A 53,538-nucleotide genomic window follows, 5' to 3' on the forward strand; every position below is an offset into this window, starting at 1 on the left:
CATTGCGAAGGGGAATGTCCACCATCCAGCCTCTGTGCAAGCCCTGTTGAACACTTGGCGTGCGGTGCGTCCTGGGGGCGGTATTCCTCAGTGACCTGTGTAAAGAAATATGGTCTGAAATCTCTTGTCAGGGTGCGGGAAGGCACAGATGTTTACAGATGTTAGCCAGTACTTGAAATCATATTACCGAGTCCACGTGGTGGCAAAGAGCTCATTTCCCATTCCATCCGCAGAGCAACTGGAAATGGAATTTTAATCCAGCTCTTCTTTCAGCTCTTTCACTAGAGATACAAAACCCAGCACAGTTTCAAGGCAGTGTGGAGGCCTGTGAAGCCAGGATGAAATCCTGGAGCAACCCAAGCACTTTCAACTGCCTGTAAAGCTAACAAGCAGGACTACATCTTGGTGAGTTATTACTAAACTACAAATAAAAAACACAACTGAAAATACATTACTAGCTGCCTGTGGCAATTCCAAGCAGGATTTAGCATCTCTGTTTTATTAATGCTATGTAGTTCACTTATCTAACGCATGAAACAAAGGCTATTTTCCAGTTTGAGGATGAATGAAATACAACCGTGAAAGGTAACATTTTAGTCTGCTTTGCTTTTTGCACGTATACCCTTTTTTCTAGCAATAACAGCATTGCCAAGAGAAAAGAGAAAAGCTTCTCAAAAGGGGGGGGGGGCCTGTATCATGAAGTTTACATGTCTGACACCAGCTCTACCTATGGCTGCAGTCACAGGTTCTTCAGTGAACACTTACGCAGCTACAGCACCTGACACCATATCAGCTTAGCACTTCCAGAACATATACAGGGTATGGAGGAATACAGATAAAGTACCTCACTCCTGTCGGTACATCACCCCCACCCAGGAAAGAGTTTCTCACAGGGCTTCAAGTAAGCAAAGGGTGGAGCCTACAGTTAACTAGAGCCATAAATACAAACATTTCGATAATTGCCTCAGTCGATAGGTAAATGTTTCAGTGCTAACACCTGAAACCTTGAAATTGGATGACACACTTTAAAGTCAGCCTCAGAGTGACAAACAACCCAAAGGAGAATGTATAGCTACACAGGAAAGCATTAATGCAGATTAAATTCAGTCAATAGCAGAAGGCATAAACTCTTCTGGTCCTCAGATCTGCTCTTCCAGAAGAAAAGCACTTCAACAATGTGCCAGATGCTTTGCTTTTAAGCACACTGCAGCAGACCCCAGCAGAGCTCATATGTGCTTGAGTGAGGAGTTCACTCAAATGAATGAACAGACCTGTCCCACATGTGTTACAATTGACCCACTTGCAGGACCAGCACCCAATTATCTCTGCAAAGCTAAAACCAACCAAACAAAACCAGAAAAAATAAAGGTTTAAGTGTAGTTAGCTCTTTTTGATCCTATCTATCCACAGGGACCCTGAATTTAGGTAGAAGCTTTTCCTTCTGATAAGCACACCCACAGATTCCAGATTTCTATGAGTAGGTGTTATTAGGATGGCAGGACAGAATTATTCTTTAAATCATGAGAAGTCTGATCTGTTTGAGGGCTAGATTAAATAGAAAAGCTTGAAAAGTAATCTCCCTATTGAGTCACTGCACAGTAAATCTTTCTTTCCAGTCTTACTTTCAATCTGAAAATTTCCAAATGGTTCACCAAGCACCGCAGACACCACTCAACCTGCTCTAGAGAACTCTCCTTTCTCCTGTCAATTCTAAGCTTGGCTCTGTCCCACAAGCAAAATCCCAGCTCCTCCATGACACTGCTTACAAGATCTTGGCTCGCTGCATTTCCCTTCTTAGCTGAACCCAGGACACCATCCTACTTGGGAGTGCCAGATGTCTCCTCCCCTAAGCACTGCTCAGTTCCTCGCAGAGAAGAAGACATCTGCCTTGCCCCGGTTAGCCAGAACCCTTTTGCAGGAGGCAAACAGGCACCCCTCCTGGCAGTCTTCTTCTTCATGTCCTGCAAAAGTCCCAGCAAGAGTATGACAGGCAGTATTTCTGCAGTGAAGTAAATGTTCATCACAGACAACAAGCAGGGAAAATCTAGGACAGTGGTTAACATGAGGAACAACTGAAGAGGGACTTGGGTTTTCCTTTGAGACAATCCTTTTTGTTTACACAGACTACAGAAAAAGTTTTCTTGAGCATAGTTAATTTTAAAAAGCAGAAAGTCTTTTCTTTGCTCAAAATTCAAAGGGACATTCAACTGCACTAAACCTAAACATGCTTTTAGCATTTTATTAGGCAAACTTCTACTGTCAGTATGACTAGTCCTATCTTACTGTCACCCTTCCCCTGTTAACGCTGTAGCACTCCATTTCATGTGCATGTATGTGCAGATAACACCCATCTACTAAAAACAAAATACAATCAAACATACCCAACTTTGAATCTGTTTGAACTGACAGTGAAGCCACACAATATACTGAGACAGGGGGGTTTAAAGTTAAAAGGGATCGAAAGAATAACTAATTGAGAATAGCTGTTCGGACAGTATATGATTAATGTTTGCCGTGCTTGCGAAGACAGGATGAGAGGATCAAAGCTGTGATAATGGGGGAGGAACTGCTAACCCAAACGAGAGGAGAGCATACACCACCTGCAAGGCCGCGGAGATAGGGAGCCTCTAAACAAGATGGGAACCAGCCTGGTTCTTTGGACTGAGACCAAGAGATGAGGAGGTGAGAAGTTCAACTCCGATGAAGATCATTTACTTCATCCTGTCGACCACCGGACGACCACCAGGGAGCACTACGCAGGCGCAGAAGGACTCTTTAGCTAATTATAATACGAAGCGGGGCTAGGCGGGGCTGGGTAATTAATATGAATGGATGGATTACAAAACTTAATGCATATGCAACATTTTGGGGAATAGAGGGATAGGTTTTGCGAAAACGCACGCATGTCTTTGGTGGAGCTATCCCCCATGCGTCTCAGCGCTGAATAAACTACATACCTACTTTACAACTTTCACGAGTTGTGGAGTCTTTCCGCTTCATTACTAGGAACTACCTGTAGGTGTTCTCAAAAAAATACAATTAAATCAAACACCAAAACTAGAAAGAAATTTACAGCAAGTCCTGTAAGAGTGTTTGGACAAGAACTGAAAGCAATATCTCATTTCTTTTCAGGTTACTATTTGTTTTGCACTACATTTAAATAGTGAAGAATGCTAGCAGGAAAAATGTTTATGTTGTTATTCCTCTGGTGTTTCTCTAGACACCATAAGAGAGTCATTCACTAGCAAAACTTCTGCAGAGGTAAGTTCTGGTGATAGAATGCATTTTAAAATTATGGCCAGATGGTGGCACAGTAAACGCCCTTCTTTTGAAGGGCTGCAACGCGTCTATTAGAAATATTCCTTGTTCTATATGCATATCACAGAGGATTAGACACATACACTCCTCACACAGAACCACCACCTCTCAAAACACATGTCAGCAGAGTATTTACTACCAAATCCAGAAGGAGTTAGTGATTCTAACATTGTCCCCATTAATGAGAAAAATGTCACTATACAAAAGCTCTTTTTTTTTTTTCCCTCCTTCTTATCAAATCCATCAAACAGCTGATAACTAGCTTTTATAGACTGGAGAGTCAGATAGAATTCTGAATCTATTATTTTACTAAAACCCCAGGGGTCAACTTATCACCTGAAAACCATTTTACATGGACAATTTGACTTTCATGTGCAGTGTCAGAACATACCCTAGATGGAAATCTAAAATAAATTATATGGAATACTGCCTTCTTTGTGCTGAAATTTATTGGTCCCACACTACAATAATTTTGAAAATTGTATCCCTTAAGCTACAGTGCCGAGATATTATTAACTGCTTGAACTGAAAGAGCAGTTCTGATTGGCTGCTATAAAGTCTATGGACAGAGACTAATTTCTATTGAACCACATTCTTATCCGAAGCTGTTTTCCACCATTCCAAGCTGCCAACTTTATTTTCTTCCATAACACACTGCCCATTTTATTACTGTCATCCTCAGTATGCAGTCATTTCTGTAAATCTGTTCCAGAAGCTAAGAATGCATCTAAGCTTCTGCTAATATGGTTGCCTGAGACAATCACACCCAAGGGAGAGGGAGAGATCCACTTGTACCTCTTATCTTTCTAATACAGGTTATTTTCCTCACTAAGCAAGCCTCCAGTCTCTGAAATGCATCTCTGTGACATATCACAAGATAAGCGGATCTGTTTCATTGCCCACACTTTCTTAATCACTTCTACTGCCATACTTGTGAAATAAAATTATTTTATGTGTTGATGCTTTGGTGAATGCTCCTTTTACATCTATCAGTACAATTTTTGGAAACCACCCAACTGACCTCAGAGCCTAAAATCTTTATAATGGAGGCGATACTGAAAATGTTATCAATGATCCAGCTGCTGTGTGACTATTCTTTGAGTAGAAATTCCGAGCTAGGCAGAAAAACCTCCTCTAGGCATAACATGTAAGACACCAGAACGGAGCCTTGGGATAAAAGTAGTTTATTTCCTGCACCCTGTAATCTAACAAGTCTGGACTACAACAGCTAAAATATTAAAAATAAATCAGAATCCTAGTAATTAACTCTACTGCCTCACTTCCATTCAGATAAATCAATAATCACAGAATGTTAGAAATTGGAAGGGACCTCAAAAGATCATCTAGTCCAATCCCCCTGCCGGAGCAGGAACACCTAGATCAGATCACACAGGAACGCATCCAGGCGGGCTTTGAATGTCTCCAGAGAAGGAGACTCCACAGCCTCTCTGGGCAGCCTGTTCCAGAGCTCCGTCACCCTCACCGTAAATAAGTTTTTTCTCATATTCAAGTGGAACCTCCTATGTTCCAGCTTGAACCCATTGCCCTTTGTCCTATCACTGGATGTCACAGAGAAGAGACTTTATAATAGCCTTTATAAACCACAGGAAATTGCTAAAAAGGAAGTTCTGACCTGCACATCCAAATTTCTAGACAGCACTACTTTAACTGTTTCTTTACTAAACAGTACCAAGCCTCTCACTTCAAAAGGCATTCAGTCTAATGACAGCTCACTGGGGCTAGTCAGTCCCCCAGAGTAGACAACCTATTGCTTCTGGCAATGACATTAGGCCTTTGCCAGGCAGGAATTTGAAAACCGAGGTTTGGCAGGTCTCTTCAAACCCTTTACTGCCTGGCTGTCCACCACCTTTCTTTTATGGTAGGAAATATCTGAGGAGCAGCAGGAGCCTGTCAGTAAATAAACACTCCATTGCAAAGTCACAGTCACAGCCTTTCAGGGAGGGAAGTGACTGGTTTTTGACTGGAACTCTGTGTTCGCTTTCTCTCATACTAGCTGACTTCCCAAGGGTATTCCTCAAGGATCTGGGGGAGCTCTGCCAGCTTGCCTGGGAGTGGCAGGGGTCTGTTCTGCAGAGCTCGGCTTTGCTGGTGCTTAAGCTCTGTACGAGTATTGGTGCTGGAGCCATGCTGAATAGTGTAACATCCAAGTTCAGCAATTACATGACTAGTACGTTGAAGACAGCTCATTATTAAAATAATCTAATCTAGAGTTATACTACTACTGAAATAAATACGATATTTTAGAGAATTTGTGCAGTGAGCTGGAACAACTGGGATAAAATGGCATATACAGCTTTAGCTTTGAAACACTTGGTTTTTTGTTTTGGCCAAGCATCTCAATTGGTCAATAGTTGCCTATGTCAGGCAGAAATTTTAGAAGCCTTAACTTATCTTTAATAGAAAAGATAATCCAAGGAAACTTTTTGGGACAGTAAAAATAAAATCCTTGTGTCTGCTTTAATTATATCCTACCGTTTACTAAAGTGCCTTGAGCAAGTTAGCAGAACTTTGCTGCCATATCCAAACAATAGGAATTCCCTCACATCACAAATTCACAGTACTGAAGATAAGGAAAAGTTTGGAGCTGTCCACCTTGTAGTGATAAATAGTCTGAGCAATTTTAAGTGCTTAAACTGTTGAGACAAATGTTTTGGAATCAATTGCTACAAATGATAGCTCAATTATCTCAAAAGAAGAAATTAATAATTTCATGGTGGGCACAACTGATAGAGCGTGAATCTAGCTGGAAGTGTGATCAGGTATCCACATGCAGCAGCTTAAAAAAAGGTTACACAAGCTGACCTTACGTGTGTGACTATCAGGTTTCCACTGTAGAAATACATATTTTTCAATATCCTTTTCTGAGCAGAAAACATGTCATTTATATGCAAATCAGACTATATTCTGCAGCTGTTTCTTCTGTGCTGAAGCCATGGGAATTATTTGCACTTAATAACGCTTCATAAATAGGTTTTGCCTCTAAATGGGTGGGGGAGCAGCAAATATAGCCATTTATAGTTACAAGGATTTTTTTTTTTTGAAAGCTATATGCAGCTCTTAATAGGAAGTTTTACAGTTACAAAAGAAATGCTTTCATTTATATAAACAAAATACCCTTACAGCCTTCAAAACAAAATGTTTTGCATTTTTCCTTATGCTCAGCTATCTGAAATGTAAAAATTGGCATGTAGCATCAAAAGGACAGTCTGTATCATCGTTACATGCTAGCTCCACATAGTATTTGTTAAATACGGGAAGGAATTACTTCCTATTGTATCTAGACACTTTTATTATATTTGAAAGATATACTTTCTTTATACAACGTACGTCCACCCAGTATAATCTACTGCACTTCTGCAAAATGTTTACCATTTTCACACACCACCAATCAGATGTGCCCCTCAAGTCCTGGCACATGGAAACAATCCATTTAAAAACCACAGACTCAGGAACACTCAAAGCACATCCCAACAAGATTGGAATGAAAGGGCAGTGTTTTCATGTGGTAGGCAGCATAATGAAGCGGACTGAGGAACAGCTCTCCCTAACTGGTATAAACTGTCTGGATTGGGACCTCTTGTTAAGAAGAGGACATGCAGCGCAGGACTGCAGGTTAACAGCAGCACCGCTTTCACAGTCACTTCACAGCCACAGGGAAGAGCAACAGTGATTAGCACCACCTAGAGAAGGACAGGAGACAGAAGGGCCTCTTATCACTTAGGAGGATGCAGTCCTTACCCCAGCCCACTCCATCTGAAATACCTGTCAAGAGCGCGTGGAGACCAAGAGTTACAACACTGCGAGAAAAGCAACAGCTTGGACAGATACAATTTTATCTCATACAGGTTTAAAGAACAAATACAGAAACATGGTTCAACCGGGGTGGCCTTTATCTCAGTTGAACAGTGGCAGCCAATAAACCTTTTTTCTATCTGATTTTTTTCAAACTGAATTTCATCACTGCAAACTGTCAGTACACGGTATGTGCCTCAGCTTATTCTCGTGTAAGCCTTCAATAAATTCAATCTGTTGGTAGTTCCCTGCAGGAAGTAAATTTTACCCCAACTACTACCTCCTTTTCTATTTCCTCATTAAGCAAAGGAGCTAGGAAAAAACCAAACAACCCAGGCATTCACGGATATAATTTAAAGATTGTCAGTAAAACAATTGACACTATACTGCTCTCACTTCTACATAAAAAGTGGAAGGGGTGACATAAAGAAGTAATGCAAGATACCTTTTATTTTAGAAGAGATACCACTCATTCCGTCATAATGATGCCTTAGAGAGATGTCATTTGTGCTCTACAAAGTGACTGACTTTAACTGTTTTTCAGTTGCATATTGGTTCCATATGGTGACTTCTGTTCACTCTTTATCATTTTGCTGACTGCCTTTAAGAGCACCAACTTTTATACCTCACGTAGCTGTTCTGTGAAGGTATAACTAAGTAAAAATACACCCAAATAACGAGAGTCTGACTTGTCGCAACTGCCATAATTAAACAATTACTGTAATGTTTAATCCATCAAAATATCAAAAATACATTAATAAAGTTGACATAATTAAAATGATCATGAGACATGCTGCATACAGTACATTTACAATGTTCTATACGCTATCAACGTGCCTTATACACAAATGTGCTTGGCAACATGTTTAAACACTACACTTACTTTTCTTCTAACAATTTTTTAAGATCATGGGTTTTGAGTGCATATTGCATTTTCTTCAGGCACAGACATGGTTGACCTCAGTTTGTATTTTGAAATCAATATATGTGATAGGACAAGGAAGCATATCAGGAAGTTGAATTAAAAGCAGGTATGAGCATGTATTTTATTACCGAGAATCAGACAAGTAAGATAGTAAAATCTGACTTCTCATCACATCAAATTTTCTTTCACTATTCCATTATGGGAAACAGTATTTTTATAATGTAAATTTTATAGAATCATCCTGAGACTAAAGTCTGTGGCATTCTGCTGTATCCCCAAAGAATGACTTGTACAATCCCACTGATTCAAACTCAAGCCACTCATTTAATGTTACAGCTCCTTGCAGAATTAAAAACAAGGATCCTTTCAGACTTCAACAGTGTTTTTATGTATTTTAGTCTGTATTTTATCTATTGGTAGTAACTTAGTGAAATTGTCTGACGTTATTGTGTTGAATTTAATTAGTCTGTTTTATCAGCTAGGCACCACCTGAAAGGAAGCTGCATGCAGCAATATTAGTGGAGCACAGTCATCTCTTGCTGTACAGAAATAAGACTATTAAACTTAGAAAAGTTGGATCCTTAAGGTGGATAAAAACCCCAGGCATCTCGTGCAGAAGAAAGGCAATATTCAGTGAGCCTGCTGTGAAGTTACAGAACACCAGCTTCTCCATGCTAACGTTATGTGGTCACTTTCATCACAGGTAATTTAGTGAGTTCCACCAGAGAGCAATTCAGCCCACTTATCATCTGAAGCACCTTCTGATAGTGTCTCCCTCTTCCGAGTGACAACACAGGGAGTCCAGGTAAACTAGGTTTATCACTTAAGGTGATTCAGGTAAAATGACTAATTTTAGACAGCTTTTCATAGCTATGTCTATACTCACTTTTTGGGGCATGACCTGGGATTTTGGTCCCCTGGTCATTCATGTAAAGCATCTGTGGAGAAGCGTCACCATTCCTGTGTGGGAGCAATCCAATTTTCATGAAAATCAGAAGACTCTGATGGGCAGGAAGTAAACTACTCATTCTTAAATCTTACCGTGACATGTAACTGGGACATAACTAGGATGTACATGACTAGGACTGCTAGGCTAAACACAGCAGTAGTATGGTAATTCTGAATTACTTCAGTTTGGAAGTTAATTTTTAAAATTTAATTCAGATTTGACTAGGTTTTTCTAAAATTCTGCAGTCAGTTTGCTCTTTCTGCCTGTATTTGTTTTGAAGTATAGTCACAGTGTATCTGCAATTAATTATGGCCATAGAGATCTACTATGGTTATAACTTTTGATCCTTCAATTATTATGATTTGAAAAATGGGACAATAACAAATACTACCATATGAAAAGTCATTCTTTCTCCTGAGAGAGAACATTTCAGCATATAAGTACTTCCAAATTGGTTTTCTGAAAGTGATTTAGACTTTAAAGAGTCATAGACCTAATAAGAATAATGAAGCAAAACAAGAATGCCAAATAAAGCACTTACACTAGAAAAATGTTTTTGCACCAGAGGTTCAATATTACTGTAAAGACACTGAAGTATTGAAAGATTTATATTCTGAAATCTGTGAAATGCTGTCAGCAGCAATAGCAGAATTTTGTAATTTTCCAAGGATGATATAGCATGCTGATTTCTTGTGAAAACCAGACACAGGAAACGATGTTATAAACCATCTGCAAGTACTCCTGAATAATCTTGAAAGTACCAAAATGCGTTTATTAACATGTGTCCTGACTACAGATAAAATTGGAAATTAAATAAAAAGGAAAAGTTTGAATACAGTATCCAAAAATTAATCAGCCTGAATCTTGAAGAAACTCAATACTAACTGCTGAACTCTTACACCAGGGAAGACTAAGAGGAAAATAAAATACCCGCCTGCAAGGATAACTTTCTTTGAAGTAATAGTCAAAATATAAACCCACTCCTATAAACTAAAACCAACTGGTTTTATTTAGACTATACAAAAAATAGGAATAATGCCAATTACTTTCTAGACATTATATAAACTACCAAAATACTTCACAGAAAAATGGAAATACACCCTCAGTGTAGAAATGGGGTCAAAAAAGTCTCGAAAAGATACTTCCTTAGTACAGAGAAATAATTAGAAGATTACCTTATTAATCTTTATGAAGACCTAAGCACAATCAACTTCCTCTACAGTCACTACCCCACAGTTCAGAACCTGTAGAAGGAACTTCATGCAGACCAGCATGAAAAAGTACAGCACCTGCCATCAGAAGCACCCCTGGTTTGCAAGTGAGGCCTGAGCAACCAGCAGATGAGTGAGGTTTCAGAAATTTGGAAGCTGTATAATCACAAGATGATATAAATGATATAATCACAAGATTACAATTTTTTCCCTTCTCTCCCATTTTCCATGTTTGAAACTCAGTTTTGTGTTGCTGTGTAAAAGCTTTTGTCAAACTTGAAGAAACTGAGGAAGAGTTCAATTAGTTGTTGCAAGCTAAAGCCCCAGGGAAAGGCAGGATACAAATGCAATTAAAGAATGCTATGTAAATATGAACTATAAATTGGAACAAAAATAAGTATGTACTTCAGGCAGCTGGGAGAGAGTCAGGTGCTTAAACATCTGCATCAAGTACCATTTTAGATACCCTAGATGACCTGGAACTTCTCCATGTGCGAGACCCATAGAGGTAGATGGAGCCGATGGAAGATTCTCTGAAATGACATTTGGCACTCTGCATTCTTAAATGTCACCCTGACACAGAACTGGGAGGTGACTAGGATGTACATGACTAGGATTACTGGACTAAACATAGTGGTAGTGTAGTAATCCCAAATTACCTCATTTTGGAAGTTTAAAAAAAAAAAAAAAAGACAAAAAGAGATCTGGCATGCTACAAACTTCCAGATGCAATTAAATATTGCATCTGGAAGTTTGTATATATATATTTGAGGTAAAGAAAAGTGAGTTCTAAGCCTAGGCCTGCTGGAATTTGCACAAAAACATATCAAAAACATATTGAGTGGAAAGTGTTGAGGCTGCTTGTGCTAGGCCATTCGTTCATATGGAGAAAGTGTTATATCAGAAAGTAAGTCAAAAGTGTAAGCAAACACTGAAGTCAAGTAAAATGTTATTAGCTGAGAAAAATACAAACAGGCAGTGCAGCAAAACATGGTTGCATTTGGTTGCACTACAAACAATGTTGCAAGAACAGACAGCTACGGTTCTATGTGTGATTTTAACACTTTAATTCCACCCATTTTGAACAATTAACAGTGAAAATTAACATTCTCTTAGATTTTAGGCAATATCATGTATTTTTCTAACTATTGAACTTGCAAGGTCTACTGTTGAAACGCTAGATCTACAAGAAGATATCCAAATTCAATGCCTGGTTGCTTAAATCTGTACTAGGATGCATAAATGTCCATTTTATCACTTTGGGTGTCAAAGTGAACAGCCAAACACAGTTTTAGAATATTGTTCATAGATGCTTTACAGTGGGTTTGTTGAGAGTCTGGAAACCCATTTGCTTGAAGCAAGTTGCACTTATTTATTAACAAGTTGATAGCACTGTCAAAAGGAATATAGTCTAGAATAGTCTACCATTCTACTGCTTTTACTTGTAGATCTAATTATTTAACAAAATCAGTGCTATAAAAAATTCAGCATTAGAGAAACCGAAAAATAAAAGCAAAAAGCATTAAGAAATTCCGAGGAAAGAGTCTTTCATTCCTATAAAGAACACTTGTGAGCAGGCATGTAATAAACAGCTTACTTTCCTTTATGTGATTTTTACTTAATCTATAAATGCACCCCCAGTTTGAGAACTATTCTCCTTAGACACATTCCAATATTTTTCTTTGTAATCCTGAAAACAGCAAGGTCAACAAACAAATACTTTTCAAAACAATATAATACAACTAGAATTCCACAAATTAGATATCAATTTTGTTATTATCTACTCTATACAGCAATCCAGCTATTGGTAAGTAGGTATACAACAGAAATCAAATTCTCTTAACTGGATTTGAAGACTTCACTCTGTAAAAATGACTTTTTTTCCCCAGCACTTACAATGTGTTTTGTTTATGTTTTACAAAATACCATCAAATATTCCAAGAAAGGGCTTGACATCATTGATTTCATCATCAAGAAGATATCTAATGAAGATTAAGGAAACAAAAAAATTAAATCAGTTATAGTACATTAAAACCTATGAAATCAGGAACAAAGTATACAAAGTATACAAAGCATTGTCAAGAGGTACCAAGAAAACCAAAATTTTAAAGTATTCTCCTTTCTAAGAAAAGTGAATTGCTACTATTACTGTGAAAAATTATAGTGAAAAATTGTGAAAATGAATGTTATAAATTAACACATCACCTAAAGGTCTGTGTTCCATGAAGAACTAAGCACTGGAACACTGAGGAATAGAAAAATTTACACAGCTTTTTATTACCTGGGATCTACTTCTTTTTCCTTTTCTTTTGTGAAAATAAAAAAATCCTCCTTCCTAGTGAATTTAGAAGAGTCCGAGATTATTTTTGAGATCGAAGAACACTGTACGTTTTTCAGCTCTTGTGAAGGATTTGAATGATTTTTTTCTTGAAAACTGGACTGCAATGGAGATGTTAAAAAGTGTATGTGGTTAAAATAGCTAACCAAAAGAGAAACTGCCAGATTGTTGTAGTACATAGCACAGATATTTATACTGATGTTATGGTATTTGACAAGGACCAAGCACATTATAAATATAATTATATAGTGGATATATTGCAGATGACAATCAAATTGAGTAATTATTTTGAAGTCATGCTATATAAAGTAAATTCAAGTTCTAGTTCTTTGTGCCATGAATATCACACTCAACACAGGATGCACGTGTGTTTGGACAATACAGAAATCTTCAGAAATTCAGTATGCCCAAACTGATTCATAAGTCAGTTATGGTAAATATATTTACAAATAAAATAATTATGGAAAATTTTTTACTATTTTTACTCACCATATTTATATTTCCAGTCTGTACAGATAAATTCACTTCTGATGTGCTGTTAACCACAGAAACCACTGAGCTCTGAATACTGGTCTCATGTTGTAATATGCATGAACTGAGAATATCAAGTTGAATAATTTAAGTACTTTTACAGAAGTGCAAAATGATTTAATTTTCAGTTCAGGATTTTCTATTTATTTCCCTCCACACTTTAAAAAAAAAAATTCAAATCATTCAGTAATTCATACATTTTAAAAGTTGAAATTTCTCTCACTTTTATGAGTGAACAACCTTCTAGACATTTAATTATACAGATAAGACGTGAAATACAAACAATATATTTAAATGAGTAAAATTGTAATAAATTAAATAATGCTTACTCTTTTGAAATGTCATTTGTGGCTTTGCTTCTTGTGTACTGGCCCAGTGGTTCACACTCATCTGGAATTTGAAGGCAGATATTTCCACGTTCCATTTAAGAATGAAAGTTTTAAAAAATGAGTCACAAACCAGCTGAAACCCCTTGTAAATATTTTATACAATAGGATACATAAGAGTTTGAAAATTATTAAAATGTCTTAACACTTGAAATATTTTGTCCGTGGGTTTAGCGCTAATGTAAGATAAGCAATCAGATAAATTAACAAATAAGCAGTTGCAGACCATAAAAAATTTTTTTCATTAAGACTTTATCAGCTCTCATTTCTGTATTAGATTTGTCTCAATATAGTTGACATTCAAGGCAGAGTAATAAACCTGGCAGTCAAGTCAATTAACCAAAAAATTTCAGGTAGTTCTAATCCTTGTACACTTGTACACTATTCTCAAATGACAGCCTGTAAAATAATTTGTATATAGGAAACAAAGAATTACCTAATTCCCTACTGGCAAAGTTGCTAGCAAATACTAATTTCTCATCATCAATATCATCCCAAACATCATCACTCAGTTCACAGTCCACATCCAAAGCATCTGAAAAACAAGATTTTTATCTGTATCAGTCATGTTACGCATTAAGGATTTTTAACATTGCTTTTTATGCCATTGTCTCTTGGCTCTTCTCACTAACAAACACTGAATGTTTCCAAGAGAAAGGTGTAAAACATTTGTAATGGACCAGTACAGCAAAAACTGTTCTATATTTTTACAACCAGTTGTTCAATCTATTGAAAGGAGGATTGTCACAGAGGCACTTTTTACTCAGCGTTATTTTGAGAAAAGTTATCCTCAGGGTAGTTTCTAGAAAAACAGGCCTTATAAAAATCACTGCAATTTCATTCTTTCCTTTTGCCAGAAGCATTGTTTGATTCCAAATTTAATACTTTGAATTCAGTCTTTTATTCTCTCCACAGTTTTCCAAAACACTCTGAATGCTGTGTTCCTCACATAAATCTAATGCCTAAGAACTAGCCATGACGAACACATTTTCAAGCATTGTTATTAAAATTCTTAACTAAAATGTGATAATGAATGTTTTAAAATACTTTTTTTTTTTTTCTGGTGCAAAGAAGACTTCCCTGTTTCCTCTCTTTCTTTCCCTTTGTTTGTTGTATTCTCTCTTTTTATCACCAGTCCAATTCTGTCTGCTAGTTTTTTTCATCTCTCTCCTGCCATACTACCCTCCAGCATCAGACAGTGCTGGAATCTTCATTCTATTCTCATGGCCCTAATATGCCTAAGAAACCCTGATCCAGATCTCCCTTTGAACAGAGGGGGAGCAGGACAGGCTCAAATAAAAATTCCTGTTCCACAGACAGTGGCAACACCAGGAAGGCACTGCTATTGTAATTTTGGATGTGCACAGTCAGCATGGTGTGTTATTGCACAGACAAGTAGACTTTAAAGAAATTATAGGTTTAGGTTACTAAAATTATTCACAGTATATTCTTAATTACCTACCTTTTTTTTGGTATGGAATGGAAAGATACCGTGTTACAGATGGGAGTTAACCCTATAGAAATCATATGAACTGATGCCCAACTTCATTAGAACTATTTTTGGTGCATTTTTTTTTTAAACGCAGCCAGCCCAATCAATATAGCCAAGGTTACCTTTTCTGCTACTATTCAGTGGAGATCATTTTTAGTCAGCAATATCTACTACATCCCCTTGATCTTGTATGATTTGCCTCAAGATGTTCTTGAGCATAGACTACAGCGATACTGGAATATCCATCTGTCTTCCAATGTGTCATGGTTTTGGCTGGGACAGAGTTAACTTTCTTCACAGTAGCTAGTAAGAGGCTTGTGCTGAGGAGAAGGCTGATAACGTACTGATGTTTATAGTTGCTGCCAGGACAGTCAAGGACTTTTCAGCTTTTCTGCTGTGCCAGTGTCTGCAGGTGCAGGAGAAGCTGGGAGGGAGCAAAGACTTGATTACTAGCCTAGGATTTGACCTTTGGTTTAGGATTGAGACCCAAATTGGCCAATGACATATTCCACATCATGCATGTCATGCCTAGTATACGGATAAGGATCTGTCCAGAAGTTCTCACTCTCTCTCCCTGGGTCACCCCTCTTGCGGGGTTGTCTCATTCTCTCAGTTTGTTCTAGGTGTCTCAGATGATCAGGCTCTTGTCTCTTTTGCAGTTTCAGGACTCTCCCCACTCTGAGATTGTTAGCCAGGAACAGGCTGAGCCTCAGTCATCGGGTGGTGAGCAGTTTCACTGTGTATCACTCATTTGTATATATTACTATAACTATTCTCATTATTATTCTCAATTTTATTGTAGCTTAGTTATTAAATTGTTCTTCTTTCAACCCATGAGTCTCTTTTGCCTTCATCCCTTTAATTGTCTCTCCCATTCCTGGGAGAAGGGAGGGTGAGCAAGAAGCTGCGTGGTGTTTGACTCCCAGCCGGGTTCAAAACTACAACACCATGACTTTATTCTTTTAACACACTCATATCATATAATAACTGCCTGCTCCCCCCAGCAACTGGGGATATGGCTATGCAACAGTCTTCCACTTTAAGACTAGGTAACAACTAGAGCAGGTAAATTAATATGGCAGGAAAATACAAACCATTAATTTAAAGGAATAGGATTACACTCCCATCATCAAAATATTAACTAAAAATGAAATTATGTAGTATAGTTGCCAACACTTAAGGCAGTATGAACTAAAAACATTTAAATTAATTTCAACACATTGTTTCTTATATGTCTGAATACAACCTAAACATTGGAGCTGCTACTTATTCGCCAAATTAATGAAAAACTGATTTACATCAATCTACTGTCACCACATACAATGGCAAAAGGCATGCAGTGAGGGGAACATCACATTTATATATTGATAATGAAGACTGATCATTTAACACCAAATATAAAAACATTGGTAGCCTTTCCAGTGGAAGAGAAACAGAAAGAGGATTTTTTTTTTTCAGATAGAGATGTTTTACTAGTTATGAACTCAGTTACTGAATGGTCACATTTTGTCAACTACCAAACAAAAGCTCATATTTCACTAACTTCTTCCAGCAGAAAGGGAAAAGAAGAAAATGTATAGGTATAGGGATAAAATACCTCTTGCATAACGACTGGCTTCAGTGGAAATACATTACAGTCATACTTTTCAGGAAGTACTTATAGATTTGGACCTTCATATATTTGAATTAGTAATTACTGTTTTATTCAAAGGTACATTTAGATGCTTAGATCTACATTAGAAATTCTTACTGATACCAGAAAGACAGACAATAAGGCCACTACATTTCCCTATATGTCCAGTATTCTATAATGCTATACTGGTTGCTGTAGTGATTTCAGCAAGTTTGAGTTTACAAGTATATTCAAATCAAAACAGTGAAAATAATAATTTCAAACATTAGTAATAACTTACTAATCTTTCCATAATTCCAGGGTTGCAGTTGTTTCTGCGATACTTCTAAGCTGTTAACATTATCTACTTGATCCACTGAAAGTGATGAAGGTGGTAAAGACAACTGTTTATTGCTAGACCTATTAAAAAAAAAACCAACAGTGACATGTCAGTAAAACAGTTGCAGAAAGTTGCAAAATAATTTTATTCACCAAACAGTTTTTAGTTATTACAACTTAACATACTATCTAAAGTAAGTTGTTACTTATATTAATCAGTACCTTGGCAATGCTGGCAACAAAGATCTAGGTGTAAAAACAAATTGTTTGAGATCCACATTTTGAGCTTGATTTAACATCTGCATCTAAAGAAAACAGATTACTGTAACTGATAAGATATAAACATATTGAAAATAGTTGTTTTTTAACAATCTTAACGACATAAAACTGTATCAAGTTAGCATAATTTTTAAAGAGCATACATAAAATGTTTCTGATGTCTGCTTGTCTAACGTAATCAGTTAAAAAGGTTTGAATTACATGCTTCTAGGGGAGTTATCCGAGTACCCTGGCAAAGTCATACTGGTTATCACTAACTCTCATCTGTATTAGCTATAGACTAAATCATTCTCTACTACAAACAATCAATCAAACAAAACCACAAGGAGGAAATAAAATACTCCAATATCTCAAATGCCATTCTTGCTGCAGAAAGAACTAGTTTAGTACCACATTCAAAGACATAAAGTGCAAGACATTAAATTTTTCAGAAGTTAAAAACTAACATGGTTAGTTTTCTTATAAACAAGGGGATCTACCTGTCAATGCAAAAAGATGTCATAGAATCATTAAGGTTGGAAAAGACCTCAAGGATCATCAAGTCCAACCATCAACCCAACACCACCTAACTCACTAAACCATGACCCTAAGCACCACATCTACACATTTCTTGAACACCTCCAGGGATGGTGACTCCACCACTTCCTGGGCAGCCTGTTCCAATGCCTGATCACTCTTTCAGTGAAGACATTTTTTTCTAATATCCAGCCTAAACCTCCCCTGGTGCAACCTGAGGCCATTTCCTCTTGTCCTATCACTTGTTACTTTCGAGAAGAGGCCAGCACCCACCTCTCTACAACCGCCTCTCAGGGAGGTGTAAAGATTGATAAGGTCTCCCCTCAGCCTCCTCTTCTCTAGACTAAACAACCCCAGCTCCCTCAGCCACTCCTCGTAAGACCTGTGCTCCAGACCCTTCAAAATGTCTCTGATAAGTAGAAGAAGCATTACTCTGGTAAGTACCACTATATGTTTTAATTAAGGTAATATTTTTCCAAAGCCAAGTCACAGCACAGTACCTTCCAACGATGTCTCTGTACCTCACCCAACACCATCTATCAAATGCCATAAAAGCAAAAACAAGGAGTACATGCACGGAAGTGGATCATTGGAAGCATCCCAAACGGCAACAGAACCTCTCAAAGATACCTGGACTTCTGGTACCTTTGTACTTCTTTGCTTTTTGCACTCCACACAGAGAAGACAAACTTGAATGTTCATATTTAGTTATAAAATTCTCTCTGCAAACAATATATACAAATACATAACAGATTAAAATAAATTTATTCAATGTCTGACTGTATTCATGTGAACCTTTAACCGTTTTACTGGGGGTACAGATGAAGTTGAGTTCCTGCTCCTTAGATCAGCTAGGTATAGAGAAAACTTTGAATCTCCATTCATCTCAGACTTTGGAGGTACTCCAGTTTTACCTGAGAAAAGGAATTAAAATAATCTGAAGATTATTTTGGAAGGGATAAATCCTAATTCTTTCCAGATCAATGGAAACTTTGCCACTAAGTATTTTCTATTAAAATATCCTAAAAGATTTAACACACCAATATCTATATAAAAGTGTAACAAGCTTGACTTTGCTCTTAATTCATATGCTAGATGTTATGAAAAATATTAATCATTGTAGTGTCTATAAAAGTGTTATTGACAAAGCTTTTTATTACTGCTTTTATGACTGCAACATAGCAACAACTCAGGCCTGACTCTCTTGCTTGCGTTGCTTCTGTTTATGTAGCTATTGGTACTAATGAAGATCTTCTAAATTATTTGTCTAAAACTAACAGAAGTAGTAGATTTAATGAAACTCACAACAGTCATGTCCACATGCATCCTTATGTTTACAGCGATGGTTGCATTCTCTGTTTCCGTATTTCTTGTAAGTTATCTCTTGTTTAGATATGCCTCCTAGATAAATATAAAACAAATACTCATTTTTTAATTTCATATATATTGTTGAAAGAGTACTTCATGCAGTGAAAGATGGGCTAGAATTCATCTGGGTCACTAGAATTTTGTTGCCTTCAACACAACTTTGGGATGCTCAAACAATATAATTAGAAATAAATTAAACAAAGCTACTGAAAAAAAGAGGCACTACCATGTTCCCAAATTCAAACAATAATATTAGATATCAAACACCCATAATTTCTCTTATTTTCAAACTCAAAGAATTGCACTGTAGTACTTGACAAGCAGAAACAGCATCATTGTACTTTTATTACACTTGAGAAAGAAAAAGTATGGATAAATAAAGATCTAGCTCTCTACTCAAAGTAAAATTAAATTTTCTATTGACTTTGGTATTAGCCAGATATTGTGATCTGACCGTTTACCTGTATCTGCTTTTGCTGCTGGCAGACTTTGTGGTGAGCCATAACACACATCACGCGAAGACTCAGCTTTCAGTTTTTGATTTGTAACCACTTTACTTCCCACTGGTTTTGGTGCTAAGTATAAGGCTGTATATGCTTGCTGTATATCAAGGCCAACTTTGAAAAAAAGACAAAAATATTTAAAATTGCTATACACTGTTTCTAAACTACTGATTACCTTCAGTTTTCTGAACAGTTTAAGATGAAATAAATGTTATTAAAAGATTATGGAAATTTGTTAAGATAATGTACCATTAAAAGCACACTATTATATGAATGGATTCTTCATGATTGAGATGAAAAAACCCAAACATTTTCAGAATTAAAGACATAGTTACTAGATTGAGTATCAAAATTAGTCCCTTTAACAGAATTTTTCTGTATTGTTTTAAAACAACATTTATCTATGGCTTTGCACTGCTGATATAATTTTAACTTTAGAATTGTACTACAGTCTGTGTTACAGGAATATCAGCAGCTCTGCACTGGCAAAGGTGTCAAATGACTATGTTGATAGTACTTTTGAAGTTGAATGCTAATAATGGTACTAGTTCTAATTAAACCAAGATTCACATGAGCCTAGGAGATACACCATTTGTAAAAAGACTATTTCTGTCTTTCATTAGGCAAATATTACTGGAAAACCAGACAGGCTTTTAAAAAATGAGATATTTCCTTCAAGTCTGAAGCAGAAGCAGACTTGAAAATAAGTAGAGACTAGGAAGACCTGCCTGTAGTCTAACTTCACTGTTACCAATTTCAGAGAAATTAACTGTTGAGTTTTACTGAACTCAGTACAATGTGTAGACAGCTGAATAGTAATAAAAGGACAAATTTTTCTTAATCTCTATTTGGTTAGAAAACCTTCCTTTTTCCTGAGCCAGGTTTAGCCAAAGATTATTCCAGGCTTGATTACTGTAGTAGTCTCAATATTGAATACTCAATATTCATGGAAACACCAAATATACAGTCTAGTACACAGCAATCTTCTTTACAGGTGGGTCATGATGACAGAATTTAACACAGCCACTCTACTTTTAAATTGTGTTTCAAAGTTCTGTGTTTCAAGGTCATCACTGTCTCTCCTCATCTGCTGCTATAGTTCCAATTCTGTGGAAACTGACACCAAGGGGATCAATGTTTAAAACTACACACATTAAGGCACAACATTTTCCACTGTAGAAATTTCTTGCTACTGAAGTGGAAATTAATCCATATCTAATATTTTTTAATCACAAAACCTATCGAGCTGATAGGTTATCCCAGCCGAAAGTTAATTCAGCTTGAAGACAAAGGGCAAAAGAGAATCCTAATCTGTATCAACAGAGCAAAATGCTATCTCTTAGTAACAGTTTTGATGCTTCCCAGTTCATTAGTATGCCAGTAAATGAACCAAACAGATAATGCAATTAGGACTATTAGGTAATACTCAACCCAATAAAAAACATGTAACAGAATGTTGTTTCCAGATCAGTTCATTTGATTATATTTTTGGTTTTATATAAAGTGTTTCAATAATTTATTCAAAATTCTTAGGCAGTTGTTTTTACATTAAAAGCATACCTATCAACCTACCATAATCAGAACTAATTAAATTTATACTAATGTCCTCTGATTTAAGAGCTCTTTTCACTTCAATTTTCTTCATCCAATTTCCAGTTTTCAGCAGCACAGAATCCCTGTAATGTATCAAATAGTTTTGTTAGACATGGACAATGAAAACAAGACTGTATACTATGGCATCTGTAACTAAGTGAAAGAGCCTTTATTTGGTCTTAGTTCTTGAATTTTGCTTGATAAGTGGCCTAAGAACAACCTTCCAATAATATGTGATTTATGGCTATAAGAGAGCCAGGATCCTGCAGATCAGTTTCAGTTCTGCCAAAAGCACCAGACTTCAGCCAGAACTCACATGAAGGTCACGCAGTTGGAAAATATTTTTTTCTCTTTTCCCATTTGGTCCAAGCATATCTTAGCCAACTGGAGAATTTAATTCCATCTCTGAGTGAAAAAAAATTTTGACAGTATGATGTAATTAAAGAAATATAGCTAATAAGAGTAAGCAACAACTTAAGAATGTGTCTTTTTAATACGTATTGTACTTGTTTTATATTTATGTGGAAATTATGATTTCCATAATATGACATCAGTGTTGTACAGATATTTACACATACTTTCTGTAGTGACAAGCACACTGACATGTCTTTGGGGGTTTTGAATCTAGTGCAGCACTTTAAATGACAGCAGTGACTAGAAAATCCTGAAGGATAAAGAATAATTTTGTACCATTTGGCATCAGTAGAAAGTATTGCAAAAACTGCAAGTCACAGAAAGGAATAAAAGCCAACACCCTTGAATATGTGAGGTGGAAAACCCCGATCATACATACAGAATTTTCTGATTAAAAATGACTCGGTTGTCAGCATCTCCTATGACCAATGTAACATAGTGAAAGTCTGTCGCTGTTCTCTTTTTCTGTAGCTGCTCATAGTTTATTAATTTGATAGTTACTAAGATTTCAGCCAATGTATCACTGTATTTTGGAAGCTAGGAAAAATAATAGAGAAGACGACATAAATGCTAAAATATATAAAATAAAATATATGCCCTTCCATAGATTTTTAACCGTTGATACAAGCAAGCACAAAGCTCCATTAATGCAATTTCAATTTGTGATACAATTTTTATTTGTTGTTCGGAGACACCATTATACAGTACTAAATTGCCCATAGCTGAATATCCTAAATTTGATTAAGCATTGAGAATAAAAGAGTCTACATTAAGCCCTTGAAAAATTCTCCTCTGTTCAATGCAAACAGAAAGATGCAAGAAGAAAACTAGGTATGTTTTGGCATCCCAACATTCCTCTATATTTATAACTGTTAAATCTTTCTTCTGAGAATAACTTTGCTCATCTGGTATCATGACAAATGAAAAACTAAACCAGAACTGATTGTTGTAACAACAGTATTTTACACATTGAGTTTTTAAATGCAAAGGTGTCTTCATTTGTACCAGCTTCACAAGATACTAAGGCTATTTTTCAAATTTTGCATTTCAGAAAGATAGAGTGGCTATGTGACCTGTTTAAAGACAAAATGCATATCAGAACCACAAAAGCTCTTGATTGCACATGGAGTTGCACCCTTCCTTTGAAAGGGCACCAGCTAGGTTAATATAATAATTTACTGTTTCTCTGTATTTCTAAATGTGACATAGAAAATAAACATACATTAATGCTTCTTCATTAAGTCTTATATGGAATTTTTTTGTCTCTACTGTTCATTTATATTCAAGATAGAAGAGACCTCTCAGACTCGCATATAAAGCTAGAATTTGGAATATACTGGTTTGCATCTGTAACATAAAATGCTATTAATGAGAGAGAGGGGCCAACGTATTATAGGAGACATCTATTCCAAGGCTCTCCTTCAATGTTTAAGAGTTTGATTATACATGCTGAGGTGGAACGAGGCCACAATATTGTGTAATCTTCTATCAGTGAGGGCTCAAAATTTCTTGAAGTCAGTATTTGCTCCTTCATTTAATAATATCAGCATAAATACATAAAATAAATAGAAAAGCATTTACCTGTTCAATGTCAAGTTCATATTTTGGAAGGTGCAAAACAGATTCTTTTATCTGGTTTCCAAAAGGAGGATGTCTGTTTAAAATCTGCAAAGATTTAATTTTATTTCTGATACATTAATCTGATCAGAGATGCCAACAGAAATGTAAATCCAAGGAATCAAAGTCACCAAAGTAATTATGCTATCAACAAAAGCCCTTATCACTCCTGGTTCTCTGCTGTCAGTGATGCCCTGAATAGCAACACAACCAAAAGAAAATTTCAAAACTTCTTCATGTTGCTACCACTTATTTCAAAACTTCTTCATGTTGCTACCACTTGTGTTTGGGTAACAGCCAATGAACTAGCCAATGGCCTCAAAATCTGACTACTGAGGTTTCATATGAGATGACTCTTCTATGTTGCCCTAGCTTTAGTCAGAACAAAACAAATGACAGGAAAACTGCAAAAGGGGGCAGAAAAGAGAAATCAGATTCCTAAAGCCAAAACATAAAAACCCAAGTAAGATGCATTTCCTTTAGAAATCTTCTATATGTTCAGAACACTGGGAAAACAGTCTCCTCAGAAAAGAAGCCTAGAAGCAAAGAACTTTTCCTGGGTATCTAACTTCCCTACAATAAGTGCTTTATAGATGATTCAGAAGAATTTTGTTCTATGACTGTCTTTAACTAAAACCAGCAATAATGGAAATTCCGGATTCTCATAATTAACATACATTAAGAGAAACTGTAAATACATATTATTTTTATACTATTTCTAACTCTCCTAAAAGGGAAATGCATATTGTCCTTTGTTTCAAACCATGTTAATGATGAAATTCTACATATTTAAGCAACTGCTTTCCAAAACCAGCTAAATCAATGAAATCATCCACATTAAATTTGTTAGCATAAAACATCATATACATATTCAAGGAAAAATAGTAGTAGTCATTATTTTTTTTTAAATTAATATAAAATGAGTATAAATGAATAAACCACTTAAACCACTCAATGTTGCTGACAATCATATAGGAGATATATATTAACCATACCATTTTTTACTGGTAACAGTATTAACACTGAATATTTTCCTTATCATATTTATCTGCATACAAAATAATAAATTACCAATTCAAGTTCCCTTGCATTTATGTCTTCTATTTTTTTAAATGTTGTGAGCCCAGCATTTACCATAGCATTTGACAGTGATACACCTGTGAAAAAAATTAAGTTTTATGCTGTTAAATGACAATCACTAATCGCAAATTACTCTCAACAACTGCATTGTAGCAGGTAAAATGAAAGCAGAAATAATTTTATAGTATGTTTATCCCAGCTTTTTCCCAGCAAATCACTAAATTTCTTTTCAGTTGATTAAATATTTTAGTATTATTTAATTTTACTTATCTATTAGTAAAGAGAAAAAGAAATGCGATACAAATCAAACGTGAAAGCATTCAATATTTCAATACTGACAATTTTTAGTTATATTTTCTAGAGTAAAACAGATTTTAGATAACTTTCTACAGGAGTCAAGAAATGGGTTCTGCATATATGATGAAAAAAAGCACATCACATAGCATTCTTTGTCTCAGAAACATTTTCCCTATCCAAGGAATTATTTAACTATGCTAAATTCATAAGGATCTAAATGTTTTTGAGCAAGCTAATAGCAAAATTCACCCCCAAAATATTTATTATGATCTTCTAGGAGTCTTTGCAGATTTAGCAAAAAATTTTTCTATGGCATATCTGCCACAAAAGTGGACTGACAGAGGATTCCACATGCAATCTTATTCCTCTTCATGATTCCTAGTTCCTTCAAAATTCCAGTGAGATTTAGAGTCATCACAGCATACGAAAAGTCACTTCCCTTACCTGGAACTACAGCCTGCCACAATAACTGCAGTAATTTTAGATAAAAGATAACACCAAATACTTAGAATGACTATGTGGATTCTTCATATGCAATTTTGTACAAACAGTAAAAGAGATCTAAAAATTAAGTGGGAAACCTCTCAAGAAACTCATGTATATTGGAACATCTTTTGGGTCTGACTTAGGGAAAGCATCTTCTCCCATCTCCCCTCTCCTTTGCAGAAGCTCTGCAACAGCCTGAAGACTCTCCCTTATGACTTGTGCAGCTATTTTAGTTAGAGCTGTTGCCCTGTTTCTTTATAAGTGAAGCTGAAGACTAGTTCTTTTGTCATAATGCCTAAAATGGCAGAAGGGTTTCCACCAGTGAAGAAAATACGAGATATAAATAAGACTTTTTATCTATTTCTGAGCAAGAAAAAAAACAAGTGGAAATCAAACTGAACAGGTAGTAAAGGTGATAACATCCTGCACAGCAACTGATCACTATCCTGTCTGTCAGAACAAGCAAACAGAAAGCAAGCATATCATACAGCAACAAGAGGGAACATCATTATTGGATAAGAGTAGCAAATTGAGATAATTTTAAAAATGCAGTAAGAATTCAACTTACTCCTCAATCTCAGTAAGGCCAAAAGTTCAGTTAAAGAACAGTCATTCTGATAAAGGAAATACTGATTACTAGGCTTTTAAGATTCAAAAAACAACATACTGAGATAAGAGTTTAAAAATTTGATATTTGTGAATATGTTACACGGCATTGGTAAATTACTGTGAGCTTAAACAATTTACTTAACTTCACAAACACTTAAAACAGGCTTAGCAGCCATAGCATGACAGAGGTCAAGAATCAGACATCAAAATATAGCCATCAATTCAATATCTGATTCAGGAAAAGAGAGAACTATCAGGAGATGGTTCAAAAGAAGGCTGTGAGGAAAACAAAATTTGTTTTGAAATTTAGCAATTCTTTGTAACATATGCTCCAAGAGCAATGACAGCATAGGGAATAAACTTTAAAAAAAGGAAAACAGGACAGATGTATATATATATATAGCACTTTTATTATTAAAAAGCTAAAACTGACTTTATTCTACTGAATATAGTGCACAGGAAAGGATTTGTGTACACTGCAAGTGCCATGTTTATTCCACTCATCCTAACCCCCTAGAAATGCTGAACATGAGGCAGACTCCTCAGATGATCCTGTGCACATCAGCACAGATCCAGGAGTAGTGGAAGCGGGTTCCCACCACACTACCATGCTGCGCACAAGCTAACAAACCCTGTCCCTTGGTTTGATTCCACATGAATGAGGCAATACAGGTTCTGCCCCTGAGCTAGCAAAGCTGTAATGTACTGAACCATATGGATCTTCTGGCTTAGACATTCTAATGCATAATTTGCAGATGTCTGTACTATACTGTTCTGTACAGAGCAGATGTGTTTAAAAAAAAAAAAAAAAAAAACACTGCAGTGAACTCTGAAAGCATGAAGGTATGATAAGACCAGACATCAAAGCAGGAAGCTATATTATTACCTCAAACAAGTATAACTACATTTTTAAGATACAGAGGACTCCAAAATTTCTGAACTCCTTTTCAAATAATTATGGCAAGTCTGTACTTCCAGCCAGTTTGTCCAGTAAGAGGATACAGTGATAGGAATATTATTAGAAACTAGTGATCCTCATGTGTGTAAGAACCTTTATTTCTATTTCATGATTCCTGACCATGTCAATGCAAATTAAAGGGCTTTCACATATACAAGTAACAGGACCTACAGTGACAGCTGTTTGGAAAGGAAGCCATAGCCCAGTTAGAGATATACAATCACACAAATGTGGAATATGCCCAAGATACTGTGATGAACATTAAGAAAAAGAACAACTCTGACATACTTTGAAAGCCTGAAGAAAATTACAAAATGGATTACTTTTACTTTTATCATGACAGACTGTTCTGACAACTGTGGTGCTCAACTGTGGCAAATGAGTAATTAGGAGACTCATTTAATTATGTAAGCAGACATCCTTGAAATTAGCAGGCTAATTATGAGTTTTGATTCTCTATCAGATCACACCTTTATAATTTTTGACTAGTACCTACCAATTTTTTCCAATTGTTTAGACACATGAAGTGAATTTTCCCAAAGTCTGCACCTGAAACACTTTGCTAAAATCAGGGAGTTTAATAAAGCAGAAAAGTTGTTCTTACATGATGCCAGAAAGTCAGATAACCCTGTAAAAATAAGATTGACTTAAATTAATCAAATAAAATCTACCTTATTATTATATGCACCAAAAAGAATTAAATTTTACCATACATCTAGTAACTCGTAAGCCATTTCTAAATATTCTGCCAGTATCTTGTGTCAAAGTAAAGTCTTGAATAGGAATGCATCCTAGCTGAGCCTGAATAAGACTGGAAAAAAAGAAGTTTTTGCTATATAAATCATACTGTAAGCGAAGTATAACAACATAAAAGTTTCTACTGGAAAACAAAAGAAAATTCAGCTTGAAACAATGAAATGCAAGACCTCTATAAAAACAATACATATTTCAGCAGGGACTTCAACAGCCATAAAATGACAGCTTTTCAATAAAAAGTAACAACACAATATAATATTTACCAGTTTATTTTCATTTCTCTGGTTTTTATCTTTCCCTCCATTGGAAACCTATGCATGAAAAAATACATATTTTCTTTTATTCATTTTATTTATTGCTAAAAAGATACTTTCCTTTGTCAATGTATTTATTTTTTATACCTGATAGTTATTTTGTCCTTGTCTTTATTCAAAGTGTTCAGTATTTTCTTTTCATTTGTTCTTAACTTGACATCCAGAAATTCTGCGCAGTTGGAGATCATTGTTATCTGCAACAATTTAACTATTTATTTATTGTTTTTCTTTGCCATTTTTTTACTTCTTCCAATTTTTAAAGTTTATTTAAAAAAAAAAAGAATTTATTCTCTCAACAGTATGACCATCAAAAGATGGTCAATCAGTTATTTCTGATACTGACCAACTTTCTTTCAGCTTCCTATAAAGGCTACTACATAACAAGAGGAAGAATTTTCTTTCAGTTTTTTGATTACTATTCCACTTTAATTTATACAAAATCAACCACCCTGCTAAGACTTTATGACATACAGGGCAAATATAAATAGTTTTTGCTATCTGTTATGTATTTCGCTTTACTTTCTTCATAGTTTAGTAACAAAGATAGCCATAGGAGAACAGGCATTCAATTTTTTCATGGCCAATCTGTTCTACCATAGTATTTGCTGGAAAACAAAATGTCTTTTGTGACTTAGCAGTAGCAATAACAACCTGTTATCTGGCAGAGGAAAATTACTTAAAACAGAAAGACAATAACATTCCTTTAAAAGTAAAATCTGTTCTCCTTGCAGCTGGTTTTTTTTCAATAAAATAACTATCAAACCCTAAAACAATATCATGTTTAATACACAAACAGAACAGCTTCAGCAGCTTTATATCTTCATAAGCAAGGTTAGTGAGGGGAGAAAGAGTAGCAAATCAAAAGATCTCGGAGTAAAAAGCCTCAAAAATACTCCATATGGAATTTGTTTAGATGTACTCTCTAAAACTTTGCATAAACAAACCCTGAGCTCTTTAAAAGAAATAAAAACTTCTGTTTCTTATCTTTGTTTCAAATTGATTGAACATGTAGATTTTCTTTAAAAAGTTAAATTACCAATTCATTTAAAGTCTCTGTTCCTTTCATTGTGAAAAACTGTTTCACTGTATCAAATGCAATATAATACCATGCCATTAATCTTCCAGTCTCTGTAACAGAAGAATATACCTTAAAAAATAAATATGCCAAGTATTTAACTGCATTTTATTTTAAGTCACAAAATCAAATTAGTTTTCTTATTACAAGGCTCTATGAGATTTACCACCACTGACTCAGTAAGTTATTGCCCCCAGCCATCTGACGGATATTAATGATCCCATCACAGAGTGGCAGAAATAAACATGTGCCAGTTAACAGTTTTCTCCAGTGGAGATGAATTCACACTAATATACCAGACTGTGAACTGTGGTTGATGAGAAGCCAACCACCTCTAGCAGAGGATTGTAGAAAAGAGCAGGTATTGATAAAACCTGTCCTTCATTGCACTGCGTCATATCCAGTTATCCTGTGATAACGTTCTGTACTTTTCTCCTAATCTGCAACAAAATTTCCAGCAACAACAAGAGAAGATCTATTCATGGATCAACATTAAGAGAATGAACTTCCATTATTTTTTAAAAAAAACTTGCTCATATGTTCTAGTCAAACAATCTCTCAGATTCTACTACATTTGTGTACTCCTATTAATGGGTGACAGGAATAGCTGAGACCTTTTGTAGTTCACTACTATCTCAACATCACTTCTGAAAATTAGTTTATTTTTAAGAAGTGTTACCTGTTGGTTTGAAATTATTTGCTTCATCCATCCTGATCAAATCAAAAGATGACAAATCATTTAAGTTCTTCAAACACAGTTCTGTCGACAATTGAAAATATGTCTATTTTTAGTACATACAGAAAAACTTTATCTATTTACAACCAAAAACATCATCATCAAATTGCAATTAATGTATACCCAAGTTAATTCCACTGAACTCAAGTAAAGGTTTTAGAATATGATCCAGCTTGGTCTAGTGGAAGGTGTTTCTGACCAAGGCAGGGGCGTTGGAACTCAATGATCTTTAAGGTCCTTTCCAACCCAAACCATTCAGTGATTCTGTGTAATTTTGCTAAAGTTGGTAGTTAACTTCTGCCTAGGGAAAGCTCACTCAAATATACTTGATATGGGACAACCTAACTCTCTCTCAGTAAAGCAAAAGTATCAAAAGAAAAGAAACTAGATGTGCAGAACGTAGGCTGCCATATTTAATTCTGAATGACAGACCAGAGAGTCCAGTATTTATATAAAAGACTTCCACTACAGTGTTAACACTTAAATGGCTGACATCCACAGGTATTTATGAATCCTTCATCAGAAATTTTCATACTTTATCAGGTGCATTTGTACTTACTTCACTAAAACTATTTAGTTGGATATCTGCATGAGGGTGACAAAAGTTTTGTTTTTCTCCCTTTCAAAATCAAGGTAATTAAAAGGCAAAATTTAAATTAATATAATGTTTAGAATTTAAAAGTAAGTTGGGAAAGCACTCGAAATGACAGTTCCCATAACAACCAGAAATAATTCACATTGCACATGAAAGGTATGAAATCATACCCAACTATATACATTACTACAAAATATTTCATGTGTGCAGGGAAAATGAGCTAGTTTAAGAAGTTTAAAAACAGGTTGTTTTTAAGATCAGGGCATTTCAAGGAAATATAATCCACACCTAAAAAGCATTTGTAAGTGAAGCCTTCTACCCTAGCACTATCTGTAGAGGTGATTTCAAACCATGCCTTCTCCCATAAAGGCTTATTTAGGTATAACATGCTTCATTCCCTGCATTCCTTTCAACTGACATGCCTAAAAATAGAAATGTCTTGATCTAAAACAGAATTTCTTAATTATGTATTTGCATTCTCTTAGTTCTTTGCTATTGTATTATGCATTTGCAATTCATATTCAAATTTTAAAACTAAATTTGGAATTAAAATAGCAAAATAATTCTTAAGAGTATCTACTGAATCCATGCATCTGAGATATGACTGCTATTGTATGGAACGCTTGATGCATAGAAATCTTCAAAAGACTCCAAGTCTTCCCTTGACGCCCCTAAGCAAAATGAGTAATTCAATCCAAAAGGGCCAAATTTCAAGTAACAAGCCAATAATACACTAGAATGCAAAACATTATGGTCAGAGAGTGGAATTCTCAGATCACACCAGTCCAGATGTCTGAACAGAAAACCTATACAATATGAGTATTGTGACTTACCTGTACAAAAATACAGAATTTAAGATTTGCTCCTATCCTCCAATTCACTGAATCCATCACAGGACAAGATCTGCCACATTCTGGAGTTCTCTAAAATTCCTTTTTCACATTACTTATGCATTTTTGTATGACCAATGCAAAAATATCCATTAAAAAAAAAAAAAAAAGCGTTCTCTCTCTCTTCACCTGCTCTTTATTATTGCTGCCTAACATGTTATAATAATGCAATTTTAAACTGCTTCTGCACAAGGTGAAGATGTTCACATTTTACATCCTTTGTTTTCAAGGCTAAATTTATGATGAAGGGAAGATGGCAATTTCTGAAATGGGCTTTCTTGAAAGTACAGTAACAGAAATTAACGAAAGCAAATTAGATCAAAGGAAAGTTAGGAAGAATGACAAGCAATCAAAATTAAAGTGCTCTGCTTCATATTTATGAGTACGTATATGGAGATGAGACAGGTAAAGGCATTTAATTCTTTTCCTCTACACAAGAAAAACTTTTCCACCAGTAAAAATGTACTGATAGCATTTGAAAAATATTAATAATTAAACAAAATCAATAGCACAACACAGTAAATTACATTTGCTCTGTGAATGGACCTATTGGAATTAATAGATATATATAATAAACATGGATGAACCTACCCTAAAGTGTAGGATTTTACTGAAAAAGCTTAAAAGCCACTTACCTTGTAATTTTGCTTCAATTCCAATTTTATCCAATCCAGATGAAAAACCTCCATGAAAAGACAAAAGGCTTTTTAACCTAATACAATGACATATTTCATCCTCAATATCATTACTCATCAAAACTGATTTGCTGAGTTTTGGGAGCCAGACAAATACCCCAAAGTGAAAAATTTGTAAGTATTTATTATACTGGGAACAAGTCAAAAGTCTTACATAGTGTAAGTATCTAAGTATCAATAAGCAGCTGATAGAACAAATGTGCAAAGAAACAAAGATATGGTCAGGGCTGGGGACCAAGAGGCTGTTCTGGACAAAACAAATTGAAGCCATCAGCATTAAGACTACTGAAATTTAGTTTTAGAAAAACTATGAAGTATTAGACATTTTTTTTCTTAGCAGCAGATTATATAGTCAGCACTGAAGTATATTATAGCTTGGTACTGCATTAATGCATGGCCCAGTGTATTAAGATTAAAAGAAATACATCATCACGAAGTTCTAAATGGCTTCTTCATTGTTTTTTTTTTTAATGTTAGACTATGCTGAAACTCCTATCACTTATATTAAAACTTGTTGTTCCTAAAAATGTTACAGGCCATATTACACATCTTGTTTTCAACCTCTTATGAAACAATAGTCCATAAGAACATGAAACAAACAAATAATATGAATCTAACACATCCTACTGTCATAATTTTCATCAGTTAAAAAAACCCAACAAACCATAATGAGTTGGATTTTTCAAGGCTCTAATGTACAAGAACGTTGACCGTATCCATTCCAAAGCTACAGTAACATCTGTGACAGTATGTAGCACTATTTCTGCGTTTAAGTGCTCAACAAGATGCTTGTGCAAGCTAGCAAAAAAAAAAAAAAGGTAAGTGTATATATATAGTAGCACAAAAGTTTTTTGAAAACAAAAAAGGACAAACCCCTCCTCCAAAACCACAACAATTTTTTTTTACTGTCAACTGTTCACATTAATCAGTGAAATAAAAATAAAACCCTAAAGAATACATAAATGATCAATATAATGTGCTTATTATGGCTTACTGTCCAGCAAGCAATATATAAAAAAGCCCATCAACTGTAAAGTTTCACAATTATTTAGAAAACAAAGATAGACATATTTAAAAGTCAGAGCAGTACTGATATTTTGAATATACTTGAAAAATTAAACCTTAACAAAATTACATGAGCAAAATTTCCTGTTTTACCATTTAATGTCTTAACCCTCCTACATATTTCTCCTGATATTCTGTTCACAGCAAGTGAATTTTGCAGTCTGGTATTTTCCACACTATCATCTAAAAATTCAGAGACACTATCTGGGTTAAATTCTTGCTTTCTGTCTTTCAATAACTGCTATTTCAGTTTCTCCATAAGCAGGAATCTACAATGATTTTTTTTTAAGTGGTTTTTTTTGTTTGTGCTCTAAAGATGGTTTTCGCTGATAAAACAGAGGCTGTTAACTTCTGAATAGACTGAGTTGAATTTTCTTAAATTTTTCTTAAATTCCTTCTAAATAGACCAAAAAACCACCCCAAATACCCACCTGAAACAACACATTCTGCAGAAACTATGAAACATTGCTACCATCCATATAGTGTCATAAAAAATACTCAGTTACCTGCTCTCTATTACATCAGCACCATTTAACATCTGTATATACTTCTCCCTTGTACTCCAACGAGTCATAATAACTGCTGTAGCTGTGGTGTCAAACTGAAAAATAAAACAACAAAGACTTCTCTCTAGCTCTTCACAAAAAAATTCCACTTGAATATAAATCACATATCTGTTGAAACCTTTTCCATGAAATCCTTGTCAAAATGGCTGTTGAATGACAAGGCCTCTAACTTCAAGGCAAGTTCTAATTCATGTGGGTAGCAAGCAGGACTTGGGACTACAGCCATTGCTGGCAGGCAGGTCAGCACACCAGCCCCTATGTGCTAGTGTACATGGAGCAGAGACATGCCAAGAAACAACACAAACATGAACTGATATTGACCTCCTTACAAGGTTCACAGCTAAGGAAGGATTCCTAACCATAACCACAGAAAATAATTTACTGACGTGAATTCTCAGTAATCCCCAAACATTAGAAAGTCTTGAATGAATAGTCAAGCCTTTTATAGGAATTTTTTATAATCTTCATCATCTACTCTCAAGCCACCTCACTTTACATTGTTTTGTTATGGAAACAATACTGTTAGACTGATTTATTGGTTTTTGTATCAGAAGTTTCCTGACTTTTTGCATTTTTTAGATCAGATTAGTGTATGTAATACTGAAAGACAAATAAATATTGGTAAATATTTCAGGTCTTGACTCAGTAAATTGAAGGTCCTTAGAGTCACAACTTTAAATAACTTACTGCATTACAATCTCTAGCAAAAAAGACCCCAATCAGTTAAGAAAGTTAGGACTACCAGAATTTACATACTAGTTTAGATCTTAGGTCCTGATAAAATACTGTCATGTACACAACATACCACAGTGGCTAATATAAGCAGCCTCTGGAGACTGATGTGGGGTAAGCTATCTCCTGTTTGAGGCTTTATCTGTATTTCTAAAAATTAAAAAACTTAGAAGTGTAAGATTTAACACAAATGATTCAGAGACTTCAAGGAGGTATAATTAAAGTAACTTTTTTTACGCCCCCCTTCTGTTTTAAAACCAAAGCAACGTCTAAACCTTTTCTAAAACATAGCATTCTTGGCATCAGCAACCTCTTGTGGAAGCAAAATGAATTATAGCTTTTTGAAAGCCACGTTTCTGACCCTCCCCCTCTACTCCATTTCTAACTTAGATATTTTCTTGTTCTGATGTTATGAGAACAAAAGCACGTTGCTGTCTATACTAGTCAATATTCCAGAATTTTTATCATGCAATTTATAAGCTGTGTGCCAGCTTCTTACTTTTTCTCTAATCTCTATTTGTTATGTAACCCAAATGTAATCTTTAGATCTTTTTCCAAAGCAAAAAGCAGTACTTTCTAGCAGACAATACAAAAAGCAAACAGACTTCTTCCTCCACTAAGAAATTACCCAGATGTAATATAACTGTTAATAACAACTCTTTAAAAACCAAATGCTGCAGTAAAATTGTTGGCATTGTAGTTTCTTTGCTGAGAATAGTTTCTACTGATCTGCCTAGAGATAGCATCAATATAATTTAGCATTAACTTACCTGAGGCCTTCCTGCTCTCCCAATCATTTGCAGAATATCAGTTTCACTGTACTCTTGGAACACTCCTCCAACATAGTGCAGTGTCGATTTTATAACCACCAGGTGTGCAGGTAGATTGACTCCCATAGCTAAGGTGCTAGTAGTAACTACATCAGATTAAAGTTTATTGATTGCAAGATGAACACCATTTGAATGTCTGGCAGACATTAAACAACCAGTGAATAAGTGACTAACTCTTGATTCCTAAGAATAGTGAAGTCAGTGGGCATTTGGCACCACAAAGAATTAGACATAGATTACAGACATGTATTTGCATAACAAGTTCTGTGAATCTGATCATCTGCATTCATTTATTATCAAGTATTCTTTAACAAATTACATCCCAGATATTTCTATTTAAACATTCCTTAACATCTGGTGATAATCCAGAATCTCATCTTCAATATAACGCATACACACACTGAAGCAGCATTATTCATATTTCTTCATAGACAGGTATTTAAATACAGCCATGACTTTATCTTGCTTTGTAGTGATCAATATCTTTAAGATTTTTTAAGTCAGTCATTAGAATTGTTTATATTCATGGTACGAAATCAGAATGACCACTAGTACTACCACAATACTTTACCAATACACACTCTCACATGGAAAACACCACTCAAGTTTGTGGCAAAGTATCTCACACTCATGTTTTCTAATTCAGTCTCTCTAACAAATATATGGAGTGGCAGGAACTGAACATGGAAAGCCAGCTTTACAAGCCTCCTGGTACAACTACTCATTCCACTAGGAAAACAAAGTACTAATGAATTTTCCAATTCTTTTTTGAAATAAAATAACTAAAATTAGTTATTATAGGTGCATCAGGAAAGAATCCAATATAAAGGCATAACCACACCATCTTGGGAGAATATAATTGTTTTTCATATTGTGACGGTATGCAAAATAGGAAATTTCGCAAAGCAAAATGACCTAACCACAAAAAAGTTGCAAAGAAAGGTTACTTACCAGAGCAATCAGAGCTTCAGTCCATGTGTGTATATACACACACACGTGTATATATGTATACACACATTGTGAAAATATGTGAAATATCTATCTCAAGACCACAGAATTTTCCCCCTTTGCGATAGCTGTGAAAGGTGTGTTAAAAGCCTACCCTCCATCATGCTCACAGTCATATAAAGTGGAATATGCCCAATACTCTGTTTCCCTTCAGTTGTAGAAATGCAGTTCCAGTATCTCAGATGATTCTGAAATGTTCATACAAACTATACATTTCAAAGGACTTCAGTACCAGTAAGCAACTTCGCATTTTCTCAGTGGTAGTCCAAATGTATATTTACATTGTGCTCAGCTGTGGCACAGGGTCTCAAAATTATTGTTGCAAAGAGCAACTGTAGAACTACCGTCTTCGGACATTTCAGAAATGGCCCCACACTTGTCAAAGCCAGACACAGTGCACCAGGCAGCCAAAGTACAGCAGATTGCAAAGATGCAGAGACTTTTTAATACCATGGACACTGCAACTCTGGCAAGGTTGCCAGATCACAGTAAGGGTTATCTACCTTAAATTTTCATAGTGAGTCATGACCACTGAACAGGAAATAAAAAATCCATGAATCTTTCAGTGTTACACATGAACCACACAGACAATTCCCCATAGGGTCTTAAACTTTTTTACAGAAAAAGAAATCCTGGATGAGATGAAACCATCATGTCTCGAACAGATACCTTCTCATTTCAGCTAACAGCAGATAGAATATTTCTTAGGAACCTCCCTATCAGTCAAAGCACCTTGTATGGGAGTTTGAAGATAGTACTCTGCCCTTCCAAGAAGCGTAACTGTAAAAGATTACCTTCAGGGAAGCCACTGCAGCAACAGACACAAGAAAAACATCATGTGAACTCTGAGGTAAGACATACTAGCAGAGTTCCACCTCAACAGGATGGCTCAGTGAAAAATGGACATGGCCAGACCTATACAAGGCACATGAGGGAGGATGATCTCTGGGTATGCTGAAAAGAAGAAAAGTTCTATTGTCTTTAGTGACAGTGTGAATGTATACTCACAGGGTAAAAGTGCACATAAAACACAAACACATCTTTATCTGGATTTCACAGAGTAATTCCAAAGGTTAAACAAACTATAGAATCATAAAATATTACCACTTCCAAACTGCAATACATTAACAACATTTTGACTTTCAAAGTTAAATTTACTTACAAAGTACTGGTAAGTCTCCTACAGTAAAAGCTCCTTCAATTAATTTTCTGTCAGATATCTCCATACCCGCATGATGATAAGCCACACCATACATTAAAAGATCTGATAATGAAATAATTATATCCATCACCTAACTAAGTTTACTCAAGTATTCATTCACAGAGCAGAGAAGTAGTAGGTTATATTTACCTCTCAGTTTGGAATCTTTCAATGCATTTGCAGACCTCTGTAATCTATGCAATACACACACAAAAAATGAATACTTCAAAATCACAAACCAGATTTACTAATATAAGTGGAATATATAAAGACGCAATTAAGTTTTTAAAATGCAGGAGAAAAAAAAGAAACTAGAGACACAATTACCCCACTAAAGAATGTAAGATATATTCCTTGACATGAACATTTTTACATACTTTCCCATAGTTCTACTGCATTTGTGCTTTCTAAGGATGTTATTAGTTTTCAGCTACATGTTAGACTATCAAAAAGGACATAGTCTTAAAATAACTTTAAAATATATATATTCTTTGGGTATTTTCAACAACCACTTTTCCCATCTTGGCAAAGGGAACAAACTGATTCTCTGGGGCAGCTGTTGCAGCCTTTCCAGCCCAGTGATCTTTCCACGTCACAACCTACAATTTAGATGGGTTGTTCACATAAGGCAAAAACGACCATGTTTGAGGTCCAAAATCAGGAAGTAACTTCTGCAGCTGCTATGACTAGGCAACCCTGATGTAAGTAATAATTAGTATGGGTCAGGGATGTACTTATTAAAGGTATCTGATAATGTTTTAAGCCATAAGAAGTCTTTGCATTAATAAGACCACATCCAATTCAACTACTCATATGCTTAACCTTTGCACTACAAGGCCTTATAAGTCCATAGGAATTAAAACTTGTATGTTTAGAAAGCAGCTTTTAGAAACAACTTAATGTTTGTGAAAATTACAACTAATGCAACTTTCCAAGAGTGCCAATTTACCAAAAAGAATGTCAACTGTGATGATGTTTTTGTTGCAGACACTCCTCTGCTACAAATTGTATTAGCTCAACAGCTTTGTTCACAGATGTCACAGATTTACTAAAACACACAAACACTTACTAACAACTCAAATGTACAAATACCTTTGTTTCTGCTCTATACTCAGTAGAAATTTAGCATCTTTTGCAAGAACAGAAGCAGCCTGCTGCACTCCTTTTCTTGTGGCACAAAACTATAAATAAGAAAAGATCTTTTTCAATCAACACTTTTAAGAACTAAACTATTTCAAATGTGATGAAAAAAAGCCCATCGTACCACAAGTGCTGGTTTTTGTTCCGAGTACGCTTGTATAATACTAGCTATCTTGTAGTTAAGAGTTAAGTCAAATTTGAATTCTGTCTGATTGTCACTGCAAGGAAAACCAAGAACAATTTTGCGTAGCTTCACGGGTCGTTGATCCTCATCTATTTTCAGACATACAGCAGGCATCTTACTATCCGAAAGCCATTCTGCAATCTTCAAAAAAGAAGAAATAGAATTTAAATGATAAATTTATGCATTTAATCACAGTCTGTTCTAACTGCATCACAAATTAATTTTTTGTCACATGTAAACTATTAGCACATTTGACACTTCACCTAAAATAACAGATGAAGTTCTGCTTTCTACAGGACCAATATAATTCGGACTGAAATCCTAAATCTGTTGTGATTTGTACTTAGAGACAAAAATCCCGAACAGAAATCTAAAACTGAAGCATGTCCATACTTGGCTGATAGGTTCATATGCTTATAAGTAATTTGTTACATTAACATCAATCTCACAGCTGTCTTCAGCTGACAGCTTCAAAATGACAACTTTGTTATCAATCTGAATTGATAACTCCACCTGAATTTTATAAAATACAAGTACATTAATTAAAATACAGTTAAAATGTAACTCTTACATCTTCAGCATTTGGGATTGTTGCAGAAACAGCTACAAATCTCAAGGGAGGAACAGTGGCATGATTCTCTAAAAGACGCCAAAGAGAAGACTGAACAGTCTTCATCCGACTGACTACAACTTCTAATGTTGCACCACGGCTTTCATCCTTTATAACATGCACCTATTAGGAATTTTAAAAGATTTGCTAAATATTTCTCCAGTTACAATCTGTACATATGTTAAATAAATGTTAGATTTTTTACGTTTCCTTTTTTCTTAAAGAACAAAAACAGTGCATATCAAACATTAATTTTCTTACCTCATCAATGAGAAACAGTCGCACAAGCTGGACTATAGAGTTGTCTCTCCACCTTCTAGTCATGCTATCCCATTTTTCCTAGGAGAAAAAAATAACACAACAAAACAACAGAAGGTGAAAGATGTTTTAACATATCCCAGAAGTACAGTACAGGCAGACATGCGTCACTTCAATAAATCTTTAAATTAAATCAGTTAATTCAAGCTAATACTATGTATGTTTTATCTGGCACATTATATTACTAACTGTTGTTTATATGAACTTATAGTATGAACAGCAGCGTACAGACAAGCATAAGGATCATAAAATTACTACTCAGTACAAAAAAAAGGGGCTAATAAGACTACTAATGTCTGCTTATTCTGGATTTTTGTAAGAATTGGGATTGAGCCCTACAGGTGTAGTGATAATAATGTGAGCATGATGTATTTCAAATAAATCATCCATCACTGTATCTCCTGTCAGTTCCTTGCAGATGAGTCCTATAGGTCCAAATTTTTCTTTCCAATCATCAAAACGCTGACTGCATAGAGCTTTTATTGGAGCCACTAAAAATAACACAAAATAATCAGAGTTATATCAGGAAAACCAAATCTTCAAATATATTGCTAAATGCATACATTTTAAAGAGGTCTTCTTGAATTTAATTTCCCTAATTTTCAGCTTTGTTCCCAGAAACGTAATATTTGTAAGTGGCATTATTATCCTTATTAACCTATTCCATGTGCACAGATTAATTTTGAGCTTTGGGTCCCAGTTCTTCCCTATAAGCAATCAGAAACAGAACCCTTTAATTAAGGTTATTTATGTCCTCTCCTAATCGTGATTTTTTCCTCAATCCCACACAGAAACAATCATTCAGCTTTCAAAGGTTTTCTCATAGACAGAAGAAACCACAGCAAATACATTTTTCTAATGGAAGATCATACCGATACAGACCTTTTTCCAGTTCAGAATGATTTGAGCACTCTATCCAGAGAGAAAAGGAGTTACAAATGAGAAACCATCCATGAGCAAGAGAGAGAATACCAGAAGAAATCAAAATCTTTCTAAACCAAATGTACAGTTAAGTGTAGTCAGGGTCATACAGAGCAGCTAACACAGCAGGTAGCAGCTAATATGGAAGGTAACAGTTCTGATGCTGGTCCTCCTGAACAGACCCCTAAACCAAACTATTTCTTCATATTCTTTTTTTCCTGAGGACACATATTATACTTTTGCATATGGAGACTGATTTCTAGAAATCAGAAGTCATTCACTGCAAGGACTGATAACTAGCAACATATGCAAGTCTATATTGGATGGATAATCTATATGGAAAGTACAGTGATTTAAGTAAAAGAAGTGATTTACACAGCAGAAGTGATCCAAAAACAGCAGTAATAAAACAGATCTTGCAGTGATTACATTCTAGGCTAGTTAGAGCCACTGGAATATGAACCATTTCTGCATATCAGTTGACAAGGGATCCTTAAGATGAAGGGATTTAAAGAACCAGTTTCTGCTTCAGAAAAGGGTGTAAAATCTCCTATCAGTGGCCTACGAAGCAGGGGAAATCACTAGCTCCAGAACACTGATTAACTTACCAGCAAGTAATAATCTTCTGCTATGCAAGAATGCAAGAAACTAGTGATTGCTCCCAGAACTTCAGTCACCAATCTTTAACATGTGTTAAAGCTACTGGGAAACAACTCAAATTTACACAACGACTGCAAGCTAATTAACATACATTGGGCCACCGATGAACCAGGTACCAGGGCATGTACCAGCAGTACATAATCTGATTAACTCCTCTATTCCAACATTAAGAAAACTGACACGTTTCCTTCTCTGTCACTGTCGAACCTGAAAAGGTCAGCAGATCTAATTCTACCAGTAGGTAACTGCTTCCTTACTGAAAAGTTGCAATGTTCCATTTGTTACCAGTTCTACCAAGGCAACTAAAAACATTACAGTATACTGAAATGCTCCACCTCAATTGCTGACAGAGAAACAATAATAGATGCCTGTTTAGAAAAGATCTGGCTACAATACACAACAGTAGCTTTCTTGTAAGAATTTGAACACATTGGAACTTTAAAAAATAACAATAATTAGTCTGAAACTTTTGTAAATATAAAGATTAACCATTAATAGCAAGACTGACAATTATATCACTGTATGAATTAATTAAAACTGGGACAAAACCACAAATTTAATCTGATTTATATTATATGAACACAATTCTCCAGGAAGGAAAGAAAAAAAGTGTAATCGTTGTGACTATCTTCAAGTATTTTCATTAGTGCCTATACAGATTAACTAAACTCATGAAGGTCACGGCTCTGTTACCTCTGAACTAGTAGACAGAAAGCAACAGTTAGCATGAAACCTTACCAGGTAAGTGAATATTGGAAAATCTGATCCTCATCTGAGAGCAGTAAGACGTGCATAAAAAAGACACTACATGATTTCTGGCTCTGCCACTTAGAATTTGTTTTAGTTTCCTTTGCTTCCTTTTTCCCTTTTTGTGTACATCTTGCCTTTTTAGTGGAGAAACTCTTTAGAAGATTTTTTAAAATTTTTATTTGTAGAAGACTATAATAACACAGTGCTGTTAAATACTAATAATAGTTACAATGGTATCAGAAATAAACAAACCCTAAAATAAACAACTTTTTAAAGAATTAGGTAGGTCACAATTTCTTAACATATTTAATTTCAATATTATTAAAGCACTCCAGATCTCCACATTTATGGAATGATATTTTCTACTGCTGCCACCAAAATGTTTAAAGCTGCATAATACTTACTGTAAACAACTTTAATATTTAACCAAGGCAGTGGGGCTTCCATGAGTAATCTTGTAATAGCTAGCTCAAACATTACAGTTTTTCCAGAGCCAGTTGGAGCACAAATCACAAAATTCCTATCTGTATAAAGAAGCTAGGAAAGAATTACAAAGTAGTAAATATAACAGCTATCCATCGTACCTATTAATACATTCCAAAAGCATTGCCTAGGGAAAAATGACACAAGGAAAGAATTATTACATTCGTATACATAGTATTCTAAAAAATTTTGTATTAGGTGTGAACTTTAAGTTACAGCAAAAGAAAGAACATCTTCTGCTACACCTCTGCCACAGAACCGTAAATGAGATACTGTTCACCTCAGGTTATTATGTAATGAAGTCTATCATTCTGTGGAAAGAAACCAATATCTAGCCTAAGATGACTTAGTGACAGAATCACTGTATTAATGTCCAACCACAACCAAATGTAGGCTCATCAGAAAGAGGTATTTTGTGTTCAAATTCAAGGTGCAATTTGTCTTTCTTCTGTAATTTAATCTTCATTCAAAATTACAACATTACTGAATATAAATTGTTTTAATAGAAAGTTAATTTTTCAATAATGACAAAAGTAGGTTTTTTATGACTATGCTTCCTTCCTTCCTCCACATTCTATCTTCCACCATCTTAGAAACCAGGTATGTCCATGTCAGGTTCCCTCATTTTCCTCTGACAAGGGTGACTCTACCCTCCCTCCCTGCTCCTCTGCAGTGTCACACCCATCCTCCCTCAATGCAGCACGCTCTGTACAGCGTCATGTCCTTCCTTCCCTCTCAGCTCCTCATGGATTCTACTATTCTAATTCTTTCCTTCTAGCTGTTAATGTTCTAAAACTGTTCTAGACTGTGAGAACTTCACAAGGATGAACAGGAATTACCTAGTACTTGATTTATAAATTACCATAGCAATGACTGACATTGACAGTACTGCTGAACAGTTGCAAGAATTACCTGTGTTCTTTATCTACCATTCCCAGTTTTGCAATGCTTACAAATAAATCAATGAAGTATGAATGCTGTATGAGTACAAAATTTTCCCTGGTTTTTGTTAAATAATTCTTAATGTTCACTGCAAATTCTACTAAGTTGAATACTTACAACTCAGTTCTTGGAACCAGAGAGTTGCTACCAATTTTTTGCAAACTTAGCCAATAAAAAAAATAATACAAGACCATTATCTTTTTAATAAGCTGATTTCTCTTAATTTTTTAACAATGTGTCATGTCTTATACATGAGTGATAAGCAAACCTTGTCCATCCTGGTATCTTACAAACAAGTTTATAGTTAGGAATACCAATACGTGAGCTGTTCCAAAAAAAAAAAAAAATAAAAAAAAAAAATTAAAACCTATTGCCCCGAGAACTCTGGTTTTGCAACTTTCATGAAAGTAAATCTTACAGTTGCAGCTTTCCATTATTCTAGGAACAAAGACCCACACAAGATTCTTCTACAGACCAGTATGATAATCAGAAAATAAACACAAACTTCGAAGTAAGGAAAAATACTTCAAATCTATGCATAAAACTAAAAAGGTAAGGAAAAAAAAGCGAAAATACAGCTCCCCATACAAACTGAATACAAGACTATCCTGCTCATATAAGCACCATTCTTAAAATCTTCTCTTTGTAAAACTCTACTTAGCGGATAAGAAATTCAAACAACAAAAGTAGCTTAAAAAAAAAAAGATGCTTTGAAGCATTTGTGAATGACACTAGGATTTCCCCTAGAGTGGAATACAAATTTCAAATGCTCTGTTGAAGAATCTGATGGAACCTGTATCTCCTCTCTGCAACACCTATAATACAATATTTCTCAAATTGGTTGCTTTCAAAATAAGTTTGGGGTTTTTAAAGAAAGAGCATAGCTGATAAAAAAGGCATGGACAAATATCAGTTCTCAAAAAGGACAACCTTCTGTAAAGTTCTGTTCTTATTAATCTTCCTGTGAAAATAATTTTTTAAATATTACTATCTGTATAAATAAATACATACATAATTCACATCTTCACACAAATGTTTTTAACACTGAGAAAAACATTTAAGAGTTCTCCTGGTCTCTTCTCACAGCTAAGCACAACCCTGCTCAACTATTCCTGGAAGAGGTTCTAGATATATTAAAGTTTTCTAACCCCTTTTAAGTTCTGAATATCAAAGCATCATTAATTTATCTACAAAGTACTACTTGCAGCTGCAGCTAATGTTTCATACTTACATCATCCAAAGCTTTAGACTGTGCATAGTTAAAATATGGGAACTCCTTAAAAATACTTCTAAATTGTGTTGCTTGACAGCATTAAGGAATTGAAAACAACTGAGTGAAAATTTTAAAAATTATTTTAGAACTATAAATGCATCTCTCTCTTCCAATTTAAGTGCATACTTAAAACACATGCAACAATCTTTCACTGATACAGGCTTGTAAAAAATTATTAAAAAGCAACCTATTAAATGACTTGTTAGCTTTATTTAGATTCTTGGGTGTGCCATATATTCCACTTCACCAAAAAAACCCACCTATTTGAGAGGTCTCGGGATTATACCAATAATCAAGAACCTCCTTCTTGGTATAGGCTTCATGGAATGGCATACAATTATGAAACATGAAACTGCAATGGACAAAAGCTTCATTCTACACTGCAAACCAGATACAAGAGCAAGCAGAGCACTGCTCTTAGCGTACCTGAAGTGTCAATGGTCACTTTATATTTGTAACATAACACAAATTAATTAGCATAATATTGTATGCCCAGTCATAACAGTAGCAAAGAAATACACCTATGATCTCTTAGTGCTGACAGTGGTTTTGGAGATATTTTCAATTGCTAATATTGTGTATTCCTCAGACAACATTCTTATCCAAAATATGAGTAAGAGGAAAGAGAGTATTGTTACATTACAAATCCAAATGAGTGAGTTGATTCTTGTCTGGACTTGCATTGAAGGCACACAAGCAGACTAACTGTAACCATCTGATCAGGCTGAGGATGCACACACAGTCAGACATAACACCAACAGCAACAAGAACAACGAACTGCTGAGGCCTCAGATGCATGTTACATTAGAGGACTAAATAAAGAGGAAAAGAAAAAGGAGTAAAACAAGAAATAGAAGTAGTTGAATATAAACATTAAAAATGGGTAAAGATAACCAAATACTATTAGACTGAATAAGGGTTTTTTAAAAAAACTTCTCTAAAACTCCCTCTCTAAATAAGTGATCTATTTTCAAAATGCAGAATATTGACTATCTATAATTGGCAAATTCAGAACTGAGTCCTTACTCATTTTGGAAATTATGACACTTCTTAAAGCTATTTACATGAATTTAAATTTCCTAAATTTAGACATTTTCTCTTTCTGATATTTAACCTACCATTCGACAGGTTACTAGAAACAAAATATGGAATAGACAGTGTAAAAAAAGTAAAAAAAACTTTGACAGATATAGATGGATGCTTAAATACATTATGGGTTCAAGGCAGGGCCAAGAAGAAGGAAAATTATTATAAAATCTGCTTGAAGAACAGAAATATACTGTACATACACTATAACATTAATATGTATCTGTAAGGAATATGTAAAGTTTATTTTCCCTTGAGAAAATGGGACAAAAAGTAAGCTTCAGTTGTCTTAATAAGACTAAATAGTAATTCTCTTTTCCTTTATTTAGAGTGTATGGGGATATGTGTATATGTGTCTTTTCATACCAAATCTGACCTGAAATATATATTATACAAACTAAAAATTTTACATTTAAAAAATAAACAGTTTGGATGCTTGAAATAAGAATAAATTTGCTTAGCAATGAATGACCTATAAGTTGTCCTATTTTCATTCTAGCTTTGGAAGTCCAAAGGGTAAACCCATATTCATCATTTGATTCCCAGCATTATGTTACAAATTAAAACTATTACAGTATAATGCATGAGTTCCTACGGCTACAAATTAAAACACTATAATTTTGTAAATGTAAAAGCATTGTAATGAAATCAGTAAATCAGATACAGCAAACACAAGGATACGTATTTCTGTAACAGACCTCAAAATTTCCAATTTTCTTCCTGTAGTTCCTAAAGAAATAAAAGTAGTAAATTTATAAAATCAGATTTATTTTCAACCAATAACCATGAAAAACATCTTCCTGACCCCAAGCTATGGTTCTGTGAGGAGCTGTAAGGTCCACGTGATATAGAAGGAACTGAAAAGACAGGACAGGGAGGTCACAAGCTCATAATTTAGGACTATCTTGGTGGCCCTTGGCTGAACTCACTCCAGTTTAAGGATGTCTTGCCTGTACCAGAGGCTCAAAACTTGATGCAGCATCTAAACATGGTCTCAAAAGTGCCAAGAAGGGGATAGTCACTTCCCTCAACTTCCTGGCTTTGTTCCTGTTAACAAAGGCCTTCATTACTGCTGGGCACACTGCTCACTCACGTTCAGCAAGCTGTTTGCCAGCCCCCCAGGCACTGTTTTGCAGAGCTGCCCCCAGCCACTCCATCCCTGGGGAACCCCAGGGGTTCTTCTCCTTCCCTGGAGCAGGACTTTGCATTTGTTCCTGATGAATTTAATGAGATCCCTGGCAGCCCCCTTCTCCAGGACAGAGCCCTGCAGTACTCCACTTAAGGCAGGCATGTGGGCAGAGTGTGACCCACTAACCACCTCCCTCTGAGCCTGACATTTTTTTTTAGCCATGCTCTTGTCCATCCATTCCTGATATCCTAATTTGGATACAAGAATGTTGTGGAAGACAGTGTGTCTCAACCATCCTATGATTCTATGAAAAACCTTGCTGGAGTCAAAGTAAATTACACCCACTGCTCTCCCCTCATCCACAAATCTAGTCACTGTTACTCAGAAGGCAATCAGAATTCCATTCCTGACCAACCTCCAAGCTGCATCTTAAGCCACAGCTCTGCCCTACAATTTTCTGCTAGAACTATTTTCTGTTCTGTATTTCTGCAGCAGTTAGCCAGGTACACAAGGTACATTCCACAGATGCAATGAGTCCCTGTTCCAAAAACCTTAAAATCTAGAAATAAACTACACATCTTTAAAAACTATTAAAAATCAAGCACAATTTCTAAAACAAGTATTCTATAATTTCATGAGAATTCTCACCACTTTCCTCCATTTTCCAGATTTTTCCTATTTAAAATCTATTTCTACAAAAACACAAGTATCAGCCACATCACAAATAAACATTGCATTTTCAATTTATGGTTTCAAATAAAGATGAGACTATTTACCACATGAAGGGACGAGGCTGCTCTTTTTCAAATTGTTTAGGGGACTGATTTGAAGTGACATTTTCAAAAAGGTTTACATGACTTCACACTTGTGAAAATGTTACTCTTCTTAATTTGTTTACCCAGCTCATATCAAACAGCAATGCAATTAAGTTCCATAGAATTACAATACCTTCTATCAAGTTTACCCAATTATCCCACCTTGAGCTGGTGGAAACATGGTCTTCACTCCACCTCAGATCATGGATATCCATTATCATTATATACCAAAGACAGAGTGGACTATTTTTCTTGAAACAGAGTAATAATAATTACCTGTCATATCCAGAATCTCTGAAGCATTAGAAAATTGTTTCATTTTAATTTCTGTTTTAGATTCAATGTCCCCATCATTTACCCTATGCAGAGTACAATCTGAGTCTTTAGTTATTGGAGCATGATGATTATTTCTCCATAAACCTTCTTTTCTCACTTCTTTCATGTTTCCACTTGTATTTAAGTACGTATCAATTTCTTTCACATCTGTAGAACTATCTTTAAATTCTGTACTTTTATACATACAACCAGACTTTTTAAATAAGCTGCAAAAGATCCAGGATTTTCATTAGTTTGTTGCAATGTTACACAGTTTCTGTAATATTTAAACAATACGTATGTTTGTATGAGAAGCAGAACTAGTAAGATACAGTCATAAGTAAACTTCGTATCTAATTTTAGTTGATCTGAGACCTTCTACCCAAAGAAGACTCCTTTCAAGATACATTTTAACTTTACTTTCATTACAGAAAGAACCTGAAAGAGTACACTGCCTGTCCAGATGGGCTCTGAATCCCAATAGCAGATTAACTGTCAATCTCTGCATAACTAAAAACAATAGAGACATGCAGGTTTTGAGGAATGAGAAGAGATGGGTGTAGAAGAGTTTATCCGCAAAACCACTCCTCCCAGGCAAGTCAAGGTGTTCCTGGCTGACTGACCTCTGCTCTGAAAAGCAAGTGATCTTAGCCTCTTTCCTCATTACCATGTGGATAAAGAACTCAAAATAGTATTTCAAAATACCTTTCTTATGTAACAGTTTCTTTAAAATTAAAGAAACAAATCTCATCCTTACTTTTCTCATAAAAGAATCTGAGCTCAGAACCAATTTAATTACAATACTAAAATATTGCCAAAAGGAAACATCTTTTTTCCTTATACTGAAAAGAATTAGCATCTGGAGCCTTGTTAAAGTACCTTCAGTTGAAGGATTCAAAATTCTGTGTTTAACAAATTTATCTAAAATAACTATATGATTTTGACAGTTGATAAATTATCAGCATTGACTAGACATGTACCTTTTTCTTAATGTTGAATGGATACTCTCATCATCACTGTCTTCTGGAAAATTACTTAATATTTTATTTTGTGAAAAACTTGCACCAGGTTGGTGAGAAACCTCTGCTCCTGTTTTAGATTTATCTTGGTCAGAAAAGAGAACCAATGGAACCATTTTTAGACTTTCATGCTGAAAATTAATTTTCTCTCTTTCTCCTGCAGTTAATTGGAACACTTCTTTTTCAGAGGCTATGCCAAAATGAAGAGGTGCTGGTGACTTATCATCTGCCTCCTCAGTGTTACTCCTACATTGTTGTATAAACTGCTGGTTCTTTCTCCCTCCTATGAAAACAATAAATTATTATTTCCATTAATATTCATGTTCCTATTCACAGTTATTTTATTAAATATTTTGCACACAGAATAAGCCAAATTCACATTATTATGTGAACTGATATTTCTATCTTATTGCAAGAACCTTGGCATATATTTTATGACTCATGCTGATGAATGCAATGCATGTGTTGTCAATCAAAAAAGTTGCAAGAATAGGGTCACCTTCTATGCTCCCTGTACAAAGTAATGGAGCAAAACTATTCCTCAGAACTACAAAGTAGTTTGTAAGATAGAAACTCTTCACCCTATCCCAGAATAAAGATGGTCTTTTAAAAAAATGACAGTGACAAAGCTTGAAGTTCCTACTACAAACAGCTGCAAGATAAACGCTGCAATCTCAACAGGCAAAATTCGTAATGATGCCAGTGACAGGCTGGCTTCACAGTCATCTTGGTTAATTATTGCATTTTGCAGGGTTAGTTCTGAGTAGGATCAGTGTCCTGATCTGGCTGACCATACAAGCTTTGCTGTCAGCAAAAGGAAGGCAAGAGCAGAAGCAAGGAATTGAGTGCAACAAGACAGAGAACAGTTCTATTCCATAGCCTAATAATTTCACTGTTACCCATCTAGAAACTTAAAATTACAATGGCCTGTTTGTGACGTAACCCCAACAGTTCTAATTCTACAAACACTAGAAAGCTTATTTGAATGAGTAGTCCTCAATGAGATTGCTCTTGCATAAAGTAGAAAAAACCCTTCTGTCTTAATAATTTAATTCCTAAATAAAGAATACAATAAACTAGCACAGCAGCTAAGAAATGCAGGAATCTAGTTGGCAGAGATAAAGCATCCGAATCCTTTAAAATAAATTTCCTTAAGGTGATCATGAATGTCTAGATGAAAGGAATACTCCACTTAGCAGCAATTAGTGGCCAGATTAAAATTTGGCCTCCTGAACAGCAATTTGAAAAAAGCCCCCAAAGGGAAGAAGAAAGGTAGGTTCATATAAAACCTCTGTTCCTTGGGTGGGAGACAGGTCATCAGATCCATGTGTTGCATTATGCTCTGACAGCTGCTTCCCACTTTGTTATGACGCTTCATGGAAGAATACAGAGCAGCTGAAATTTTGATCATAGTTCTTACCTTGCCCACTTCTGCACAGTAAACCTGTAGCCTGTATACGCCCAAAAAGGACTGCTAATACTCCATACATAGGTCAGACCATCACTCTCAACTAAAATATATTGTCTCTATTTGCATTTCTAGAACATTTCATATCTTACAATATTAAAAGAGAGAAGGAATTATCTGTTAAGCTAATTATTCGTTAAACCATTCAAAATGAATGTCAAATATAATGGTTTAGCAGGACTTGGCAGTGTAAGGTTTATGGCTGGACTCGGAGATCTTAAAGGTCTTTTCCAACCTAAATGATTCTATGATTCTATTCTGTTATATTTTACCCATATGCATGTTGGCTGTGTTTTTTTCCAGTTCCCTCTGTAACTCCTCTGCAGCTGGAATTTCAGCAATAGCAGGAGCAGGTGCAATAAACCAAGTCTTACGCTCTTCATTTTCTAGATACCTATTTTTAACACACAAATATAAGGTAAAATTATTTTTTAAACACCCTTCACAACATCTAGATCAAAGACACTAATGATAACCTGCTGTTTCTCCTACTAAAAATATTCTTATTCTTTAATTAATGTGATTTTTAATAATAGAAAATTGAAGGGGGAAAACTTCTCCTAACACATATTTCTTATAGCCCTAAGATACACCTGCATCAAACTCTAGTGTGCTTGGAAAAACATTTCAAAGTATGGGTTATGAACCTTGAAATTTCTAGCTCCACATTTCTATTGGTATGCAGAAAATGGAGTTAAAAAAAAAATGCTGTAAAATGATTCAGAGTGTGGAAAAACTTAGAAAACAATTATATATATTTAACAATAACGATTTACCTTTGTCTTGTATCTGGTCTTTCATAAAATAAATTATCCAATGAAAAGACCATGTGTGCGGAGTTGAACATTTTTAGGTCAAATGTGAAGTCTCTTAATCTGCAAAAGGCAGCACAAGAAACTGTGGCACTGAAACTACAAGAACTGAACCTGTATAAAGAATACAAAGCTTATTAGTTGTAAGTGCCAATACTGAATTTCTAGATTTTTTTATTTTAGAGCTCTTGCCTGCATCCTAAATTGTTTTTCAAAAAGAGATACTCTCTCCTGATAAAATATGGTTCCTATTACTTATGACCAGAAAATCCTGTAGGACAACACTTTAAACAACCTTTACAGTACCATGACATGTCAGGAGGGAAAAGCAGGTAAGAGTGAAGATCCAGATAAGGTTTATGTTAGCTTATTTGATTTCTCAAGAATAATGCTAAGATTCTTTTATACAACTGCACTCTCTATATGGTTTTTTCAGATTGTTTCTGTTCTGATGGAAAAATACAATCTGTCTTGTGATCAAATGCTGTCAATTTTTACAAAATAAAATTATTCTATTACCTAAAAAAATCCAACAATTATTTTAACTTACAAGAAAATAAGATTTTGGTTTTTAAACTACATGCAAATTGCTTACCCGGATAACTCGGGTATGGGCCCAACTCCTCAATGTTGTTAACAGGTTCTGAAACATCAGGACCAGAGATTATTTCTAAATTATTTATCATATACATCAGTTGTAAAAATACTCCAGTTAATTTAAATGTTTTTCATTTAGCCCCAACTCTAAACATTAGACATGTTTTCTTTATGTGTTTGTGTTGAGAATTTCACAGTACTTAATATCGCTTAAGGACAACTTTAAAAAGCAAAGATCTCACTAAAAGAATACCACAGAAAGGATTTTATGAGTCAAAAATCTTCACTGAAACAAACAGTAAAATACCACACCAACCTAAGAGTTTTATAAACTGTTGAAAGGCCAAATCTGGCGATAAAATAACAAAGCAAAGCAATCTTCATTACCCACAGAGATAAACCAAACCCAACACCTCTTTCGTACTCCAGCATCTCACTAGTAACATATGAAAAAAATCTTTTAGAGTTCTTTGCAAATAGGATTCAGGTTTACTTTATTACTGTACACTGTCAGCTGTAAATCAAATTTTTAAAATATTTTTCTTCCACAGAAGCTGTAAAACTTCAAATATTCGAGAGAAATCTTTCAAATTTAAACCAGAAAACATTTCACAATACTGGCAGAATATAGAGCATGTAATCAAAACTGTCTGCAAACACAGTGAAGAAGATAGGTTTTAGAACTTCAAACAAGAAATCTGTCAATGCCTCTTTTACACTCCTTTTCAGAGTAAGTCTGCAACAGCACTTCTGCCAATTTCTGCCACTCCCCTACTGCCAGGTTTTGCCACTTTCTCCTTCACACTAATAAATTTAGAATTTAGAAATCACTCTAATAAATCTCACAAAGCTGGTCAATTTTACCACCGTGTTTTCACATGCTCTAAAGTAGGAGTTCTCAGGCTTGGGTATCAGTAGTAGAAGCAAAAAGCATCTGTCAGGAGTACTATCAAGTTGAAGCTACTCAAGTAGTAATCATCTGCATTAAGCGCTTATCCAACTGAATAGCCGCCATTCCATCAGCTCCAAGGAGCTGCAAACCAGCATGAAATGGTTTCAATACCTCAGTTGAAGAATCTTCAATCTATGATTATGCAACTGCTATTTAAATAATGTGGATTTATGATTTCCACCCTTGAGCAGTCTTTGTTACTCACAATATTTAATCTCCTAGGCCCTTTGGGCCCCCACTCTCTGTATGTCATTTATTCTTTGGCTCCATTAATTTCAATTGCTTAATGACGTACACAAAACTGAGAGATGTCATGGCGCAACACCCCTTCATGCGCTTCTGCTTGCTGGCCATCAGCTGGGACACAGCCCCCCCGCCTTAAAATCCCCCAGCCAAGGGTGGGGGGGGAGGCAAAACACGTCTCCAAGATGGACAGGAGTGAAAGAGGCTTTTCAATACTCTCAATGCTGTGTGATAGCACAGGGAAAATGCATCTTCACGACAGCAGAGTGAGAGAGGGGATCACCAGTTCACTGACAAAGTGTGCCACAACTGCAAGCAAAGTCCTCTCAAGTACCTGTTTTAAGGAACAGCTTACTACACTTACTATAAACACTGCATGCCTCAAGGGATTTTGCTCTGTTTTTAAGCTCTTTGCTTTCCACCTCCCTGCTAAAACTCAATCCTTTCCTCAGACCTCTGTACTTCACCTCAGTGCTCTCTCCAGGGGGCCCAAAGTGAAGGTCACAACCTCTGCAGGTGCCGACCCAAAAAACCTACGACTGCTCGCTCCCAGCTGTGCAGCAGGCGCCCAGACAGGACAGGCTGCATGCCCACCTCGCAGCGCCGCTTCCCCATTCCTGAGAGCCCCTAAGCCTCCTCTCACAGACAAGGTTCCTCTCCCACCCTCCACTGAGGAAGGAGAACCTTACAAGAGTTGCTCCCACCTCACCACCAGCGCTTCCCG

The 53,538-nt window shown here is 35.4% G+C and overlaps 1 protein-coding gene across 1 annotated transcript; it reads right to left on the bottom strand.

The window, feature by feature from the left end:
* Positions 1–12,142: 12,142 nt before the first annotated feature.
* On the bottom strand, positions 12,143–51,057 carry HFM1 (HFM1, ATP-dependent DNA helicase homolog (S. cerevisiae); the record flags this gene model as incomplete). Its single annotated transcript, XM_010086108.1, has 37 exons — positions 50,987–51,057; positions 50,483–50,604; positions 48,704–49,025; positions 47,685–47,950; positions 46,146–46,193; positions 44,337–44,407; positions 42,085–42,217; positions 39,689–39,840; positions 39,293–39,370; positions 38,993–39,154; positions 38,362–38,562; positions 38,190–38,278; positions 37,248–37,291; positions 37,059–37,160; positions 34,829–34,974; positions 33,267–33,361; positions 32,360–32,493; positions 31,636–31,683; positions 29,459–29,539; positions 28,741–28,832; positions 27,792–27,898; positions 27,654–27,701; positions 27,348–27,445; positions 27,131–27,262; positions 24,276–24,361; positions 23,169–23,252; positions 21,967–22,124; positions 21,153–21,256; positions 19,015–19,110; positions 18,505–18,623; positions 17,137–17,219; positions 16,877–16,995; positions 13,908–14,006; positions 13,415–13,475; positions 13,044–13,149; positions 12,498–12,655; positions 12,143–12,198 (listed from the first exon to the last, which is right to left on the bottom strand). Coding segments are annotated over exons 1-37 (4,171 nt in total), but the record flags the coding sequence as incomplete, so codon positions are not given.
* Between the last annotated feature and the right edge of the window lie 2,481 nt (positions 51,058–53,538).

Source organism: Pterocles gutturalis, unplaced genomic scaffold, assembly GCF_000699245.1.
Source record: "Pterocles gutturalis isolate BGI_N339 unplaced genomic scaffold, ASM69924v1 scaffold47755, whole genome shotgun sequence".
Classification (NCBI taxonomy): domain Eukaryota; kingdom Metazoa; phylum Chordata; class Aves; order Pterocliformes; family Pteroclidae; genus Pterocles; species Pterocles gutturalis.